This window comes from Syngnathus typhle, linkage group LG14 (assembly GCF_033458585.1).
Source record: "Syngnathus typhle isolate RoL2023-S1 ecotype Sweden linkage group LG14, RoL_Styp_1.0, whole genome shotgun sequence".
Classification (NCBI taxonomy): Eukaryota; Metazoa; Chordata; class Actinopteri; order Syngnathiformes; family Syngnathidae; genus Syngnathus; species Syngnathus typhle.
Window position 1 is genome coordinate 5,112,079 of NC_083751.1, and position 61,437 is coordinate 5,173,515.

Below are 61,437 nucleotides of genomic sequence, written 5' to 3' on the forward strand. Positions count from 1 at the left end.
AAATATTTTCTCCCAACAACATGGAATTTCCATGCAGGTCTGTCCAATCCCGAGTGCCACCCACTCACCCGAGTAGGATGCTCTCAAGTGGTGGAACCTAATCTTTTCCCAGCAGGGATCCAAGCGCCTCTGCAAGTGTATGAATGGAGATAATATCTCTATAATGAGGCCTGTTTTGTAGCATCAAAGTAGTCAAAAGGGGCTGAAATCCGAAACCCACCTCCCCACCCCACCCTGCCTTGCCCCGACAATCCCTCAGTACCAGCGCCCTTTTATTAATTGTTTTGTCTGCCTGCTCGGTCGCTTGCTTTACTGCCGTGTTTGCGTTTTAGCCGCTTATCCTTGACCTAGCATGTTGCAGGATTTCACGTGATACAATTTTAGTTCCACTGTATACAATAATAATAAATATTTCAACATCCCGACAATGACGACACTAACCCCTAACATGTCGATGAGCCTAATGGCTGACCTGCCATGACTTCCCTGTGAGTGACAAGTTATTCTGCCTCAATTAAGACGCACTCGTCTACACCAAATTGACACGACCTCAAGCAAAGTCATTTCACATGAGTCACTTATTAAAGTGTTTTGGGAACTCCGTTAAGTGGAACGTGAGTCACAACAGTCCAGTAAAGATTCCTTCAGTCTGGTTGTAATGGACTGTACCCGACGTTAAGTAATGTAATTTCATAATTGCGGTTTGTTTGAAAGTTTAGACGGAATGTAAAAAATCTTTAATGTGCTGCTTGGAGGCTGGACTTCTGATGCAGTTAAATTATTGTGGGGAAATAACATAAAGGGAACATGGCAGGAGAGTCAGCAAAATGATTGGGTATGTGAAATTGATTTTTTGTGTAAATGGCAAAAACGGAAATGTGCCGGCTCTTCTTTATGTAAGTGAAGACCCAATGGGTTGTTTTGTCCACATGGCAAAGGTCAGTAACTCCATGTAAGCCCCCCCCCCCCAGCAACTCGAGCGCCCCCCCCCCCCAGCAACTCGAGCACCCCCCCCAATACGGGTCTCCGTGTTACTGTGGCCAGGTGAAGTCGTTTCAAAGAAAACCCTCTCTGCATCTGTTAAACAAATAAGGAGCCCCTACAAAGGTGTGCACAAGAATCCACATGATCAAAGTATACGAGAATGGCAGCCTTGTCCCGGCTCGGCCATTATCAGGCCCCATGAATGCTTGTCTTCTCTTTTGTCGGCCCGAGCATTGACAGTCACTCACCCGGCAATGACTGTCACACCAGCGCAAAGAGCCAGCCGCCGACCACATCAAACGGGGCTGTCAAAGAGGTAGTGGAGGCTGGTGGTGGTGGTGAGGGGTGGGGGGGCGCTCGTGAACCGTGGCAACAAACACCTCCCTATCCTCACCTAGGGCTCAGCGGCAGACACCCACCGCTGTGCTCTGAGCCGCTGCCTCCGCTGAGAAAAGATGTACTGCCAGGACCTCATTTCCCTCGCAGGAACTCCCCCCCATTGCCCTCCTGGCCCTTTCTCCCTCTGTCAAGTAGCGCTTGTGTTAACCTCCAGCCTAGCGCGACACAAAAGAGCGCTAAAGTGTTTAAGAATGCTTTATGGATGCATGACAAGAGGGAGGGCGACTGCCGGGGGTCAGAAAGTATACAGGATGTGAATGAGATGAATTCACTTTTGCTATACTGCTGAGTCACACTTGAGTTGAGCTTTGGGATGTTTCCAACCACGCCGATGCTAAAAAGACGGCTGGCCGCCAAGCCACAGTTGTTGATTTTTTTTTTTTCTTTTTCCCACAGGGATTAAAGAGTTAAAGAGTACAGTTGAACTGGTTGACTTCCAATTAGTTCCAATATCGAAACAATTTGAATTCTTTTGTACTAGGCCTTCAGAAAGCCTTTGTGAATGATACAATCTTTTAAATAACAATTGTACTACCATACGTTATCCAATCACTTAGAAATATCATTCAGATCCTAATTAGAACCACTCACCTCATTGATGGAGATGTTAATGGTGAAGGAACAGGAAGGTGTTGTAGTTGTTCCATGCCATCTATAGAACCCCGTAGGTTTTTAGGCATAAAACCTGTCATTAGATGCATATTTGGGATAAAGCTCAATGCAGAATCAAGTATAAGTACTCATTTTAGGCTGCCTATCATATGCCCAATAGAAACAGAACTGCAAAGTGTTTGCAGAGCAATATTGTCATCTGGTGGAGTTGTATATATTGCTGAGATGATTACTAGTAGGTGTTGTGAATTATAAATACACTTTGGCAACTGCTCGGTGAAATATTTGTGTATATCAGTTACATTTAATTGGACTGCTCATAATTTACTGGGAAGTTTGAAATGTCCAGTTCTATGATTTAGAGCTGTAACTAACAATATAGTAATCAATTAATCTGGCAATTATTTTGTCGATTAATCGATAAATTAGGGGGGAAACGTTTTCCATCTAATGCTAAGGATTTGGACGATTATTAATGATATAATTTTTTATGTTTAGTTTGTGAAGCAAATAATATAAAATGGGGGCGTGATGCTATATTAATACAAGTGAGTATTTACAATGCTCTATGGCGACACTGACACCTGTAGGCCGAACACGGTACTTCCCCAATTAAATTAAATGCGTTTCAAATGTTTGGAAAACAGAAAAAGAAGGGGCGGACTACCAAAAGTAATTTTTTTGCACTGTATGGCCAGAACTAACCGCACACTACATCATCGATGTATCTGCAATCGTCTACTTATGTCTGTGTGTAACGATAGCTCGACCTTGCGACTAACTTAGTCTGGAACAAAATGGCGCCCTAGTGCTGGGATGCAATGCGGTTATTCCATGTCAACATGTCACTCTTAAGGATTTGTGCCTTGGTCAAATGTCTTAATCGGCGCAGTTTGTTGGAAAAATTAACGTCTCGTGCCTCTATTTCGGAATGTTGCCAGCGATGTCTCTCGATGAGAAATAGTGCAGCGAGACGACAAGCAGGTGAGGCGAATGCTGTCTAAGTTTGCCTTTTACGACTACTGGGTCTTATTTAAGGGCATTTATGTTATTGTCTCATTTTAATTCAAAGCTGTTGTGCACAATGTTTAATATTCTCTCATGCAAAATTTGATATCGTATTAAGACAAAAAAAAGTATGATCAACTTAAGTAGGCTAAAGGACAACTTGGATCCAAACTAAGTTTGGTATTTTACTAATTCCTTTGTTGTTGTTGTTGTTTCTTTATCCCAGATACACAATTGCATCTTCAGCGAAGAAACGTTTCATTTTCGGTCCGGAAGACAGAAGATGCAAAGAAACATGTAGTGAAACAGTCTCAGCTGTTAGATGGTAAAGTATTTTAGATAATAAGACATTTACATCTATTAGCAATTTGTTTGGTCATTAATTTTCATCACCCACCTTTTAATTCCTCCCTCTAAGTGCTAGAGGCCAGGATCCAACAACTTCAACCTGATGGCATTGTCGGTGTCCAAAAAGCAAAAGTGGAATTTCTTCCTACTCTCTCCACCAAGAGACACAAACACACCTCTGCCACAAACACACCTCAAGAGAAGCCCGACATTTCCAAATCGCCGCAAACTGTTATGACGTTATCCTCCAAATCTCAGCCAACTCGCTGGCTGGCGAAACTATTTCGAGAAAAGAAAAGCAAGTTGAAAAGACGGAAGCGCCTTCGGGAGAAACTGCAGAAGAAGGCAGCGGAACAAAACGGCGATGAAGACATCCCCAAACTTCCCGGCACTAGTTACAAAACGATATCAATCAAAAAGACCGCTGAGAATTCCAAAGTTCAAGCTGCTGTATCACATAAAGCCCCCAAAAGCAAACCAAAGAACCAGAAGAAGAAACAACCCAGTTCAAAGGACCAATTAACCGATGAGGAACTGGTACAGTTGGATGAAGTGCAGCTGAGGCTCATCGAGCAAGGCAGTCCTTGGGCCTCCTCAAATCAGCCGGAGCATCTTCTACACACCGGCGAAGAAGCCGTGGGGAACACCCGCTCTTGCATCTTCTCCTGGCTGGAGGCATGCGTATTTGCGGGGGAAATTGAGCGAGCAAATAATTTCCTGCTCAGCCAATACAGAGTTCGGAGTCGACGAGCTGTACTCGACGCAGACGTCTACAACATCATGATGCGGGTCTGGGCCAAAAAGGTACTCTCCGCCCCAACTCTAAATATCATTTAATTATCATTTGTCTATGAAGTACGCCTCTGATGTAAAATTGACATATTTTGGCATGTATAAGTGCATTGGATATATATATAATTTGTTTTTGTAGGGCACCTTGAATCTGATTGGCCGCTTGTTTATTCTGATGGAGGAAGCCGGTCTGCGGCCAAATACCGGCTCATATTGTGCTGCTCTGGAGTGTATGGGCCGCAGTGCGCAATGCTCTCCCCGAATTATCTCAAGGTATGAATAAGTAAACTGGCTGCTGTCCGAGTTTTAAAATGTGTGTATTACCAAGACTTAACACCAGGTGTCGTGCTTTCTTCAGTCTTTCCGTTTTTAAATCCTTGTATTTTATTAGAGCTGGTCACCGCAATGTTTTCTCATGCCCTATGTTACATAACTGAATTATTACTTCATGTTCATTGAATTATTACCAAGCAGGTGTGGCAATTTCAAATTCATTGCCCTTCATGACAGCTTTGTGCCTGTGGGTCAGCAGTGCACCTTTTTTGATATTTGAATAATTCCATTGCTCCATCTGTCCTTTGTATGCTTGCTTTATCAGCGTTGAGCAGTCCGAGTGTTTGAGATCTTTTTGAATCAACATTTCACCGACAGTCATTGAGATTCTGCAACTGTTATTTGTAAACAATGAATCAAGTTTGGAGTGGAACCATTGTACCTTGCGCAGGTGCTTGACCCACATGGAGAAGGATGGCATCTCTGTGGATGATATCTTCAGCCAATGTGTGTTCCGGCTCGATGAAAGAGACATGGTACTGAAGGCCATACACATCGTCCAACCCGACTACCAGCCCACCGGTGACCTTACCACAAGCCAAAGCTCAGCGGTGTTGGTTAAGGACTTTTACCAAAAGGTATCCCTCTCATCTATTGGGACTAATACACAGTTTCTACCAAGTTTTTGTTTCCTCAAGTAGATGCATTACCTTAATTGTAAGATCCAGGTTGGCTTCCACTTAAATAACATGCCGTGCCATAAATAGACACCCACCCACCCACCTCTGATAAAAGCAACAACAGGGGGTTCCACTAGATGGCTGTAATTACCTTTGCAGAGACTGAAGATCCTCTCTGCCTAACGTTGCTTGATTCTCAACGCTCCTACCACTCTGCTGATTTTCAAAACCTAAGCAGATATCGTTCAATGTCGGATTTTTGCTGTTATTATCCCTTGAAGGGTAGATGACTCAAGTTCCAGCGATCCCCTTTGTAAATGATCTGGAGTGTCTCTCACCTCTTTGCTCTTTCAATTTTTCCATTCGTCCCATTCCAAGCATGATATCTATAGCCTCCACTTCATTCTCGCCTCCTGTTTGCTATCTTCTATCACATTGTGTCTTTGTTGACCAAACCGAGTTTTTTTCCCCCCCGTTTTATAATTCACAACTGACGTCATTGGCGACCTAACGGTTGAAACGCTGCCCAAATAAACTGGCTCGCTCGATAGCGGAATAGCAAACAGGACGGTCTCTCGTGGAGCCTCGGGAGACCGTGTTGGTGGCAGAAGCTCAAGCTCATTAGAATACTGTTTGCTCTGTGTCACATGCTTATATGAAATGCAGTTTGATTTGGGTTCAATTTAGTCATTGCGCCTTCAAGTTCACATTAGGTTCCATACTAAATAATAAAATGGTGGCGTTAAGATGGTGAGCAGAGATATTATGACCTTTCTCCTAACTCCAATAAATTTTTCCATGTGTGTGTTTTCAGAGGGATACCCACCAGTACCCGAAGCTGGATTTCACTCGAGACGAGCTCCGGGAACGTCTCAAATTCCAACTCAACATAGAGCAAGCCTGCACAGTCACTATTGACTCTGTCGAGGCAGTAAAGCCCATCACAGAAAGCATGGCCAAAATGGTAAGCCATCATCTGATCTTCGGTCTGACACCATGTATCAAACATCTTCTGGTTGGAGATGGCACAGGAATGTTACCAGCGGTCAAAAAACATTTCCAGCCTACTCTATGGTGCATATTATTCAGGAAGTTTTTATTGGACGCTTAACAAAAGTGGTGAGTTTTTGTCTTCACTACTGAGGCATTTTGGAGGGCATCCATTGTCCACTGCAAGTATGGAGGAGAAAAACGGGTTCTCTCTTCTTTTCTTTTTTTTCTTCTTCTTCTTCTTCTTCTTTATAAACCTTGGCATTTACAGTCCTGGCTGGCTCGTCTGCCTCTGCAGATGGGCTACGTGGGAAGCGAGTAAGCCGAGAGTCCCTAGTGGCCAGGAAGCATTTACAGACACAGCGACCCACAGGCAGGCCGGCAAGGCTGAGTAATAATGTATTGTAACAGAAGACCCCGGAGAGGAGACAGTGAGAGTCACCTTTCCATCTACCATCCAGATTGTTTCTGAAACCGCTACACTGGCTGGTTAAAAAAAAATTCAGATCACAGATAAAGTATGATACACATTCAGGTTGAGCTTTTACTCTGAGAAAGTGTCGCATCAGAACCCTTGAGAGAAGAGTTGGCTTTAATCTGCCTTTGACTTTTACACTGAACTCAGGTCAACTTTGTGCGTTCACACAGTGAATTGGCGTAGCACAATTTGATATATTAGATGGCATCATCAGGCAGGTGTGCTGTTGGAAATACTTGCCGCTAAGTGACAATTGCTTTTGACACAATGGCAAAGAAGAAGGAAGAAGTGTCAGGTGTTAAAGTTGACACCTCTGTTCTAGCAAAACTGTGACTTTCTTTCAGGTTTCATACTACCTTAACTCTGTCCGCCGTTTTGTTTGTCGACTGTCGTCCGTGTTGTTCTCACAAGCAATGTCGTCCTTTTAGAGGGCGTTGTTTCAGGAGCAGCGGGTTCAGTGGCGTAAGGCCCTCCTCCAGGCTTTCAGGGAGGGCAAGATGATCCTAGGGAAGACCAACACTAAGGACTTCAGACTCAACCTTTATCCCTACCTCTGTCTGCTGGAGGACAACGACTATGTGGATATCATGATACAGGTACCCGCCGCCATTCAAGGAAGTCCTGTGATTGGTTGGCTCACACAACTGACTCTTTGTGATTCTGTGTCCGTACCAGAGCTTTTCCACCATACCACCCAGCGGAGAGTCCTTGATGACGTTGGCCAAAGATTTGGGCACCCGCGTTTACACCAAGTACTCTGTCTACCAGAAATACAGAAATCAGATGGTGGAAAAGCTAGGCACAATTTACAGCGCTTACACCAGCCTGCTAGCCAAAGACACTGAGGTACGTATATATATTTTTTAAAAGAAGTGTAAAATTTGACCAGAATTTCAAATCACCGTGTGAACAAAAAATCCACTTAATATCTCACCATGAAGACAAAAAAATATGATTTTGCCAAGTTAAGACAATCCAGCACAACATAAAATACATTTTACGGCCACCATTTTGAAATTGACGGTTAATCATTAATCAGAGCTGGCATCGGATATAAACAAAAATGGCTGGTGTTTTCCAGCGAGCTCACTTTCTCAGAATCTGTCAGTACTGTGTACTTATGCGTGAATACATTCTATCGACCTCTCCTTCTAGGCGTGTAACATCCTTCCCAGGGAGAAGTGGTGCAAGCTGGAAACGGAACACCCATCGGGGCCCACGCTGCAGGGGTGGGAATCCTCCTGGCCGCACATCGTCATTCTGGAGCTGGGAACGTACCTGCTGGACCTGATGGTCAAGAACCTTAAGATCAATAGCGACATCCTGAGTTCCACCTACGAGAGGAAGTCCATCCCCATCCTTTACCACATGTACGCGTTTCGCAGCAACCGACAGGTACGGCGTCCGCCCGCGCATCCCGACATGACATCATATGGGTGAGAAAGAGAGAGAGACTTTTTCATGGACTAATAATGACTTGAAGCATCTGAATACACTTGACTTTGGCTTTTTTTTTTGTCACTCTTAAGTCAGTGTCACCTTTTGCACCCTAATATCCACTGCGGCGCTCCCTTGAGGGCAAATTATAAAAGCGCTTAGCCTCCCGCGCAAAGAATCCAGGCTAATCCCTTTTCTTAGTGCCTCTTTTTTAATTGGCTCGTTGATTGGCTGCCACCAGACTCCGCGGGAGGGTGAAGTGACCGTATCACGGGAAAGCGCGAGGAAAGACTTTGGGGACTCGACGCACGACAAGGAGATAACTGAGCTTTCACCTTTGCGCTTACGAGGCAGTTCTGGCCGGCGCTGCCTTTTTTTTTTTTTTTCTCCTGTTGCGCACTTTGGAGGTTAGCTCATCAGGGGAGCTGCCTAATGACTTTACGACACAGCATGACAGTCTGAGCGGTGCAAAGCAATGTTGGCCTTATTTATTTTTTGCTGTCTGGTTGCTGTTTTTCTTCCCATTCGACTGTTTACAACACATTAGCTTGAAAGCCACAGCACCAAAAACTACAATAAGAGTGGGGTAAATCAGTTTGGTGGCTATAATTCTGAGTTTTTTTGTTTTTTTTTGTCGTTGACATCATGTCTCGGTATTAAATACGGGACATCCATCTACTTTCTTTAGTGTTTATCCTGTTCCGATCTGACTTTGGGATTGGTCGCCTGCCAATCAAAGGCGGTATTGCTTTTATCGTGACTGTTACCTTTGTGCTATTTTTGTCTCTCTCCGCTCAGGTGGGCTTCATTAAGCCCCACCCCATCCTAATTCAGATGCAGCAGGAGGCCATGGAGACGAAACTGACCTTCGACTCGTTCGTGATGCCAATGCGCTGCCCTCCTCTACCCTGGACCTCGGCCAAGTTTGGCGCGTACCTGCTGACCCCTGCCAAGCTGATGCGCAGTATGGATGGGGCGAGTCAGCACGAGGAGTTGTTGGAAAGATGCCAGAACCTCGACCCAGTCTTGGACTCCCTTAACCAGCTGGGAAACTGTGCCTGGAAGATCAACAAACCTCTCCTGGACATCATCATCTCCATCTTTAACGATCGGGGCAGCGAGAAGCTGGACATCCCTCCTCCCATGTCAGAGGCCCCCAAAGTTCCCCTCTTCAACCCGCTGGATGCCTCTCACACCGCCAGCGACAAGGCCCACAAGAAGCGAGAGGTGATCAACGCCAGAAAGAAATGCAACGAGATGCACAGCTTGCGCATGGACGCTCTCTATAAACTCTCCATCGCCAACCACATCAGGGACGAGGTCTTCTGGTTTCCACATAATATGGATTTCCGGGGGCGCACGTATCCCTGTCCTCCTTACTTCAATCACCTGGGAAGCGACGTGACCCGCTCTATCCTGTTGTTTGCTGAAGGGAAGCCGCTCGGGCCAATGGGCCTGGACTGGCTCAAGATCCACTTAGTCAATCTGACGGGCTTGAAGAAGAAGAGCTCACTGCAAGGGAGGCTGGAGTACGCCAATTCGATCATGGAGGACATTCTGGATTCCGCTGACCGCCCTTTAAACGTGCGTGCTTCTTCATTACCGTTTGATTCGTAAGCCACTCACGTGACCTCGCGTCTAGCAGCTAGCCAAACGGCGCTTACCCGACTTGCGATTAGCACTGGCCACAAATGTGTAGTCTTCTCGATCCTTCCTCTGAACATTCTTAAAATTCTGCTGTACTTCTCGCTCACTAAAACCAAACGTTTTGTATCCTGGCTTGATATAAATAATGTATGCGGGGAAACGTGCCTCACGCTGGCGTTTGCCTCCTCAGGGTAAGAAATGGTGGATGAATGCAGATGAGCCGTGGCAAGCGCTCGCCTGCTGCATGGAAATCGCCAGCGCCGTGAGATCTCCGGACCCGACGCAGTTCGTCTCTCATTTTCCTGTGCATCAGGTACCGTTAATGTTTTCCATCATCGTTGTGGTTTCATTCAAAGAGCTGTTATGACAATGAAGACTAGTAATGTACTGTATAGTCACATGATTTTATTTTTTTCATTCACACGAATCTCCATTTTATTATTGTGACATGGTTGTTAAAGTGCAAAGTAGTGCTACTTCATGAATGGACCTTTGACACTTCAAAATGTTATCATCATCTAGTATGTGATTCTAAACAGGCTTCTTTGGTTCTTTTCAAATCCTGTTACACAAAATAGACTTGGCGTTAACAAAATAGTCTGGCCATCTGCCCAATGTTGTCTCTCCATGTGGTGACAGACTGCATTCTTTTCTTTCGGAAACCATCCAATTCAAACTATTAGATTTGAAATGACACCAAAAAAAAATCCAGGTTTTGCATAGCCTACCTTAGGGACAGAGAATAAAGTCTCTGGAACATTGCCACTTCATTCCCGTTGATGAATGTGCTTTGTCCTCCATGATGAAACGTGATGTGGAACATGAGGAGCCTGTAGGAAATCACATGCATCATCAGCGAGACAGCAACCAGGAACATTTCAGTTGTAGTTACATGGTAGAGCTAAATGGGTTGGGGGAGATGAATCCATTTTGCAACCAATCAGATTTGTTATTAAGGCAAGACGATGCAATTAAAAATAACAATAATGACTTCCTTCAACTAACAGAGATTTTCTGCTGAATTTCTTATGTTATAGTGCCAAATGCAATAATGAATACATCCTACTTTATATGCTTGATAGAGGATTACTATAAATTAATAAAAGTAATTGGAATATAGAATGAGATCCTCAGCTCATTGTCTTATCAGGCAGCCTCCAGTTCATATTTTAGCTCAGGATTATGACATTAATTATTCAATTAATTATCAATAAATTAACACCTTAACCTTTTGTTTTATTCTTTTTTCCAAGCTAAGTTGCTGCTCTGATGAATCTCTTGTGTGCTTAACATATTTTCTTCATGATCCATTTGCCCTCCATGTTTTCTGTCCTCTTTTCCATCACGTGGCTGCTGAATCTTTCCCACCATCTCTTCCAGGACGGCTCCTGCAACGGGCTCCAGCACTACGCCGCACTTGGCCGCGACGTTATTGGCGCCACGTCGGTCAACCTCGTGCCCTGCGACGTGCCGCAGGACGTCTACAGTGGAGTGGCGCAGCAGGTCAGATGTTGCTAAATAATCCGCGCATATTTTTCCCCGTAAGATATGCGAAAAAAAAGGCTGAGACTAAAGTCGTGTATCGGCACCACAGAATGTGACAAATATTTTGAACACAACATGGTGCAAGATGTGATTGCGCAGTTCCTAACCTTGTGGCCTTGATTGCATCAAACTGCAATGAGAGTCGGCTGCCTCCTGTTTTCCCCCACAACAGCACTCACTTTTCGTTTCAGGTCGAGGGGTTCCGAGCCCGCGACGCCCAGAGCGGCCTGAAGATCGCCCAGGTCCTGGAGGGCTTCATCAACAGGAAAGTGGTCAAGCAGACCGTGATGACTGTTGTCTACGGGGTCACGCGCTACGGGGGAAGGCTCCAGATCGAGAAGCGCCTGAAGGAGATTGATGAGTTCCCAAAGGTACAGTATTGAGCGAGCGAGGTGAGCGGAGGAAGGGGAGGGGGTTCCCTCACGCTGCACGTCGGTTTTATTTTTAGCACGGTCTCTGCTCAGGATCTCCTCCATCGTATGTGGGGCGCTTGCTGGTAGGCGCGAAGCCCTCTCTGCTCCCGCACATTTATCTCACAAATGATAGAAACGGAATAAATTGTCATCCCTTTGACATTGACGCCGCAGATTTACGAGAACGGCCACTTCCACACGCCCGATCGCAATGCCGTGAAATATTAGACTTGTGTGGTTGTATCGATGAGGCCAGGAGTGCACGGGAAACAAAGAAGAGACATGTGATACTGCGCAGCTATTTTTAGGCACAAATGGGTCCTCAGTGGTCAATGGCTCATTCTTCGTAACCATCTAATCTTCTCAAACCGGACACATTTTACCAAAAGTTGATCTCATTTCCAGTGCCATAGTGGCTGTGCTAGCTATTATTATCATCTCACACTCAGGAGTGTTGTTGCAGATGACTTTTGCATCATGTCCCCTAATTGCTTCATCAGGGAATTTTTGAGAAGTGGCAGCGGAGGGATCCGTGGCAGATAAGGACAAACTGGAGTTCCATAGGAAAAAGTCCTAATGAGTCTTAAATCTTCTCTTAGGTTTGCAAAATATGCACAGCGGAAGTCAAACTGCAAACAATTTTTAGTACAACCATAAAGTTGGACTGCAAACTGTCATCATTGATTCATTCACTCATCTTCCAGACCGCTTAGGGAGGATCATTTTCAATGATGTACAATCTCATCATCTGGTTTTTTTTTTTTTTTTTTAGGAATATGTATGGGAGGCATCACACTACCTGGTGCGACTGGTGTTCAGCGGCCTCAAGGAGATGTTCACAGGGACCAGAGAGATCCAGGTGGGTTCAACATATCCATGCTTTTTTCCCATCCATTTCAATTGAGCACATTTATTTGATATACGCTACAATAAATTGATTTACAATCTTAGTCCCAGTGCCACTTTGCAAATAATTACCACAACTTTTATGAGCATATATTTCAAGTTTTGCTCAAGGGTGACTCAATGAGAATAATATTTCATCAGAAGCAACAGATAAACAAACAAACATCACTCCGCAGTTGAAATATACTGTCGCTAACTTGTGCTGAGTAACGTCCAGCTCCACTGAGAGTCATATTTTCCTCTTATTAATGACTCGCTCCTGGCATTACGTGTTGGATGATGAAAAAGTGCAGACGGCACACATTCGGGCTCCATTTATAGCATCGGGACTTGCACCTGGTGTGCATTATCTTCACAGCAGAGCACGGCCCGCTACGCTAATAGAACCGGCGCCCGCCCGCCCGCCGCTGTGGCGTTCCTCCTTGGGGGATTGAGCAGGGACAGCCCGGGTCCGAGATAAAGAATTTACGGCGGCGAATCAATCCCGCCGCTGACCTCCTTCCTTCCTAGAACACGTCCCATTTATTCTCGGCACAATCTCTCCCCTCGGGCCGCCACCTATCCATCCACTCATTGATCAGTCAGTCTCTAACTATCTAGTTAGTCCATCCGTCACTCCCCGGCTGTCTTCTTGTCTTTGTTTCTGCCTCAGACAGAGCGAAAAGATGAGAACGCATTTGCCCAGGGAAAGACTATCATCCATCTTCCTCACCGATGCGTGTGTGTGTAGTAACTTTGTGGCATTACTGGGACTTAAAGACAAAATGGGGCTTTACAAACAACACTGTTGCATTTAGCTCTTACTGCAACAATTCCTCACCTGTTCCTCAGCAGGTCAGCGACCAAAAAGGTCACTTAATGATTTATTGCTCGTTAGCATATAGAACAAGGACACGACTCCCGTGTGTTGCAGGACTGGTTGACGGAGAGCGCCAGGCTCATATCCAAGGCGGGACACACGGTGCAGTGGGTGACCCCCCTGGGTTTGCCCATCATCCAGCCCTACCACCGCACGCGAAGCCAGTTGGTAAGCAAACGTACAGCGGTCATTTCCCAACCTTTATTGAACTAGGGCACATATTTTACATTAGAAAAATCTCATTACTCCGCCCCCATAAAAGTCACAAAGTACAGTATACTGTATACAGTACTGAAATAATGATCTTGTATCAAATAAATGGTAAATAAAATTGGATCATTTGCATTAGCGCGCCTGACGAAAGCTAAAAACTTGAGAATCACGCTGTTAGCCTAACTGCCCATCTGTCCGAACCGTACCTAAAACTAAGAGAGAATTATTTGTACTTTTCATGTAAAAAAAGTAAAAGGATGGAGATTCGTGTAAATGCCACGGAATAAATATTTCATAGCCAATTTGCCGACCACTTATTGCTTTCCTCACTGTGCTTTGGCATGGTTTGAAAAACACTCCTTGGAATAGCGCAGTGCTTCTCAATTATTTTCTGTTACGCCCCCCCCTAGCAAGAAGAAAACTATTCGCGCCCCCCCTCCCCACCGTGACTATCCTAACTTGTCTTGTAAGTCGTAAAATGTTGCACTGTCGCAAACGTGACAGAAGTAACAATGAGAGCGCCACTGCCCCCTGCTGTAGTAAACGCGCAATTACACTTTATTCTAGTACTGCCAAAAAAAAAGCCTGTTCCCCAGGGTCACACGCGCCCCCCCAGGAATAGCACTTGGGGGGCGCGCCCCACTATTTGAGAAGCACTGGAATAGCGAGTGCTGCCAACTTGTAGAGTCCAAATAGATTTTTTTTTTTTTTTATTCTAATATTAAATGTTGCAAAACAAACCTTTCAGTAAATGGACATGAATTTTGTCTCAAAATGTGCACTTGCGGTACTTTGTTGGTTTCCCAGTTTCAATACCCGACCGCTAGCTAGAAAAAGACACGAAGGCTTTTTGTATATAATAACGCCCGCATGCCATTCTCAACGTGCGGGATGCTTTCCCAAGCCAGAGTGCTGCGGCTAGAATGTCCAGGTCCCGATAGGTTGGCTGATGGGAGAGTGCGGCGCTGACGGTGCCGTGCGATTGGCATGAGTGGCCCCCACTGTAATGGAGCTCCACAACATCATTAGAGTTGTTTGTCACCGTGGAGAGGTTGACAGTGGCGTGTCTGAGAGATAAATGTCAGCGTGGAGATAGCCCGCGCGCCAGGATGTGTGCACGCGTGTGTGCGTGCATTTTTACAATCGGTTATTCCTCGTGTTGTAGCAACATTCTGTCCTCATTTTTGGTTTGAATCAGACTCAAAAGTTCATAATTCCACCTTTTACCAGAATCATTTTTCTATCTTTAACACAAATTCTTTTTGCCGTAGATTACCCACCATGTAGCAGGGGATTACCGTGCTGTCATTTTTAAATAAGAATATGTGAGTGATTATATATATCTCCCCAGGCTTATTAGCAAATGAAGGACGCGCACATACTGTTTAGCAGATGCCAAACGCATGCAGCCAGCAAGGCCTCAAGCTTGCCCACTGTGCCGTCCTCTCTTAAGTATGACATCAAGCGGAGGGTCGCTTCAGAAGGGAGAGCGACACCTCACAAGAAGGTGCAAGGGGAGCTTCGCTGGCAGATGGTGGCTCCCTCCGAGTCCATCATCTCTCATCCCGTACTTTCTTCCCATCACTTCTGCTTGCTTTAATGTCCGGTATGATTAGCCCTTTGAAGCTATCATATTAGCGCGCACGCGCACACCGATGTAGTGACAATGAAATAGCGTCACACTCCCTTTATCCTCTGCTTTAATAACACTCTAATCCAGCTGCATCACCGTGGCACAACAAAAAAATGAAAGTAACTTGCAGAAAGGTCACCCGAACGCATTGATGGATTAAATTCAATCTCCCTCTCTGCTTAACTCCAAGGCCGTCGTGTTACCGGGGGGTCATTTGTAATTAGACCAGGGATAGGATTGCATCTCCCTCAACGATACATGTGCCAGAAGTATAAATACCAAAAAGTACTCGAGTACATCTCATGGCTGATGTGTGAGGAAGCGGGAGAAGAATGGAGCGTGAACATACATCAGAGGCTGCCTAACAGGATTGCGAGGCACTAATCGGCTCAAGGGTCACTCCGGCTCACATTTCTTGTTTATTTTTTTTTACTCACTCCTAGCATCTGGGTTAGCGGGTTTTTGACTGGATCTTTCAGTTTCATGGGTGAGAATTTGGTCAAAAGAAAACAATGTGCGTGACCATTTGTGGATTGATGTTTTATGTTACGTGATGATTGGGGACATCTTGCTTCTCTGTGCTTCATGATTGCTTTTGTACCCATCGCCATCCGCACCTCAGCTCTCAGGTGATTTACACCGCAGGGACCCTTTCTCCCCCGCTGCTTTCCTCCTCCCGGTTAGCCAAGGTCTCATTCATCAGAGCCTTGAGTCAAGTCTCAGCTCACCCACACTCGCATTCGAATCAAACGGGTCAAACGGGGCACAGTACAATGTAAAATAATGACCTCATTTGTGTGTGCTTTCCGTTTAGCACACCAAAGTTAGCTTCCATTACTTTGACTTCTCCTCGCTCAGACATGCCGGGGCATAAAGATGAAAAGCAGCTTGATGGACAGAAACCCTGCACCCCCCCACCCCGCAACAATCCTGCTCAAGCGTTGATATACGAGATAACAACCATGGCAGAGACTAATGGGCCAATTTTTTTATCCCCCCCCAAACTATTTTCTTGATAAAAGTGCGATTATGTCATTCATCCCTACCATGACCTTCAAGGAATCGACTCGAGCTATCAAAGTGAGTTGCTTAGTAACTCCTCGCTGAACATCACCGTGATAATCCATGTAAAGGCTTGTCACCTTAATTCCGCAATCTCTTTGCCTTCCTTCACAACCCGCTATCTATTAAACTTCATTTGTTGTCGACTTATTCGCAGTAGTTGCCAGGCGATACATCTGACACTGTGATGATGAATAAATCTGACTGGTACAATTTTGTTGTCTTTTGTTTCTGCAGCTCAATAGTAGAATCCAACAAATCAACCTCCGGATTAACTATGACATCAAACAGTAAGTGTCTTCTACTTTGACCTTAAATCATCTTAATTCTATTCAATCACCTATTGTTAGTTATCACACACACGTCTCAATCTATTTCTTCTCTGTTGTATACGTGGAATCTGGAATAATCTCCCAGCGGGTTTCATTATGAGATGAGTTGCTAGGTTTGAATGCACAAGTGTGACGACACGTTGTAATTAACATGCATGTCTTTGGTTGTTTCTTCTCAGGAGTCCCGACATAATGAAGCAGAAGAACGCGTTCCCACCAAACTTCATCCACTCGCTGGACTCGACACACATGATGTTGACGGCGCTTCACTGTCACAGGTTTGTTGCTAGCTAGCTTCTTTTTTTTTCTTTTTTTTTTTAATATACGCTACTACTCATTATTGCTTACAAAGCAGTCCTATGTATTGTTTTCATCTACATAACCTTTTGCAATTTTTAATTTGGTCTATGATTTCTTTTCTCCTTTCAATCTCCCCAAGCTTCGGTTTGACGTTTGTCTCGGTTCACGACTGTTTCTGGACGCACGCGCTCACAGTCGACACCATGAACAAGGTATTTACTTTCACTTTCATCCTTTTGCTATCGCATTTTCTAGCAGTTATAGCTTGAAAGCAGCCAAGCCGTTTATCTCCTTTTTCCGTTTTGACCAAATCAACCAAGCGGTCCTCCCCCAGTACAATTATCTTCTCGCATAATCCCCCGCCCGTCTCTTGACGTGCCGAGGGCCGCCCACCTAATTACACAGGTAATTGAACTCGAGGAAGAAGTATTTAACGTATTAAGATTAAAGATTAAAGTCCCAATGATCGTCACACACACACCTGGGTGTGGTGAAATTTGTCCTCTGCATTTAACCCATCCCCGTGTGATTTTAATCCATCCCCTGGGGGAGAGGGGAGCAGTGAGCAGCAGCGGTGCCGCGCTCGGGAATCAGTTGGTGATCTAACCCCCCAATTCCAACCCTTAATGCTGAGTGCCAAGCAGGGAGGCAATGGGTCCCATTTTTATAGTCTTTGGTATGACCCGGCCGGGGTTTGAACCCACAACCTTCCAGTCTCAGGGCGGACACTCTACCACTAGACCACTGAGCCGGTCAGTTAGTCAACACTCGAGCATGTGAAGCAGAAAAAAAGGCAGTTTGTCTGAATGAACCAAAGCTCACTCAACCGCAACAAATATGTCAGGTAATAAAGAGTGCATGATACATCCCTACATTTTTCTTTAAAATTGGCCCTGGGGAATTATTGCTGACTGACTGTTGGATAGTCTTGCAGTCAGCTTGCCAATTGCACCGCGTCATGCACTTTTTTGATAGGCGTGAGTGAAGAATGCCAAAATGTGACTTCAACCATTCATTACCTTTGCTAGGTCTGCCGAGAACAATTTGTGGCACTGCACAGTCAACCCATCCTCCAAGAACTGTCCGACTTCCTGCTGCACAAGTACTGCTCCCGACTTACGTAAGCGGCACACCCCATATTTTATCTATTAGCTTGACAGATTTTTTTTCCCTGCCAATGCTTGATTTTCTCACCCAGGGCAGGTTTCTCCTCATCTCCTCCTTTTTTTTTTTTCCCCCTCGGAAATAATTGGATATTGTATCCTTTCCACTGTAGCCTGCACCCTCTCTCAGCAAAGTTCACAAAGCGCATTGTTCCATGAATGAGGAGATTTTTAAAAGGCGTCACAACCTTCATCCAGAAACGATTGTTTGCATCCCCTCCTATTTTGCTTTGTGGGCAGTTTTGAATGAGTTTTAATGTGAAGTTTGTACTTGCTTTGTGCAGTTTTCCCTCAAGCCCTAACTTTTTTTATTGTGCCCCCTTCATTGGCAGGTCTGACAGGAAAAACAAAATGTACCTAGAGGACCGCAGGCTCATGCTGCTTCTGGCAGAGGTACCGCAGACAGGTCAGTCAGCATGCGGCTTGTTCCTAAACCTCCGGCCCAGCGCTTAGAGTGGCCGCTGCCCCCAGACATTGAGTGCACTGTGTTGTGTTTGTCCTAATTGGTTGGAAGAGCATCCGTATGGCCTCAAGCGCTGGAACGAAGTGCTTCACTGGAGCTCGCTGAGCATCAATTTTCTGCTTCAGTCAGGAGCGACCTGAGCTCCTAATGGCTTTTGCGTGTTTCAATTCATCACCGATTGCTATATTTCTGAAGAAATATGAGAGAAAAGAAAAAAAAAAAAAAACGGCACGAGAGTACATCACATAATTTATTTTCCTAGAAATTCCTGTTAACTTTGCTTTTCGATTTTTCATTCTCGGAACGAATGGCCCGCTGTTTACAGAAATCCTTTCATCCTTCCAGGGACTTGGAGACGTAGCCATTACGCAAGACAAACCTCCAAACACTAAATCAAACCAATTTCCACATGAGCGACAAACTTTTTTGAAAAAGCGATGAATGGATTTATCGTGCCCACCCCCGCTGCGCGCATGTCTTTGACGCTTGCCCCCCCCCCCCCCCCCCCCCTGAGTGATGGTTCCCATGGCAACAGCACACAAACACGTCCCCGGCAGTCAGGTGCACGGAGGTCCTCTTACCCAAGCGGCCGTCCGAGCACTGACAGCTGGCTGCTGTACAGTGATTGCTAATAATTGTGTTCCGCCGCGACATAATCAGCTTGCGTGGCCCAGGCAGGTGGACTTAATACCGCAACTCATTGGATCCTTTTAATCTTCATTGGGATGGTTACTGAACTTATTGTTCCTGATCTGAGACAGGGAGGTCAACAATGTCACCCGGTTCAATAAGTGGCCTTGGATCTTTAAAACGCCCTAACATAATGTCTTTTTATTGTGTTCTAATTAATACGTAGATAAGACGTTTCAGCAAAAAATTCCACCTGTTGCTGAACTCAACCCTTAATGTGTTTTTTAATGGATTTCCTATTATAAACTTGATTTTAATTTTCCCCTGTTTGTTTTTACATTCGAATTTGAATCATGCCTGTTTTCCTTCTCTAGGGGACTTCGACTTGAGCCAGGTGAAAGAATCCACGTATTTCTTCAGTTGAGCTTAAGTCTCAACACCAACAGTCTTGGCATTGATTTGGAAGATTTTTCAAGCCCTTCGGTCCTTAGACGTTTGGCATCCTGCTAATGAGGCCTCTCTAAGGCCTCTTGGGCGTAAGGGGGCGGGGATGCCCAGAAAGACTTGAATCAAGGAAAAGCAGCGGTTTCATAACAAAACGCTTGCATCAGAAGGTGAGAGCTGCACTCGTGCTTTTCAAGTGCCAGTGATTGGCGATGTGTATGTGTGCGTAGTTGCTGGGCGGGCAGGGCAGGTGGGTGCGGACCCCCGCCAATTGTGACTTGTCGTTATCATCATCATCGACCCATTTCATCAGCATCCATCAATCCATCAACAGCACATGAGCGTTTGATGCCGTCCAATCTGCCATTCTAAAAATAAACTCAACCACAAAGAAATCCACACGTAATGTTTTTACCACACTGGAAAGAAAAGTTGCTTATTTAAATAATTAAAAAAAATAGTATTTTTAATCAAATAAATTTCCAATGGATGAATAGATAAATACTTAGATTTCGTTGAAAATAATCCTTTAAGGATTTTTTGTTGTTGGGGGAAAAAAAACTGTAAAATGATTCCTTCTGAGAATGAAAACAAGAAAAAGTAAAAAATAAAAAATAAACCATGATTGTTTCTGAGGATGAAAACAAGAAAAAGTAAAAAAAAAAAAAAAGTTTCTCTATTTAAAGAAAAGAAGTGAATAAGGTCAAATCAGGAATTAGGAAAACCAATTTTTTTACAATAGTAAAGACATTTTTTTCGATGTTTAATCTTGTTTTCCATTCTGACATTCTAAAAAAAAATCAAGACTATTTTTCTCTGACTTAAATTAGTCTTATAAAAAATCTTTGAGTATCATTTTTTTCTTTTCATTGTGGCTCTCCATCCTCCTTTTCAGTGAGTGGATGTGACAACCATCCCGAAACACAAAGCGTTGTTTCAAGTCAAAGAGCACGCGCTTGTTCTATCAACTTGTCATATTTCAAGTCACCACAAAAGCTTTCCACAGCCTTCACAGCTCAACATCTTCTTTAAAATTTCCATTTTTCCCCGCAGTACTAGTTGAGGGAGCATTTAAAAATAGCACTCGTGGCGTGTGGACAATACTTTTAAGAACCATGTGAGGCGACAACGCTCCTATTCTACTCCCGAAGAAACGGGTCGCTTTGAGCTGATTGTTGATCATGTATGTTACCTCCTATTTATATGTGAAACCGTTTTATAAAACTGATAATTGCTTGTTTATGACGGATTGACAGTTTGAAACTCATTGTGTGTCAGTGCTTAGTATATAAAAAAAATATTTTTGGAAATTTGCTTCTCGATTATTTATTTAGGTGAGTGAGGAAAAGAAAAAAAGACCTATTCACCATCACATTCCTTTATTGCATTAAAAAGTTTTGCAAAGTGAGTCACATGATATTTTTTGTGCTTTTCCAACATGCTAAATCGAGTTCAAGAACAGGACGCATTGGAAATCACATTGACTCTACTATACTATGCTGTATTCTTATTCTATTGCATTGATATATGGAGTATAAGGAACAATGCATTGATATTACAAAGCCACACACACAAAGAATATATTATGTAGAGACTACATACAATGCTAGGCACTATGTAGGTATGCACAGTTTCAGATGGGAATGCAATCAAATAAGGTCAAAGTAAATAACCTTTACGTACAATTAACTACAATATGAAATCTTCTTGTATGTAAAACATTTTGCATCACGATGTGTCGCTGTAGTTGTGATATTGCTGTGGTGTAAAAGTAAAGCAGATATATTAACAAGAAAGTCAACATCACTAACATGAAAGGAAAAAACAAGATGACCAAAAAAAAAAAAATTCAGGACATAATTAGGGTCCAACTGATTGATCGGCTGATATTAGCTCTTTTAAAATCGGCCATTAAAACATAAGACAAAGATGTTTAAATATTACCCCCTCAACCCCCAAAATTGGCAAAGTATTGCAAATGAGTCAAATGTTCTGCCTCTAATTTACATTTCTATTTTTGTATATAGACAGTATACTACTTTTATTAGTAGACTAATAATAGTAATCTAAGAAAAACCTGATGTGCTAGAGAAAACAAATGCTTATTCAGAATGAGCGCAAACAACAAGTTATCTAGAAAACCTGACATGCATCTGTGATTACTACAAAGTTTAGTAAAAATTTGTTGACCCGTGTACTTTTAAGCAGCCAAAAATAAGTTCCACTGGGGCATCATTTGGGCATAAACAAAAACACAGCCGACCTGAAAAATGCTGCTTAAAATAAAACACTTGCGATAGAAAATCTTGAGCTACACAAAGTGAACAAAATGAAAGAATGATTATCATTGGGGGAAGAAACCATTATTGGCACAGCATAATGCAATCCAGTGGAAGGGGAATTAATAAGAGACCCAAACAGACCCGAGGGATTCAATTTTCCACTGTGATTAGGCGGTAACGGTGCGGCAGACATTAGGCAGATGAGCTGAACGGAACGTCCCAGTGAGAGGGTTGGTCGGCAACCTAAATGCTTTTGGACACAAATCGGTGACATCCAATGAACTTTTATTGGCACGGTTGAGCTGCCACTTAAAGCCTGAAGCACTTGGCTGTTGATCCAAATACATTTGAGCCAAGAAGACTGACCTTTATAAAGGATGATCCTATGTTATGCTAGCATGGTGAGTCCTGTTCTTTTTCTAGTCCTCCATCAAAGATAGTTAGGCATATATTGTGAACTAATGCATACAAAGGAGGTGAATTTGGGAGGTTGCTACTAAGATAGGCTATTTATTCTGTGCATTTTCTGCTATGTCAGTGAGCTGAAACAATGCAGAAGAGTTTTGTATCAGTCCAGAGGTGTCAAATCCAGGTCCAAAAAGTAGGACCCCTGCCACAGTTTGGCTGCTTCTAATCAATCAACACGTAAATGAGCTAGCCCCCAAGGAGCGGTTGAGTAAGTTGATTATAGAAGCTAAAGCTAAACTGTTGGAAGATTGTTAGTTTCAGGACCTGGATTTGACAACTGTGAGACTGCCCCTCATGAACCCCAGAAGGCTTTAATTACAATCACAAATTCGAGGATAACCGAGATCGGACTTTAATCTGCTCCGTCTCGGGAAAGCTCGTGATGGAGTCCTTCTTGGGTCGTACCAAGTCCCCGGCGGGTGTTCCCATGGTAAACCCGACACCTGTCCCGAAGGCCCCCACTGACAGCTGGTGGGGTAGCACAATCCTGTGCGTTATAGCATTGCAGACACCCGAATGGCCCGATGGGGTCTGAGCTGGTCCGATGGAAGTCGAGGAGACTCGCGTGGATAGGAGGGGACTCTGGGCTCCCGGGTGCATCACCTCGTGTGGCAACGAGGGCTGAGAGGCTGACAGCGTCCTGGTGTCCTGGCTGAGACTCCCCATTGGCAAGGAATGCGTGCTTTTATGTACACTGGGTCGGTGCACAGGGGTTGCCGTGTGTTGTTGGACCAAAGACAGTTGAGAGCCGGTGGTGGGACCAGCAAGGGCGCCTGAGCCGTAAAGGAATGACCGAGGGCTCTGGACAGTCGGGCTGGAGATGAGTGGAGCGAAAGTACCAGAAGCAAGAAGCTGCGACTGCAACGGCGAGCCAGGATTGGATACATTCTGCAACACCTGGAATCTCCTCACCGTCCTCGGAGACTGCAATGTCCCGCCCCCTGGCGAGTTCCCTTGCATGGGCGGACAAAGGCTCATGGCTACAGCCTGCTGCAAGGTGGCGATAGCGGAACTTTGGGGCTGTGGAGAGGAACCCGCCGGGGTAAAACCCCCAGTGTGCTGAGAGGGCGTTACGGATAAGGGCTGCGGTCGCGGCACGTCCACCTGTTGAACCATCTCACGATCGTACTTGACGATCTCCTGGATCATCTCGTTCTCGCGGTTGTTGAACACGCCTGAGTTGAGATCGTGCTGGACTTTGTGCATCAGGACGGAGTTCTTCTTGCCTAAAACAAAAAGGTTAAACGCATTAGTGTTGTGAATGGCTCCGTGGTTCAAAACAAAGGTTCTCAAACGTACGGGTCCAGAGCCCACTACCAGATATTTTTACAAACACGTGATACACTTTCCAATCACATATCTGTTCTAGTAAATTTCCATTCCAGATGATGAAGTGTCATTTAAATCTGTGGCATATGCGAAGCGAATAAACGAACCGATTGTCTTCCCTGAAGTGCAAAAGGCGGAAAACATCTTGTTCCTTGGAGAACAACAGAGTGCGTTTGTCGACCTTTGTATCATCTGTTTTTGTACATAGCTCAGTAAAACAGATGGGGTTGGCAGCACAACATTACCCAGGAGAGTAGAAAATGCCAAAGAGGTTGATGATAATCTCATGACAAGGCTCATAAAGCGGTTTCACCAATCATCAGCCTTGAGCTCGTTTCCAAAACAGTCCTTTAGGGTTTGGATGAGCATGACAATTAGAGCGAACAGTATGGTTAGACGTACCTTAGGGTTGATCATGACAAATTAGCTGTGATTAAGTAGCTAAGACCAATTGTGGTGTCTTTGAGAAAGACATTGATACCCCACTGTATGGTACCAATGTGGTGGGTCAAAGGTCAATGGATATTAAGCCTAATATCACTTATAGTATGTTATTTAGGCATCATCGATGCTTTAAATATCATAGTGAGCGTCTCAGGCCATGAATCCAAAGAGCACGTTTGTGTGTACGTGTTCTATTTTGACAGCTGTATGGATCCTCAATAAACATTCGTGCTAACAGATGCTTGACAGCAGAATCTTTGAAGCGTGTTGGATGCTGTGAAAACAGATGCCTGTATCGGAATATTGGACTCGCCGAGATGCATTGATTGGGTCATTATTTTCGAATCTATTCAAATTATGTATTCTCATTGCAGCCGCTGTTTGATGTTCTAACAACAACAGAAGGCACCGGCGCTGATTATCGTCCACTGAGTGCACATGAACAGAGTGTTTTTGCTTGATTAGCGCTTTAAAACACACCGTCCAAATATGCACGCTGACCAGCGACTGGTAATGTGTGGAATGTGGTTGCTATGGCAACAGGTGAGAGGAAGCGGGATTTTTGCACCTATGTAAATGGGAGATGAGAGAATGCAGCGGTAAACAAGATAGTTTTTTTAAATAAAGATGATCAATTTGTGTAATTTTATGAGGAAATGGATATTAGCATGCATTTTCAATTAATATGAGTTATGTTTTAATATGAAAAAAATATTTTACAAATTTTTGGGGAGGAATTCGGCAGCCTTTAAAAATAGAGAAAAAAAATCCCTCCATTGCATTTTAATGGGCCTCAATTTTATACAGTAGTGATGGTCCACTGTACATATATTCCAAAAATCAGCAGGCAAATAGTCTGTAATTTAAATGAAAAGGTGCGAGGTATGGTAAGAAGGTGTTTGAGTGCCGTGACACGTGCACAGTGACAAAAAGGGAAAAACCCCTGCGAATAAATTCCTTCATCACACATCTCACTCGTTATTCATCACCGCTGTCAGTCACCGCCACGATTCCTCATGCTTCGTTTCTTCTCATGAATAACTCCCAAGCTTTTATGAATATACATGTCTTCATCTTAGCATTGAAACAAAAAGACACGTTCCCCTGACACGAGCGAGCTATTGAATATAAAAATTGAAGAAAATGCCAGACGATCTGAATCTCACCGATTCTGTCCAACCTGTCGATAGCGACCGTTTCAAAGGCGCGCCTCATCATGGGATACTCTTCCAAGACCTCGTTGAAGTTGTCCACCGAGAGAGAGTACAGACGACAGTACGTGTCCGAACGCACGCTGGCTGTCCGTCGGCCACGGGTCAGCAGACAGATTTCTGGAGAAGAGAAGAAAACAAATGTCGTTCCAGTGTTTTGTTAGTAAAATACCAACATTAAAAGTATAGTAGGTTTAAGCGTGTCTAGGAAAGTCATTTTCATTTCATTTGGAATATATGACACACTTTCACAAATTTTCACTAAAAAATAATGTTTACAAAAGAAGTTCTTAAAGTTAAAATGCAAATGTATTGAAGCTAAAAGTTAAATACAACTGAACTATACATTTAAAGGCAGTGATCATTTTGAGTACCTTACATTGTGACTGGTTTAACTAGTAATACAGGCAATTATGAATATATAATATAATATATCTAATAACATTTTGGGGTGGCATGTCAATTACTTGAATTATTATTATTTTTTATTTTTTTTATTTTTCTTTGTTCTTCACAGCAATAATCGTGAGTTGTTTGTCTGAGGTTACTTCGACCCGATGACTGTGAATGGCGTCTGTCGGATTGAAAACAGGCTATAATCGGAGACGGGCCAGCTAAGCTCCATTACATTCAGTCTTATTTTTCACGTCGTCTTGACAACCGCGTGTCAAAATACCGTTGAGAGCGTACTCATGAAAAGTGGGCAAGACATGACAAATGATCGCATCATCACTATTATGTTGTTCTAATGGGGTTGCACCTGCATCAAGCGACATGCTGACCGGGTTGTTTTAGGGAAAGTTGTTTGAAAAACCATTTACGAAATCATCTACTACATTGTTATCCAATATATCTACTGAAATTCCGCATTAGATTGCTGGTTTGAAATTTACTTTTATTATTATTTTTATTCTTAATAAACATTTATGTTCAAACTTGTCTGGTGTTTTATTCCTTGTTTTTATTTTTTGGGGCATTAAAATAAAAATGTGACATTTGGTTAACTGCTTTATATGACAATATGTATGTGTTTTACATTGTGTAGTATGTGTTGGTGTCGTTGAACGATTTGCTTGAACGAATCTTTTGAGAGAACTGATTCTAAAGATTCAGTTCACTTAAAACAGTGCTTCTCAATTATTATTAATTTAGAAGTAAATGACGTCACTTCCCGTTCACGAACGAGTCGTGAATGGCATTTCCCGTTCACCAACTGAATGCATCTGTGAGTGAACGAGTCAGTCATTGTGTGATTTGCATTTCCAGGTCATCGCGAGAACGGACCAGTGAGGGAACGAATCCGGCCTTCCTTCCCCCCGTGCATCAACGCATCAGTCAGTGAACAAGTTAGGTCTCCCTCCTGGCGTGAACTATGTGAGCCAGAATGTTTAGGATTTAAGATTTGCCAAGAAAAGAAAGAACCACTCAGTGAAACACCACTTCTTTTATGCGCGTTTTCTCCAAGATAATGGCTTTATTGCATGAGGGGATGCGCCATTATGCTTCACTTTGGCTAATCTTGATATTATAACACTTATAGTAAATTTTAAATAACATGTATGCATATATTCGGCTAAATATTGTTATCCAATGTATCTACTGCAATTTCACGTTAGACTGCTGGTTTGAAATGTACTTTTATTATTATTATTTTAATAAACATTAAAAACCTGTTCAAACTTGTCTGGTGTTTTATTCCTTGTGTTTATTTTTTGGGGCATGAATAAAAAGCTGACATTTGGCTAACTGCTTTATATAACAATATGTATGTGTTTTACGTTGTGCAATATGTGTTGGTGTCCCCCAAAATAAAGAGCAAGTAGGCAAATCCACATTCTTGACACGTACAAAAAATGCATAAAGTTATTAAAATGGTGGTGTACCTAATAAGAGTAACCGTGTGACGTCACAGATCAACCTGTCAATCAGGAGGTGGGGGTGAGGGCTGATGTGGCACTTTTCACTTTCAGTTCAGCTTTGGCCATGATTTTTCCCTAATGAACTGGCCTGTAATTAGGTACACTTGAAAATGGCGGTGTACCTAATGGAGTGTCCAAGTGACGTCACAGATCAACCAGCCAATCAGAAAGTGGGGGTGAGGGCGGGTGTGGCACTTTTCACTTTCAGTTAAGCTTTGACCATGATTTTTCCCTAATGAACTGGCCTGTTATTAGGTACACTTGAAAATGGCGGTGTACCTAATGGAGTGTCCAAGTGACGTCACAGATCAACCAGCCAATCAGAAAGTGGGGGTGAGGGCGGGTGTGGCACTTTTCACTTTCAGTTAAGCTTTGACCATGATTTTTCCCTAATGAATTGGCCTGTTATTAGGTACACTTGAAAATGGCGCTGTACCTAATGGAGTGTCCAAGTGACGTCACAGATCCAACAGCCAATCAGAAAGTGGGGGTGAGGGCGGGTGTGGCACTTTTCACTTTCAGTTAAGCTTTGACCATGATTTTTCCCTAATGAACTGGCCTGTAATTAGGTACACTTGAAAATGGCGGTGTACCTAATGGAGTGTCCAAGTGACGTCACAGATCAACTAGCCAATCAGAAAGTGGGGGTGAGGGCGGGTGTGGCACTTTTCACTTTCAGTTAAGCTTTGACCATGATTTTTCCCTAATGAACTGGCCTGTTATTAGGTACACTTGAAAAATGGCGGTGTACCTAATGGAGTGTCCAAGTGACGTCACAGACCAACCAGCCAATCAGAAAGTGGGGGTGAGGGCGGGTGTGGCACTTTTCACTTTCAGTTAAGCTTTGACCATGATTTTTCCCTAATGAACTGGCCTGTTATTAGGTACACTTGAAAATGGCGGTGTACCTAATGGAGTGTCCAAGTGACGTCACAGATCAACCGGCCAATCAGAAAGTGGGGGTGAGGGCGGGTGTGGCACTTTTCACTTTCAGTTAAGCTTTGACCATGATTTTTCCCTAATGAACTGGCCTGTTATTAGGTACACTTGAAAATGGCGGTGTACCTAATGGAGTGTCCAAGTGACGTCACAGATCAACCAGCCAATCAGAAAGTGGGGGTGAGGGCGGGTGTGGCACTTTTCACTTTCAGTTAAGCTTTGACCATGATTTTTCCCTAATGAACTGGCCTGTTATTAGGTACACTTGAAAATGGCGGTGTACCTAATGGAGTGTCCAAGTGACGTCACAGACCAACCAGCCAATCAGAAAGTGGGGGTGAGGGCGGGTGTGGCACTTTTCACTTTCAGTTAAGCTTTGACCATGATCTTTCCCTAATGAACTGGCCTGTTATTAGGTACACTTGAAAATGGCGGTGTACCTAATGGAGTGTCCAAGTGACGTCACAGATCAACCAGCCAATCAGAAAGTGGGGGTGAGGGCGGGTGTGGCACTTTTCACTTTCAGTTAAGCTTTGACCATGATCTTTCCCTAATGAACTGGCCTGTTATTAGGTACACTTGAAAATGGCGGTGTACCTAATGGAGTGTCTGTGTGACGTCACAGATCAACCAGCCAATCAGAAAGTGGGGGTGAGGGCGGGTGTGGCACTTTTCACTTAAACCAGGGGTGCTGACCTCCAGTCCTCGAAGGGCCACGTTCCAACATGTTTTCCAAGTGACCCTCGTTAACGGACACTCCATTAGGTACACCGCCATTTTCAAGTGTACCTAATAACTTCCAATATGTTTTTCATTTTCAAATCAAATCAGTTTTTATTTACCAAGTTTGAGCATGCCAAACAAGGAATCTGACTCCGGTACATCCCGTTCTCTTTACAACATTTAGGTAGCTAGCCTGAAAACAACTGCAAAACAAAGGTTTTTTTCTTTCACTCTTTTACTCAAACACAATCAGTATAATAATATCATCAACTACAAGCCACCAAAAACATAACATGTTAGGTTCCACTGTTATTTGAACTCAGGTTGATGGGGTGAAAGTCCACAGCACTCACCACTATGGAAACCTGTCTGGCTTTGAGATGGATCTGGAACAATTGCAACAATTACTTTTCCCACCGCGGCGCTTACCTCCAAAATAGGATCCGTCGACCAGCTTCATGCCCACGCTGCCTTTGGTGAGCACGGTGACCACACCATGCTGGATGAAGTACATCTTCTTGCCGATGGTGCCTTCACGCACCACGTAGTCAGCCGGCTGAAAGACCTCGAAACGTAGCTTGGTCAGCATGGCCGTCACGAAGTTGGGATCGGCGTTGGCGAACAGCGGCATGGTCGCCACCAGCTTGCGGCAGTTGAAGTTGACGATTTCCTGACCGACACCGATGTTCGTTAAAAATTGTGACGTGTAAAATGATGTCTTTATTTACTTTGCATACAATAATTTCTATTTTTAGTGTGACATTAAGATTTTTTTTTCACCACCAGCGATTAAATTATGATTTTTTTTCAGTGATACTTCGCTGAATTTTTAGATTATGACTTTTGGCTTTCATCAAAATTATGATTCTGTGCTTGATAAAAGGCACTTTTTTTGGCTTTGTTAAAGCTTTTTAGATTTATTTTTCCTATGGAAAATTGTAAGACTATTCAAAAGAGACTTAATTAAAAAGTGACATAAAGGTGACTTTAGGTGTATCAATATTCAAGCTGCATATCATACTGACTGGAGGGTATAATGAGATTGCGTGCGTGTGTGTGTGTGTGTGTGTGTGTGTGCGCGCATGTGTGTGTGGTTCGCTACCTCTCTCAATGGCTCATTAAGCTCCTCGAGAATGCTCTCCTCATCAAACATCTTGCCCTGGTATCTGTGCTCGTAGTAGTCGTGGATCTTCTGCCGAAAGTCTGCCGGTAGCTTGTGGAATGACATGTACTGCTCCACTTGTTTATACTGAACAGCACAGAAAGGAGGATCATCTCAGAATTCAGACTTTAAAGTCTATTAAAAAAATAAATAAATAAAAACTGCCGGTCAATTTGAGCGCCACGGTGGGATAAACCAGACGGCAACTATTAAGAGTTTGCAGCTCGGGGAGTCAGCGTGTGTGACACTCTCAATTAAAGCCAAATGACAGCTGGCTGGCTCGCTCCGGCCGCCTCCGCCTCTCTTAAGAAGTTGTCGCCGTAGGAAGTTTTATTGACTTTGTGATTTCCGCAGTATTAGTTTGAGATTAGCGGCCGTGTCACTCAAAAGTCAAACGGGCTCCCAAAATTGATGTAGCGGAAAAGTCATGATTAAAAAATGGATTCGTCATTTGTGCGGCTGTGGGGTTGCATTTCATTCCTTAATAAAAATAAATTTTAAAAAAGACATTTTGGAAGTTAGGGTGGCCTTCCATTGACCTTCTCCTAGTCGGTGGGCTGGATTTCCAACTTTTCAGCTTAATCACAAAATGTCTCTGCACCTGGCGGGCCTGGTACTGTACGACCTTAAAGGATTGATCGTGTCATCTCCCTTTTTGTGTCAAGGTCTCGTGACTGTGATGGTCTCATGGGTGGGGTGGGGGTGGTGGGTGGGGGGGGCACTGGTAATGAAGATGTGAAGAAACACGAGACGACGGCCTCGGTCACCTCCATGTGAAGACAACATGACATCATGGACAAGGTGACCTGCTGACCTCCCTCCGTGTTTCATAGTCCAAACAGCTTTTGCTGACTTTTGTTTCAATTCAGTGGATATTGTATTGCTCAGTGGAGTGTGTCCCTATTGGCCAACTATACATATATAGTGATAGTATAAAACAGAAGACAGATACTACAGTAAAGTAGCCAATTATGATCCCCCATACTGGCTTTAATAAGACTCTTTTCAGAACTTTGCCCGCAGCCCAACTGTTAATCGATTTCTCTGGCAGGGTGAAGGATTCATTTGCGGGACGTTGAACACAGATCCACGCTTGACAACATTCAGAAAATACCGGTCAACAACGCCGCGTCGCTATCGGGGATGCCGTCACAGGATACGATAGAATTTGCATCGACTTCGGTCCAATTATACCTGTTGACAGTTTTCTTTTTTTTTTTTTTTTAGATGTAAAGTAGCTGACAAAAACAAACAAGTGGGCCAGCAGACATTTCCTCCTGGGATAAAAGCGACACTGTGGGAGTTTGAAAATAGCAACAAGTTGCGGGCCAAGTTCATTAGCAAACGAGACAAAAGACACTGCCAAACACACACACATACACGCACACAAAAACCACAGGACACCAAGGCCGTAACTCTAAATATGGAACCTCAGTCGGACTGAAGGAAAAAAAAAAAAAAATCAACATCATACTGTTTCACTTTGCAAAAAGTTAGCCAATCAATTATCACGCACATTAGCCTATATATCTTTTTAACTGTAGCCTAATTTGTGCACCTAAAAAACCCTCTGTGCCATTGTCACGCCTTGTTTACTGCATTCCGTATGCTTGCAATATGCAAATTCTCTTCTTCTTGGAAATAATAAACGTATAAAAACAAAAAGACAATCATGGCGTTTCAAAAAAAAAACACAGGGAGAAGAGCAATCTCTGCTCAATGATAGCCCGAAGAGTCAGCTAGACTACAAAGCGCCCTGATGCGTACAGGATGTGTCAGCATTAACGTGCCGGCAATTAGGCAAGGTCTCTTCCGGGATGGTAAGAAGCCTGCAAAACAACCCAAGGAGGAGCCAAAAAAGTCACCGACCGGCTTAAGATTGGCTTTGATCAGCTCTACAGGCGACCAGACAGGCCGAGGCCCCGTGATTGGCGGACACAAGCGTAGAATTAATGGAACACATACTGCTCCTATCAAAGAGTGCTGGAATTACTATTGGAGGAAGCCATTGAACTCGTATTAAACGGGACAGTCTTAGCCAAGTCTTTGTGAAGATTAAATTAGCTTTTCGAACTTTACATAATGTCTTACGCAGACAGGTCACCAAAGTTGACGCAAAGACGTCAGACAGAACCCAACGCATTTTTAAGGTTCACTTTAGTGCTGATAGTTATTTTAAAATATCTGGTTAGTTCTGAACACACAGAATTTACAAGAATGTCTTTTTTAGTGGTATCAGAAACTTCTGGAAACAATCGATATTGTTATTATTATTGCGATGCTGAACCACTGCAGTTCATACACCTGTCCTGAAGTGGCGCTGTAACGCTATCACAGAAAGTCAACAAAGAGAGAGAATAAGAAGTACTGGATGGAAAATAGTAAGGTCATTGTAAAACAAATAAAACTAAAAGTATGGCCCCAAAACAGGACGTCCTTACCTTCTCCTGATACTGCCGCCTGGACGAGTCCAGAGACTGGATGAGTGCGGTGGCGTGTCCGATAAACATGGCGTAGCAGGTGGCCCCCACGATCATACTGAGCATGGTGAGCCAAATGTCCGACATGCTCTCGGGGGCTTGACGTCCGTAGCCGATGCACAACATGTGACTCATGGCCTTGAAGAGGGCAAAGGAGTAGAGCTCGCTCCACGTGTCGTTCTGGAAGGGAACGGAGGAGCAATCAATACAATTCATTGGCAAATGTATTGATTTTAGGTTATTCGGGAAATGGAGCTTCAAATTTGCTTCATGAACCAGTTGTATTTGTGACTCCCCTCGCTGGCACTGTTGCTTGAAACCATTTTTAGAGTCAGGGCTCGAAGATCAGGGGTCAGGAGTTAAAGGTCAGGACTCAGTGTAGGGTCAAACTAAATTTAGGGTTTCCAAATAGGGTTCCAAACAAGGATTAAGGTTTTAATAGAGGATTAAGGTTTCCAAGTAGAATCAATGTTTTTATATTTATACATTTCTAAAAGATGGTCCCCGTCCCTCGAAGTTCTAAAATCCCATCTGTGCCCCCGTGGAGAGGCTCATCTTCATCATCTTGATCAAACACATCTTTGTCTCCATGACAAAGAGCGAGAAGAAGAGCTAATGAGGCGAGCGCACATCTGCCTGCTCCAGTTAGCTTGGATCGGTGCGAATTTCCCCAGCCGTGGGTTCATTAAAGAAGAAGGCCTCCTCTGGCACCGCTCTACTTGACATTGTCCAAACATCTGGGCTTCATGCACCTTTTTAGCATGCTCCAATTACGCTGAGTAGTACATACCTAGATGCTACAAAGCTCAACTTTTTGAGAGATCCAGATGTGGTAAGCATGCTGATTCACCCTCCTGCTGGATAAACAACTTATCAGATCTACGTAAAGTAAAATGAAATGTGAATAATGGCTGTTTTTTATTTTATTTTATTATTTATTGTCTTTTATGGTCGACTTTATGTATAGCGCTTTGTGACAGCGCTTGTTTTTGTTACGTAAATAAAGTTGAGTTTCTGGATTTTTTTTGACAGTCAGTTTTCCGTTGTTATCATTGAAGGCCACTACAATGAATTGATGTATTTAATTAATGAGCACAGATAATAGGGGCATAAATCACTTTGTGTGCTTCCTTAGCTTGCAGAGTAAAGAGCTTGTGTTCATTGTGTTGGACGTTTTCATTGAGCTAATTTGCCACCTAAATGCATTTGCAGATAATACAAGCATGTACAAGAGTGTGTGTGCGTGTGTGTGTCTGACAGAGTGCAGAGCCTCCCTGACATCTAAAACCAACAACAGAGAGCTTATCTAACTTGGCAGAGCTCCATTTAGACTTTTAATACGTTAAGCGACACAAAAGCACTTATGAGCTATGTTGAGATTCATTCTTTCAAAGTGGCGTGTTTCTATCTATTCTTCAAACATGTCCAACGAACGCGTGATGATAAATGGCGGGAAAGGAATGATTAAAGTTCTCCGGATGCAAAATAATCCTTTCCAACACAACTAATATAAAGGCCAATAGTTTCCAAGACAGTCAAGAATCTATCCATCTCTTTCCATCCATCCATCCATCCATCCATCCATCCATCCATCCATCCATCCATCCATCCATCCATCCATCCATCCATCCATCCATCAAAATGAAAGAAGCACCTGTGAATCTTTTGTTGGCCGCAAGCCTGATGACAGCGCAGGTGCCCAATTGTTAGCACGCAGCCGAGCGCAACCAGCTAAAGCGTCCAGAAAGATGTCGCAAGCTGTGGCCTGGCACCACACGTCCAAAAATATTCAACTTTTTGCCTACTTTGCATCATGTAAATTGGGTTGAAATGGTTAAAAGTTGGTTCTAACTCAGCCCAATGAGCACAAGCGCTACATAAAATGGCTTGATGGACGTATCAAAGAACACATACCAGCACTTCTACGAATAGGCCCATCTGCTGTTTAGCAATAATTGCATGAATGGAGGATTTTTTTGCAAAGAGAGGGGCGGGTCCTATGGCATTGAGAACAAGGCCAAACAAAAACAGCACAGGCTCAGACATCCACCGAGGCCAAACACCAAATTGAACACTTTCAAAGATTCACACCAATTACAGACTGAGAAATTAATCAACACAGGGGGGGGGGGAAGATGAGGGGAGCTACGCCATTATGGTGCTATTTTTTTAACTTGTCACTGTCCTAAGGAGAAGACAAATTTAGGGAGGTCAGGCCCAAAAGAATGCTTTTACAAGCATACACTGGCGGAGCTAGAGAGGGGGCTGTGGGGGCACCCACCTCCTCTCTGAAATATACTTGGGAGGTGCCATGACGATTTTTCCGGAAGTCTTTTTCAACATATGAACTCCTCTCCTGTAGGTATCACATTATGACTCTTCATCAGCATTTTTTCAAGAATATTTGAAGTTTATGAAGAAAAAAAATATGTTTGCAGTCCCTCTTTGATGACACTGTGTGCATGCCATGGTACCAAATGTTCAGAGTGTGTTGCTGATAATTAAATACTGACTCCTAATGAGGATTTTGGATGGGTTGTGCTTTATACTGATGATCTGAGAGTGCTTGTTAAACTGCCAGAATCTCCTCTCATTGGACGGTTTACAGAATCAGTGTGGCGAGGCTCATTTCAACTCAGTGACAGTCATTATTTCTGCAATTTTCCCAGAGACATGAATCAAAACTTCCCGCATGTATTTCCTTGAAGGCGGACTTCAAAAGCCTTAATTGGGACAATTTGTTGTTTATCCAAACAATAATACTGGAATTCTCTTTCGATGAGGAAATAGTAATAAATTCAAGAAATTACAACAACCAAAATTATCACATTTAACAGAAAGAAAAGCCCAAAATGGACCGCCCGGTCAGGAATTTTGGAAATTCCGAAAGGCCATGCACCACACCCCTGGTATATATACTTAAAGTGGCCTTACCACCATCTTGTTAAGGGACACCCAGCAATCGGAGGGGAAGTCCTGCAGCATGGGCACCAGGAACTGCAGGCAACCATCCCAGTGGCACAGCAGCAGCATCATGCCGATCAAGTTGAATATTCGCATCACGGCGCTGGCCAGGTCGTACGTCATGTGGAAGATCTGACAGGAACAAGTCAATCATTTTGTCACAACTTGATGAACTTCAGAATAGTGTCATTTGCCTCTATGGCAGATCTTATTACTGAGAGTAATAATTGGGGCAAATGGATGCCCCTGAGTCTCAAGATGCAATTTTGCATTTATTTACAATTAATTTATTTAGTAGTGGAGGTAACACAGTATCCCTCCTACGTGTGTGCATCCACCAAAAACATTTTTTTCCCCACCTACTGTATGCGCTCCTTTTACATAGTGCCCCCTAGCGTTCAAACCGAGACACCACAAAATAAAAATGTTACATTTAGGTGAAATGTGAGCAAGATTGTAAGGAAAACAAGCAGCTGGATGTTAAAATAGAAAAAAGTGTTATATTATAGTGAAATGAATGACATTTTGTATTTTGAGACAATATATGATTAAAATCAAACAGTCTTTGTTATTATTCATTTTCATACAGTAGATGTTGATATTGTAGGAATTCCTCGACCTCTACTATATTTCCAGACAGGTTGCTTGTCACAATCTCAAGGTCCAATGGCAAACAAGCGGACCTGAGCGGCATCCCCTTACATGATTAATGCAGCTCTTTCACATATGGACCCCCGCCATCTCGACGCCCCTCATGATACTCGAGCAGAAAGTGCTCCCGTGTCAATGTCACGCTGCTATCTGGGTCAGATTAAATATACGAGAAGCCAACTATTGCAATCGGGCGCCGTCATACTTTTACTAAATCATGAGCCGCCTCCCGCGGACCACAACGACATAATTGTTTACTTAGAACCGAGAGTGCAGGAATAACCATGAGTAATGAGCCACATGCTGCTTCACCGAGGCTAAAGACTTCTTATCTGTTTTTGTGTTATCTGTTTTCATGTTGCAAACTGCTTTAGGGCATTTCCATTACTGTACAACAATCCCTTTTACTTACGCACAAGCAAACACACACACACATACTCACACACACTTCCTCACTCCTAAGACAGAAGCATCCTTCGCCAGCAAGTGAAGAGCTTGTATAAAAAAGCTTCCTGCCTCAGGAAATTACTCTGGTTATTCCCGACAATGCTTATCGCGACCTCAGCGGAGCGCGCACACGCACACACACACACAACTCTGTAAAAAAAATGTAACAATACACCATCAACCAATTTTCTTTACTAGTCAGTAGTAGTAATAGTGCTGCATAAATGTTCGCAGCCTTTTTTTGGAAATGGGGACTCCTGAGTTGCTATATTTTATTTTATTTTGTTGCTGTTTTGATGGTTAACTGGACATCACAAAAAAAATATATTAATTGTGTGAAAGGATTCACTCATATGTTATTCTGATTGTTTCTGCTTTACAATGCTGATTCCAACTTCTTTTTCATCGAATAATATTCATTTAAATTTAAGAAATGGTGTTTTCTTGAATTCATATTTAAAATTCATTGAATTTAATTTTCATACACCATGAAAACTTGCTTTCATTTTTTTCTCGTGTCCCTCATGAAATTGGGATTTTTTTTTCACCCCTACATCTCTCCTGATATAACTCGTTACCCCATATTATAATTTTCATAAAACCAATAAATATAGTATGAACATTTTGCCTCAAATTTTGATGATTTCTTTTTTCCTCGTAGTGTCACGACATGTTTTATATACATAATTGCAGCCAAAGCACTCGGCTGTGATGACATGCATGTAGTGAGTGCGGTTCATGTAGTTGTTTGTGTGCGACGGAGATCCTGATTAGGCTTCTCCTCAAGCTCAAATTACAGCTCAGTAATTAAAAGGCTGTGTGCTTGTTTTCGGTGATTCGCAGCAGTTCGGTGATCTTGAAAAAGAAAGGATGTGATTTGTGTTTACACACATACGCACAGACACACAAAGTGCACTGGGGTTAATTGTGTTTGTGTGGCATAGTCATGTATCTACCTACTGTAGAGTGTAAGTGATTATGCCTTGAAGGATAATTATAGTGGATATGAAAAGTCTACACACCCCTATTCAACTGCTATTTTTTGTGATATAAAAAGAGAGCAAGATAAATCATTTAAAAACTTTTTTTTTTTTTTACCATTCACGTGACCTATAACCTGCACAAGTCAACTAAAAATAAAAACTTTTAGATGACAAGTAGGGTAAAACCACCATAATATCACAGTTGCACAAGTGTGCACACCCTCTCTTTCAACTGGCTGTACTCATGATTATCCCCAAATAAAGTTCAGACGGTCAAGTAGGCTTTTTATGTCCACTATAAACTCTACTTTGGTCAGATATTAAATGATCTGAAAGACAAGATTTTGGGGGTGCTGCTGATTTAGTTAGCGACAAATTTCATAATGGGAGCAGCCTGCTGCATGTGATCAGATAATTGTTTTATCATTTGATGTGGTGCAGCAGCATGCGGCTCATTGACCCTGAGGTTATTTTGGGAGTCCCTGTTCTAAGTAACTGTCAACAATTGTATGCTTGGGATCACGAGGCAGCTTAAGTTAAGTACAGTATGATAAGTGTGATAGCAGTCACCATTTTCACCTCACAGACTGCATTCCTGATCATGCTGGTAAATGTTGAGCTTTACTGTAACCAATATCAGGCACTGACACCTCGATTACTTTTGATATAGAAGATTTCATTTAACATTTCGAACACAACTTTTCTGTCTGTAGGACTTGAGTTTAGGTGTAGTGTGTTCCTACCTCCTCCCACTGGTGGATATAACGGATGAGTCTGGAGAGCCGGAGCAGACGCAGCAAGCTGAGGATTTTGGTGAAGCGCACAATGCGTAGCGCCCGCGCCGTCTTGTACACCTCCGAGTCGATGCCCTTCTCCACGATGAGAAAGATGTAATCCACCGGGATGGAGGAGACAAAGTCCACCACGAACCAGCTCTGCAGGTACTTCTTCTTGATCTTGTTGGGGTCCAGGATGATCTCGGTGTTGTCCTCAAACACGATGCCCGTGCGGAAGTTGAGCACCAGGTCCATGAGGAAGAAGGTGTCGGACACCACGTTGAAAATGATCCACGGCGCGGTGGTCTCGTCTTTGAAGAAGGTGATGCCCACGGGGATGATGATGAGGTTGCCCACCATGAACAGGAGCATGGTGAAGTCCCAGTAGAACCTGGACCAAGGAAAAGAGTGATGATAACCACAGAACCAAAACTTACTGCCAAGGATCAATATTAATGGATTGATGACAAAGAGATGGTTGGATGGATGCATAGATTGATTGGAAGAGAGCTAGAGGAGGACGCTTTAATGGAACTGTCCTTGGTGCTGAAACTTCTAAGGGACTCTATTTCTGATCTTAATGCATTTTATAGAAGTCTGGTTGAGTATCGGCATGCTCACTTGTCACCGGCAACTCTGTGTACCTGAAGTCGCTGTACGGATGTATGATCCAGTTGCCCGCCGACTTGACCCTCTCCTGCTCCTTCTCGACCGCCTTCTGGCTGCCGAACATCCGCAGGGAGAACTTGTTGACCCCCGGCTGCAGCATGGAGCTGAACTGCCGCTGCATGTACGTTTGGCCCCGGCCGGTCTCGCCATCGTCAGCCACGATCAGGGAGCTGTCCTCCGCCGCCGCCTTCATGGATGACTTCCTGGACAGCTGAGTCGGGGTGTGACCTCTACCGCCGGGCGCGTTGGAGAAAGACACCCGGGAGTCTTTCTTCTCCAACCCGGAGGCGCTCTTGACCTCGGCTCCGGGTCCCTCTGACACCGCCGAGCCGTCCATGCTCGCAGCCTTGCCAGCCTCGGCCGCTTCTACTCCTCCATCGGCGTGCTTCTCTTGTCGGGATATGAGTGAGGACAGGCTCCCCGAGCTGGTGGGCTCCCTTCGGCAGTCTCCGTTCTTGTTGCATATCATGCCTCCGGCTTCGCGTCCTAGCGCGCCAGCCTTCGGTGCCACCGAGTCCCGCGCATCCGTCTGGACGAGCCGAGCCGAGGCTGCGTCGACGGTGCCGTGCGCTTCCAAGGGCTCGTCGTGAAAGAGCAAGAGCTCGTTGTTGTCAGACTTTTTAGCGGCCACGCCTCCTCCCGGCGCGCGTCTCTTCATGGTGCCAAGGCGAACATCTTGGGAAGCTTGAGGGGGGCGCGCCCGGTGGTGGCTCACGTACCAACACACGCACAAACTCAATCACAAGCGCAAAAAACAAACATTCACAAACACCAGGGATTCTCAACGCTGTTCCTCGAGGGCCAGGATCCTGCGTTTTCTGTCTTCTTGCTGCAATACACCTTTATTTAAATGATCAATCAGCACAAAACGAAAAACATTCACGCATTGCACTTGCAGATCGATTCCACTCTATCTCACGCACAGGCACGGCTCCAGGATTTGTCTCCTGGGGCTGAAGGGGAGGGGGGTGGCCGGCCTATAGTGGCTACAGGTAGAAAATAGTTCATAAAATTATGTTAGATGATCAAAAAGATGGATCTTACAGACTTCTGATGTGGTGCGATCTCTGCACTTTTATGGTCACCTCTCGAATTAAACTTGCTCAAAATCATCTGTATTACGATATTAAATATGCTTATGTACTCATCTGGGCTTCACATTATAGAAAATTGAAACCTTAATGTTGTTTTGGTAAGCATGATGTGCCTACGTCACACTCCTGCGGCTACATATCGCCCCCACGTGGAGAATATCCAGAACTACAATACTGTACATTTTCCTTTTACGTTTCTTGGGGAACATTTTCTAAGGTCTTACTAAATTTTATACGTGCACTGGCAGTTCATCATTGAGTTGAAATGAGAGAATGGTGTAAAATTAGATAACTTTATTCAGTTTGTGCAAGTTGTACATTAGATGGTGACATTCTTGCTAACTTACACAAATCTGGCTTAAGATCTTTTCATGTAGTTGATAACTATGACACAGCAACATCCAATCACAACAAGACTCGGGCAGATTGCATTCTGTGTTTCTTTTTTTAAACAGTGAAATGATTTGCTTCTCACCCCACATGAAAAAAATGTGTTTAAATTTAGATCAATGAAGTAAAATGTGGGTTATATCAATGTGGCAACTGCCGTTACTTTTTTTTGCAGTTGGTCCTTCATATAACATATACATATATTTAAACAAAACAAAAACGTGAAATATGGGAGAAAAAAAAGTTCTTCAAATAATTTCCTACGGCGGTAAAAAGACACAAATAGAAAATACTTTAATCTTCAAGTCCCATTTTAGTGTGGTAAGAGAGACAGATAGGCAAAGTCTAAAGCCGCTTTTCCATTTTTGGTTCCTGACACCCGGTCACTTTTCCGTTCCAACAGGCGCCAATTAATCCGACATGATGTGGCGGTGTCAGAAAGTGGGAATTCAAAAGCGAGCCGCTCAGGGCCAAGCAAGGCCTTTTGGAAAACGGAAAAGCTGCTTCGAGCTTTGCTGAAAGGAATTTCTGAAGCAACCAATTAAAGTGTAAAGAATGGCAGCGACCCACAGCGTTTGAAAAGGTTGTCAGGGAAACATGAGCACTAACTCGCATTCCTCATTTCAGATCCTGTGATGATTATTATTCTTTTTTTATTATTTTACAAAAGACACACATTTGGCTACGACAGTGTTGAAACTCATGCAACAGTGGTGGCCCTGTGGCCTCAAGCAAAGACAATTTCACACACACTAAGCTCTCGGTGGTAGAGCGCGCAGCCCGGTGAAGATTATTAAGCCTTAAGAACATTAACACTCGAAAATAAAAAGGTTATTTGACATTGCAGGGCTGCGGGACGAGGTGCGGCGGGACAGCTTGGGCCCTGGAAAAAAAAGAAAAAAAATTTACTGTCAAATTCTTCCAAATGTAGCCATAGAAGAAAAACTCTTTCCAGTAACAATCCATTCTACCTTTAATTAGAATTCCTTTTCCTCACGTTGTCTTTGTGGTTGGCATTGGAGTTGCTCTTCCTGAAACACGAGCAAGAGAATGGCAACGTGAGGGCCGTAATTGAAATAAATACAGCGAAGAGCGCCTGCGGGTACTTACGGTGGATCCGTGCCTGAGTCGTCATCTGGTCCGCAGCGGAAACAGCAACAAAGCAAGTGGAGGGCAGACAAAAGAGCACAACATTTGGTTAACAGCAGAACATTTGTGTGTCAAGTGCATGCCACTCCAGCCTTCCTCTTCCCATCTTCTGCAAAGGCGGCTCCATAAGTTAGCACAAAAATTGCAAAGTCACACATGCCCGCTTTTGGCATCCGACAACACAAAACCTCTGGATACGAATATTCATATCTAAACTTGAATGCGTAGCAACGCGCTGATGAAGCTTGTACGAAACAAAAGTCTGAGTGGACACCACAGAGGCTCATGCGTTCAAGTGAGAGAGAGAGCAGCAGCAGAAGACTGCGGGCGGCATCTTGATGTCAAAATGTGGCAGCGCAGCCACTTAAGAGTGGCCTGATGACACGACGGCCATGTACGCAGACGAGCTCCGGATGGGAGCTGAGAGGCAAATGTCTTCATGAGATAACGACAGTGGCACCTCCAAAGGCTTTCAAGTTCTGTTTGGCCAAAATTATGGTCTATGTTCAGAAATTTTTCTTAGTCTTAATTTTTATCATGGATCGGCGTATCTCACCAACCGACTGAACTTTGTACGACTTCCATAAACATTACCAATTGTCTGCAGTCTTACCTGTATATCTTAGTACTACTTGCCTGATGACAAAATAATGCCTGACACAACTTTGTTTATACTGACAAAATTTGGATTTTGGAGCAAACATCTCAAACTCTTACTTGGTGAGTTTGACCTTCGAGCTACCACTGTACGAGCCTTACTCATGCACCGAGGACAAGATGCAGATTTCATGCAAGCAATGCCGCCACTTTTCTTCGTCTCAGTTTTTCCATGTCTGTTGGTCTGGTTGGACTCTTTCTCTGGCTCTGACATGCATTTTAAAAAAGAATTAAGGGGGCCGGGGCAATAAGGAGTAACAAAAAGAAGCTCTGTGTGTCTTTGTCGTAAAGGGCCAGTGAAAGAGTGAGCACATGTTTTCTGCACATTCCTTTCAAGAAGTGGTGACCAAGAGAAAGGTTCATTCCGGTTTATCACGCGGTCACCTCAGCTCAACCACTTCAGTCTGTCATGCAGTCCACTTACCAAATGCAAAAGTCAGCAGCGAACAGAGAAGTACAAACGTAAAGAATAAAAATGAAATAAAACAAAGAATCGTTGGACACAGAAGCGGAGACTCAACCGTGAAATTTCTACCAGAAAATGCAAATAATGACAAAGAACCAAAAGAAAGGAGGAGTTCGGACTAAACGCATGCCACTACATTTGAAAACTCATTTGATGGCAAATTGAGGCTTTCGGTCTCGCCGGTACTAAGTAGTACACTGCCTTTAAGAACTCTTTTGTTTTTTGTAATTGTATGCCAAGACACTTTAACAGCTCTAAGAATGGAACGTACCGTCGGTGACATCATCGGGCCTTCTCCTCCTCTCGTAGATGAGGATGATGGTCACCAGGATGATGACCTCGGCCACGATGCCGAGGAAGGGCCACAGGGCAGCAAGGCGGCTGCGGACGCGCAGGTAGATCTTGTCGGTGTTGGTTCCGATGTCGCTGGTGCCCGAGCAGATGTAGTCGCCCACGTCCTTCTCCATGTCCAGGTCGTTGACGGTCAGCACCGTCTTTTCCGGGGTGCTCTTGATCTCGTACTTGTCGCTGGTGCCGTTGATGATGGGCTGAGGACGGGAGGCGTCGTTAGCGAGGTGCCGGCCGTCAAGCGGCGACGTGTTGCTTACCGTTTGGACGCCATCTTGGACCTTGAACCAGGTCCAGTCGGTCGGCAGCGGGTAGCCATGGCTGACGCACACCATCACGCCTTTGTCTTTCTCGTTGCCGTGCTCGGAGTGCTTGTAGGCGGCCACGTGCGGGATGGCTACAAGTGTGGCGGGACAGAGAGGCGATGAGCTTTTAATGCTATTAGTAAGGCAGGACCTAATTATCGTCTTACTTTTGACTTCAATTGTTTCCTTCACTTGTGGCTCACTCAGGAACACGCACTCATACTTTCCACCAGAGCTGTGCGTGATCTTGTCCAATCTGGAGGTGAACAAAAAAAAAAAAGGCCATGACGACTTTTTACTCCCTACAGTTGAAAATGTCCTTTGTAGTACTTATTTTAAACCACTGCAGTTGATACATCATCAAGAAAATAGATGTAAATCAAAGAAGTTGCACAGGTCAAGACAATTGCGCTTTTGTTTTGGCCAAATTAAGGTCAGGGCGAGCATGCACGACCGCTAGTCCGTGCAGCCGGGAGCACGGATCAATCAGCACGTCTACACAGTGCCGCTCTGTGGAGTGGCGAGTGCGTGCCAAAGCGCCTGCAGCGCTGATGCTAATGCTAATGGAGGCGGCGGTGCGGGAGAAGCTCAGATAGAATAAAAAAAAAAGCCTAGCATGATTTTTTTGTGTCAATGGCAAGTGTTCGTAAAACTAAATGAATGCCTCGAGAATAATATGCACGCAAGTAACTCACTTCAGAACCGTGCTGTGGCCAGTGGCCGTGGATTCAGACGACTCGATGACTTTGCCATTGTACGTCCAGTGCGAGCCCTTGACGACGAGAGTGGTGTCGGTCAAATTGCAGCTCAGCACGGCCGAGGTCTGGTTGTTGACCTCGGAAGGATCGGTGATGATGGTTGGTGCTGGACACGCACGAGAAGAGGACAAAGACATTTACTCTTCACAGCTCTTATGCAGTGGGAGAATCCAAACTACTATTTGAATTTAGTTCTCACAAATGGCATCATATCAACTATGGTCAAGTGTTGCAATGAAACCAAGCTCTCTCTCACAAATCAAGATAAAACAGTGGAAGAGGTTAATTACACAAATACTGTGCACGGTATTCACTAGAAGATGGAGAGAAGGGAACCATAGAGGAAAGCTAGTGGATACACAGGTGAACTTAAAAAGGAAGGGAGAAGTTCTAGAAGTGAAACCATGCATAAGACGCAACAAGATGGCAGAGAAACATTGAGGACGCCCAACCGAGTGTGACAAGTACAAATCACGACACTTCAGTCAGACAAAATCGTTGTCCTATTTAAGCAAATATATACAAAAGTGTCCCGTGACCATTGGCCCTATATCAAGTCATTCAGTAGGTAGTGAGCAAAGTCAAACTATCAACATATTGTCCCAAAAAACGGAATGTCACATGTTGTAATATAGTCCACCTCATTGAAAGACATCCAGTAAATACGGATTGCCTTCATAATAGATTCACTGAATATTAAAATTGTTGCCAATTGTGTGGCCATTAATCATGAGGCAAAATGGTGTGCACTACTTGACAGCCACCAGCAGAGGCACTGTTGCTTTATTTGAACGTAGTCAATGCCCATTCGAGACCCCAACCTCATGACCTTATGCATGACATAGGAAAAGATTAAGGATAGAGATCATCTCAGTGTGTGTGGGGGGGGGGGGGGATTGAATGGGGTGCGCTTTACTACAGGAGCTATTAGGAGGGAGGGTGGGGTTCGATGAGGAGAAGGTCCAGGACTCCGCTACTGAGGTGATACTATGACTCGAGTCTCCTTGGGCTTCCTTGGCCACTCACGTTCAATGACAATAATGTTTGCTTGTGAGCGGATCCACTTGATTTTTGGCGTCTTCCTCAGCTCATTGCGGTCGGGGTCATTGGAGGCGCGGCACTCGTACGTGCCGGAGTCGTCGAGGGCGAGGAGGGTGAAGCGAACGGTGCTGGTGGCGTGCGTGACGTACGTGGCGTTTATCTGCACGCGGTCGTCGCGCGCCCCGTCAAAGAGTTGCACGGCCGTCTCGTTGGGCTCTTGGCCCTCTATGAACCACCATTGCACCTCGGGGATGGGGGTGCCTATCACCTCGCAATGCAGCTCGGCGCTGTCGTCGAGCAGCTTGGTGACGGAAAGGGGGGACTTGATGAAGCCCGCTGAGTCGGCGAGGCATTTGTTAATAATTTTTGCGGGGTGTGACGGGAGGGGGTGGTCGAGCAAAGCCGGGTGATTTCATGGATTGGTGATTGAAAAATAAGGCGGTGAGAGAAGAAACAGACAAGAAAGAGACAGAAAAAACGATTAATAAAACACAAATGAAATGGAAATATGCAAGTAGACAGAAAACACACTTGATTTACAGCCTTAGTTGGTTTCTAATGACCTAAAATGGTATCATATATAAAACCTAAAACACAGAGGAATGTATCACATCACACTAGAAGTTAAAATAGTAATGCAGACTAATTTTTTTTCTGCTCAACAAATGAAGGTGTAAGATCTTTAAAGTCCAATTTAGAGTGAGGGAAATCTCTAGAAACACAGTCAAGCATGCCATAATTTACAACAGTATGAAAAGCAAAGCAGATGAAGCCCAACTGTAAGCAACAATGAAATGAACAGACCCCCACCCCATCTGTCAGGAAAATGTATACATAAATGGCAGCATGGTGGAAAGTTTAGCACACATCTTCTAGTTTGGGGTATGAAGCTTAAACAAATAAGGGATCCAACTAATTGGCTTATTTGACAAAGGCGGATTAGTGGTGAACAAGGGCCGGCGGAGTCTGCCCATGCATCCGATTTAGAATCTTGAGCTAAATGTGTCATGTTTTGAGCCAATAGTAAAGCTATTTTAAAATGAACGCAACATACAAGGTTGTTGCAGGACTGTGACATTTTCGGTGACGCTACAATCTTGGCTGGCTGTTGCACAACTATGCCAAGTGTAAGTAGGCATGCTTTATCTTTGCTGGGAGTCCATGTTCATATTTCATCTATCAGTAGTGGGGGGGGGAAAAGGACCTGAGAATTCCTTCAACTTTTGGAAAAAGACAAAGAGTCATCCTAAGGCAATATTGACATTTTAAACCGAACTGAAAAGGTTAGTGCAATGTCAAGGTCGCAAACAATGCTCACACGTTTGGCTGCTTTGTGATGTTTTCACAGATTCACAACCACAGTCCATTGGGCGCCGTTGAACTGGGCTGCCCTTACACCTGTCGATGGACCCCGTGGAGGCTTTGTGTGTTTTGGGGTGTTCTCTTGTATTGAGGGGTGCTGGTTGGCCGCTGTTACTTTTTTTCCTTTGTCTTTTAGCTTTGATGGCTTTTATCTTGGCACTTTCTGACTTTCTTTGCCTTATGGGAGCCTATTGAGTTGCGCTCATGCCACCTGTGTGTCTTTTGTATACCCACTCTGTGGTATGGATACTGCTGGGGCCTGAATTTCCCCACCCCTGGGGATCAACAAATATTCAATCAATCAATCAATCAATCAATGGAGAACAGTCAGATGCAGTTGCAGCATGAGGAAAGAATAAAACACATTGAGATTCACATTGAGACGCTATTTGAACCTGGTCCCCTGCTTGGCAGGAAAGGGATTAACTTCCTGTTCCCCGAAGTCCACATACAGAACATTCAATGGATCTGCACGTCCAGGCAAAGTCGCCCGCTTAGTCTAATAATAGTCATTGATTTGATGGGGCAGGTGAGTGCATATATTTCAACATTACAGTAAAGCAATATCAAGGATTTATAATAGCGTTTCTTGTCATATCATAAATTTGCTACTTTTGGTAATAAGCCTTAAGATGTATGTATAATTTTCCTTTTTTTGTACACAGTCGAGGATTGTTTTTTAAAGAAATGCTCACTGCATTGTAAATTCGTCATACAAGAGCAAAAAAAAAAAATGGCACAATCATTACGATTTACGTACTGGTTCGTGACCACTGAATTCCGTCGTAAAGCGAGGAGCATTTATGCTTCAGTTGCTGTGTATTAGCAGGAAATTGTTTTTGACGCTATTATTAAGATTAAGATATAAGATTCAAGATCGTAAGAAAACTCCGAAAACACGCACGTGACGTCGACCGGATCACGAATACAAAAGGCAACCAGTAAAAATGGATTCTTACAGAGTCGGCATTATCATCAAAAAGGTTGCTAAAGGTTGGGAAAATATAAGTTTATCCAGAATTCCTAAAGCTAAATATTTAGCAACCACTGATGGCCTTAACAGGCCGGACGAACCCGAAAAACGAATCAACGGGACATACATTACCGATTATCATATAGCTGACAGGAGCATTGCGTAAGCGTCAACATTCCTTGTCGTGGTTACTTATTTAAACTGAAAGGGCAACTAAAACTGTAAATTAAAAAAAAAAAAAAAGGGGTTCGAGTTGAAAGACAACGGGGTCATTGATGCTAATCGCGCTAATAAATTTCACGCTCAGCAAATTAGCAAAACACGATGCTAACCAGAGGACGCCTACTGGAGCTAATACTAATGACCTGTAGGGTAGAGATTTATTTCGTTTGAATTGTGGCATATATCTTCGACAAAAACAATCAACCGCTAATCTAATGTCCATAAACCAAAGAGTAGAAAGGCACATAAACGTCCGCGACGAGGGCAAAGTCTTCCATCTTCCACCAATATGGCTGACTGGAGAAGGGGAAATCGCTTACCTGTGGATGCGTTCGCCCGCCAACAGCTCAACACAAGGACACTGATGGCCCAAAATAGCTTCATGGTTTATAACCTAGATCGCGCTCGATGGAGAGTTTGGCTGCGTTTGGCGTCCTTGAAGTTCAGGGCGCTGAAGAGAATGTTGACCAGCAGAGCAGAGACGCTTGTCGTTCTCCAGTTGCTACTACTCAAACACGCCCCGGGCCGCACGTAGACGTGACGTCACTGCAAAAGGCGTGGTCAAATAGTCACTTTTCACGATTGTTGTATTTAGTGATGAAATCTCAGTTATAAAATGTTTAAGAATGTCTATCTATTAATACTATAGACTACAATTATATCCGTGGGTGGGTAAAATTGTACATCATAGGTTATTATATATATAAACAATTAAAACCATAACTCCCACCGACATCTATTCAATTAATTTTAATATGCATGGATTGAAAGTGTGAGAGAGAATAAATTAAAAAGCACTTTCTTTGTATATGCCCAGGCTGTGATATTTTGAGGATATTTACTGTAACGGTGGCTCTTGGGTTTTATTTGCCTTCTTGGTAGGCATACATCTTTATTCTTTAAAAAAATATATGTAATCTATATCAACACCTCTAAATTTCAGTATAACCTATTTGAATATCCCAAAAATTGAACATAAACTTAGCCTGATGTTATAAAACTGCCTGTGACGTAAATACATTATTTAGTTGCTTAACAGTTGAAAGGTCAAATGAATCATTGCAGACAAAATTGCATTGTTTACGTTTGAATAATTTCACATCATAAAGCCAAGCTATTTTCTTTTCTCCTCATAAAACCAAAGCCACTTCCAGTAGAACAATCCGTTCTGAATTGAAGGCCTTTGAAGCCGAGATGCATGATACAAAATGGAGGAAGTGGGGCCTCGATGGCCATACAATTAAAAAGGAAGCTGAATTGAATGCTTCATTGATGCGGGCAAGAATCTAACAAGAGCCCAAGAATTTGAAAAGTACAAAACAATCTCCAAAATCTTATTTCGCATTGAAACTGCTTCCTTGTGACTTTGTTGGGATTAGGGATCGTATGTGACTAAATTATGAAATGTTTTATTGCTCGATCAGGCATATGTTGATTCATTAATAATAAAAAAGCACTGCTGTGTTCTGAGAGTAAATTCCGTTGCAGTGCCGCAAAAACTTGAGTATTTTTTGTCTCGAGCGTTATCACCCAGACCTCTTTATTTTCATACAGGATCGTACTGCAAATCAACTGGCAACCTTAGAAAATAACTCACCTTCCACTCAGGTTAAACTGCGCTGCGCTTGAAATGTTTCTACCACATGGAGGATGCGAGACATTTTTTAGGCTTTGCGGGTAAAATATAAAAATGACCGGTTATGCGGAAAGCAACTTTTCACGTCATAGTACGTTCAAACAGAAAGTGGAGCCTGGATAGGAGAGTTATTGCAAATTTAAAAAATTAGGTGCATGGTAAAGTCCCTAGATATGAATTCTACTCTTAAAAAACCTGAAATAATGTAGAATTCACTTTGCTTTGCACACTGGCGACAGAACACATTCCCAAAAGTTCTATCGTGAGGTGTCTTTTGAAGTCTTTTGCGCGTTTCCTCACATTGTCCCTGACTGAGGCTTTACTCCAGGGAGCTTCCACCCACCTTTTGTTTGAATCCCTGATGGAACAGGAGTGACCAGACCTCACGTTTTACTTACCGCCAACAAACCGAGCGCGCTTAATGAAATTGCACTCGTTTTTTTTTCTCCCCCCCCCTTTTGTCAGGGAGACAGCAAGGCAGCAGCAGTAGGGGAGCTCCAGCCGGCTCAAAAAAAGAATAAAAAATAGAGACGGATGAGAAATGATTCTCTATGAGTTATCAGTGGAGTTCTCATTACTAGTGGAACTGGAAGAGTGAGGGGTGGAGGAAGACGATGACGACGTTGAGGAAGAGGAGGAGGTAAAGTTCATCCCTGATAGTTCTGGAGGGTTGGTCGCTGTGTTCTGGCCGCTCAAGCTTTTCCTGCACACCGGACACGTGTCGTGCTGGACACAGTGGCAGAGAAAGAATGTTAAAAAACGACAGTTAGTTCTTGTGACACCCTAAAATTCTAATCTGATTAGCGACAGAACATTTCGCCGACCTGCTCAAGCCAGGGCACAATGCAGTCGTTGTGGAACATGTGATTGCACGGCAACTGCCTCACGTTTTCTCCCACGCTGTAATCTTCTTTGCACACTGGACATTCCAATCCTGAAGCTGGAAGACAAGCCACATATGACCAAAAACAACTTGAAACCACAATTATAAAGTGTAATGCATTCAGTGGTTCTATGGGGCCCTTTATGCTGACCAAGCTGATTTTAACATCAATATGAATTGCACCCAACTTTTTTTTTTCCCTCTTTAAAATTCAACAACATTTTTATCAAATCAAATGAATGGACACATTTGTTGAAAAGAGGACCAAATGACATCTCATCATGATTTTGCAATAAAAACTATTTAAATTGGATACGGAGAGCCGACATCCAACTTACCAACGTGTTCCTCTGTAACTAGGACTGAAGGCAGATTTTTTATTTTATCTCTATCGGCAGGCGGAGGTCCCGTGTTCTCAAACTGGTTTAATAACTGAAAAATGAGGACAAAAACACAAATTGTATAGACACACACACCGTACAGGAAACTATCATTAAAGAGAGAACTATAAAAAATACCTGCGTTATGATAGCATCTAACCCGTTAGCACCCCACGCGTAATCCATAGGATTCGAATGAAGAACACCCCTGGGAAAACACAAGAGACAAGAAATGGGGGTATGGTCTCATCTGCCATCTCAAATCAATCTAAAAACAAATTGATCATTTCCTGCTCATCACCACGAGTGTGCGGTAAACACTCACCAGGGTCCAACGCCAATATTTGGCATTGCAGTGGGTGCAATAATTCCATTCACTAGCTGCTGAATGATTCTAGGAGAAGCACCAGAAATGAAAATGTCAAAACAAACATGGTGCCAAATGTTTGGCGCCCTGCACGACACTCACCCCTCTAAAGTCGGAACGCCTTCGTGCCTGCCTAGCTGCCGCCTGGAGCCGTGACGATTCCTCGGCTGCCGGGCGCCGTAGCGTTGCCGTGACGCGTTCTCCCTTTCTCGCCGGCTCTCGGCGTCGCGGTTGTCCTCCGCTCCGAGTCCGGCTCCGAAGTCGAAGGCATCGTCGAAGACGCTCAGCGAGAATTGGCTGTAGCCCGACGGGAATGTAAACATGTGCGGCTCTACGTTCTGGAGGAGGAGAAATCGATGTCAAATTTATTGTCATTATTTTTGCGCAACGCATCACAATCAGGCTTTGACTTTATGCATAAGTGTGAAAAACGGCTCAAAGGCAATTTTGTTGAATGTTCATTAGTTAATTAATCTCACATCATTCATCATCAAGCACTCAAGTCAACTTCCTTGAGAGGTTAGTCACATTGACAGTCAAAGGAGACATTTTTCTTCACAATTTGAAAGAAAAAATACATTTTGCAAATATGTCTCCTTGAACAGAGAATGCGAAATGAGTAAATGAGTTAGGAACCTCGATTGGTTGCTGGATTCCTGGCCCGCTGGAGATGGTAGACATGGAGCCATTGTCAGCACTAGACGGGAGACAGATAGTTGACGAGTTATGTGATGTTATATATATTTTTTTTAATCACACTAATCGTGCTTCTTTGCTTGGAGTCCGATTAATGTCACAGCACACCCATTAGCATCCAATTTCAATGTTTCCATGCAACGTTAATGCACAGACATGATTGTTATTTCATTACACATGATGAATGGTGGAAGATTTAAAATGGACACAAATTTAAAGTATACTTGATTTGCATGGTGGTAAAAAAAAAAAAAAAAAAATGCATACCTTCTTTCTTCCAGCAGCTCTTCGATGAACCCTGACTCACATCTTGGGCAGGTGTACTCCTTAGAGATAAACAAATATCATTTGTTGAATGTCCCTAATGAGGGCAAATGAAGCAGCAATGGGTGTTCCTGCCTCTTCTCATATACTGAAGGAAGCAAAGAATGGTCCTGGGACTTTTCTGACACACTTCGTAGACAACATATAGGACCACTAGAGCAGAAGAATGTGGATGACAGACGATCATTCGAGAGCGTGACAACCTTGTGTACTTTAATGAATGCCAGGATGAGAAGAGAAAGCAACGTTTTTGTTTTGGAAATTACGGTATTGTTTCTGTAAATGAGTGACGTAACGTCAAATGACGACATTGACGTTCAAGTAGTCACACAACAGTAAAGTACCATAATAAATATTTGAGTCAATTTAAGAAGTCTATATTAAATTGACAGCGACCTTTGGTGAATGAAAGGAACGTGGCTAATTGTCTTACAAGTGTCACAGATTTACATTTTAAAACGTAACGGATTTTATATGTAAAACGATCTTTAAAGACAGCAAGCTGGCTATATTTGCTTTTAGCAGTACAGTTAAAATGGGACCTCGTAGGTGTTAGCATGCTAACGCTCGGCCCCGATGACGAAATGGCCTTTTAAAAACGTCAGAAAACAAAAAATATGCTTTGAATAGACGATTTTGTACTTTAACGTACCGTCGGGAGTACTTACGGGAAGACGAGGGCTGATCTCCGCGGTACATCTGTGACAGAAGAACCGGCTAGGCCATGAATGTGCTTCGGCCATCTTTTAGCCACTGAGGTGGAGATGTTGGAGCACGTATGGCGCAACACTGAGGACAATGTTTTTTATTTTTACCCGCATAAATTAACCAAAAGCGCATATAGTGTTACTCCATCTTCCAAATAGGACTCAATAAATACACAAATTATTGTATTTTTAAAATTATATTGACTAAAGACTAAGGAGCTTTAACGTGAGTGGAGAAATCGGGAGTAGGGAAAATGGTTCATACAAAAAATATATATTTATGTAAATATTCATGTACAAAATCTAATAAAATGGACTCCGATTTATTTCTTAATTTTATGTAACCAAAATAAATCTCAGCGTTGACAGTTGGGCGTTAGTAGCATAGACACAATGTTGCCACAAGGTGGCGCCAGTGTGAACCTAGTTGCGTGCAGTGTACTGCACTCACAATTTTAAATAATCCAACAAAATTGCACTTTGTAAGGTACATAATAATTTGAGTGGAGGAGAAAAACATACTTCTATAGTCTCTTTCACCTGTCAAGTGAATTAGCCTGAGGGGAAGCGTCACAGCCAATTTATATTATCAACATGGTTTGTCTGGAACATTATTTCAGAACAGTTTTATAAGGTGTATCGTGAAAAATAAAATAATGTCCAGGAAAGACATTATGTTAAACACATTTAGACCAAAATAGTAACAAATGGAGAGCAATTGGATGGAAAAGTAATTGCTGTTCCTTTTTATTTTTAGACTGTATCATTCACTCTGAATGGGTTAACCGTAAGTGCAGATTTACGGCTGTAAAAACGCAAGTGTAGTGTCTCTCTTGTCTGGCTCAAAGCAAGTAGGAGTTCTCGTACGAGTAATCCATCAGCCAATCCCATCCCTCCGACAGACTGGCCTGATGTTTGTATACATGGACCTGGAAACTACTTGTAACATTTTTAGGATGGGATTCTTTGGGAATTAATCACAATCATACAAAGAAGGGCTCCTCGATTAAAAGTTAGAGGTTTGTTGCCCGAGTATACTGTAAATACATTGGATTGTTTTTCCTCTCCATGTTTTTATAGCAAACACAACTGAAAATGTCAAGTCCTGTATTTGGATCAAGTGTAAACTTCATTGTTGTGAGAATGAAAACAAAACATGGTGGAGATGAGCGTAGATTAAGAGTGGACGTCGTTTTCTCCGGGGCGAGGTTGTGGATGTCGTGTCTAGCACGTCTGCTGTTGTGTCTGCGGGGTTCATGTGGGAGCAGAAGAAACCTGTCTGTCCCATGGGTCCAGATTAGAGAAGGTCTGATAGCACGGAGGTTTGCTATGTCTGCCCGTCTGAGGTCATCTATTGTCTCTTTGTGCCCCGGTGCGTCACCGCAGCCTTCCAGTCCAACGCTCATCGCAGCCATCCAAATGTGGCCGGGGAGTGACTGCGGGTCAGCCGCCGGTCATGCAAGCCACACAAAACAAGTCGGAAAATACCGTGGGATCTTTTCACACCCTTGTTGTTCCATTTGACTGTGGGAAGGTCTTGGATTTGTGTGGGTAGATTTCAATGATATCAATTTTCTAACAATCGTTATAATCGTTAATTTTATGCCGCTTAAAAACGTTAAAGGGGGAAATTAAGATTATCCACAACAAAAGTGAAATGAATTCCATGTAGCCGCAAAACCTCACATGCATGTGACAAACGGGCCGACGTGTGAAAATATGGATTAATATGTGGGAAAATTGAAGAGCTTGGAAACGGCATGTGCTTGCAGATACGTTGCGACGGCGGGGCTCTGATAAATATTAGTTTCAGCTGTGGGATGGAGGCGTTTGCAATGCGGTGGTGCTTTCTCCGACGAGTGGGTGGTCCGCAGGGCCCACTTTCAACTCTCATTTGTAATCTTGATGTTGTCTGTCTGACTTACTGGAAACGAGTGGGGGAAATTTGCACAAGTGCCGAGGATCCCATGTGGATGTCGTTGACGTGTCACGCCATGAGGTGCGGCCCCTGAAATGAAAGTCACAAGGGTGCGTGATGTTGTGATGCAACTTCGGTAAATAATATGCTTGTTTAGAACAGGTCCAGGGCAGCCGTCATCACACACAAGGATATCTCAGTTGGTCCGCAACAACTTTTATTTATTATTAAAAACCCTAAGAATTCTTGAGGAAACACTAACAAAGAATAATTTTTGGGGGATGGATGGAAATGTACAAATACATTCCCAGAAAATATTAAAAAAAAAAAAATTCTGGTCTGACGCCGAGCATATTTCAGGAGTTTCGGGCCCCTGCGGTCCCCCCTCTAGCTCCGCCACTGCTGGAAGTCATAATATGATTTGCCACTTGTGACTTCCTTGAAACTTGAAGGTTAAGACTCAATACCAAACAATCGTACGTCTCATAGCAGAATGTGTTTATCTGTGAGATTCCTTCACCTTGATCTTCTTCCAATCACTGTGCGGTTGTTAGCCTATCCTACATAACAACGTGTTTGTGTTTACCATTTATAGAAGGTCAGATGACGGCCACATCTGGATGCCTAAGTAACGAGATGTGATCAAAACAAGGTTTTTTTGCCTTGGGTCTAGCTCATTAAATTAGGCCTCCCTCTCCAGCAAGTCCGTGCGCTCAGCTCAAATTTTCACCACAGACTCGAGGAGTTTATCGAGGTCGTCAACAAAACACAAACCTGACTCACCTCTGATGGCGCGACATCAAGTGTTGGCTACTGTGGTCCATTCCGAGGCTAAGTCAATCTTCTCCGCTACATTCTTTTGGGAAATTCCGATCAAATTAATGCAGCCAAAAAAAAAACAAATAAAAAAACAAGAACAGAGTGTGTCCTACAAAAGCTTGTATTTACAAAATAAAACAAAATCAAAGGCGAGCGTTCCTCAGAGGAGGTAAAGAAAAAACGGTTCAATGTTAGGAATGTTTCCATGGAGGATTTTTTTTTTTCTTTTATGGAAAGCTATTTTAGAATTTATTGGATGCTAAGTAAGATAATTCAGACAACTCGTCATTGAAAACAATGTTACTTGTAAAACGGGTCGAAAAATAGGTTGAAAAAAAATGCTCAAAGCGGCTTTCCAAAAATGTTGGTGTAAACATGAAATGCTTTACTGCTTTACTCAAAAACACACACAAACAACTTTATCAGAGTGCAGCTTTGAAATTGCCAAAGCTATAAACTCGCCCAGCGGCCCAGATTTTATACCATCCACTTAACGAGGAAAAACAAACTAACTGTGTTTGTCATAAAAGCGAGCCGTAAAAAAATGCGGTTGTAAGAATAAAAACAAAGCACAATAAATACACTTTTGCTTCATCTTTCCCAAGGATACATGTCTTTGTTATTAGGATAAATTCATAAATAGTGATTGATACCTTCTCCAATAAATAGTCGCGGGACTCTATTTACAATATGAACACGTCTCCCGCTGAGTTCTGTCTCTCTTGATGTGTTCAAACTTACTGTCATGTGTTTTTCGACATAGGGTGGCGTAGCGTGGGTTATAATTTGGCTCACTGGGTGCACGAGGTCAGTTTTTAACCTTTCGTAGCTTTTTGGGCCGCAATGTGGGAAAAGGTTGAATTGCAATTGATTTTTTTTTTTTTTAAATATGCACACCTTCAAAGTTTTGCATCCAAAAATGAGCACCCTATGTCCAAATTTTGGTGTGACCACAACGAGCATATTTTTAAGGGGATTTTAAATGGCACTTTTTTTTCCCAGATCTGATACAGCAAAACTTCAATTGTCCATTGTGGACGATGCAGAAGTGCGGAAGTGAGCCAACAATTTGCAAAAATGTGTTTGATTGTGACATGGTGCATGATTCTAGTTCATTTCTAAAAACATATTCCGCAAAAGTTGAAGATGGACAAGGATTCCAAACCACTAAGTGATCACAATTTGGGGGGAAATTTATCCAACCCTGGCATTCCCCTGGCACCTGCTTCCATACCAAATCGATCGTCTACAAAACTGAGGAATGATTCTCGCAAACACAACAGAGGTCATCGCTTATCGACGTCTAGACTGCGTTTTCCTCGCTGCCGTCGAACACGTGCGCTTTCCTTGGAGGACCTGCAGAGAAAAGACAAAGCCAAGTGTGACGATGAGAAGCGATTTGAGAAGTCCAAATATTTCGAGGCGTGCGTACTGTTGCAGTGGCCGTAGTGGCGGACTCCTATGGAGCGGCCCAGGAAGCAGGTGGCACGGCGCAGGTGGCAGGCGCTGGGGTACGTAATGTTGTCGTTGCCGCAGATGGGCTGCTCGGAAGGCAGCGGTTTGGGGCAGGGCGTGGATCGGCACATGACGCAGTGGGCGCTGTCGGTCTGGTCCGTCACGCAGGTGTGCGTCCCCGGACACACCACGTTGGAGCACGACTCTATCAAAACAACAAAAATGTTGAAATGCAAAATAGACGGCTAAAAAAAACAGCCGACGCTTACTTTTGCACTCTCCCTGGTACATGACCTCCAGGTCGGGGTGTCCCATGCAGCGGGCCAGGAGGAGGACGCACTCATCCTTGTACGACCTCCCGTCGCTGCCGCAAACGGCGTGCCTGCGTCCGACGTGGGAGCAATCTGGAGCGCAAACGCACTGCGGCCTTCCCATTTTCATCTTGCACACTTTCCCCACGCCGCACTTCACGTCTTCGCATGTCTCTGCGAAAAAAGGGGGGCAATCTCACAGAGTCACTTTAGTTTCACAAACCAGACTATGGCGCAAGTTTGAACCTCGCCTGATATTTACACTTTTGGTAAGTGGTACGCATGCACGGGGGCGTCGCGCCTGATGGAATGCGGGCCTGGCGTGTTTTCATAACATGTCCAATGTGAAGCGGCTGCACGCAAAGCTCCCGCACAGGCGGGGGCAGGGCGGAGCGCCAATCCGAGAAGTTCAAATGACTTTCGCGGAAAGTTTTAAGTCCCGTGAGACGAAGCAGATGAGCTACGTTACCGGTTGCGCTGTTGGAAGCGAAATCTTACGCGGAACGGAGAAAAACCAAATCTGTTCCCAGGACCTTTGAAGAGAACTTGTCGATCAGGGGTCATTTCAGGTTTTGGAAAGTCCTGCAAAAGCTGGACTAAATACAGTTGGACTCTCACAACCCTAAGAACAATTGCTAAAGAAAAGTGCGGCAGAATTCCAAGGTCATGTTCATTAAGGTTCCTCGTCCATGTGTGTTCATACTCCCTTTCCAATTTGAAGGATGAATGACCTTAAATCAGAGATGTGCCCTCCACGTGGGAGGAGCACTTTTATCAGTACTTTGTAGTGGCAAGTTCTACCCTTCCCCCGGTTCTCATTGCTTTCTTCCAGTGTCATCACCACATAACTCAAAGGTTCAAGTGAACCTAGATGAACCCTAAAAAGTTCCACAAGCTCCTTTTTTTTTTTTTTTTTTTTACCTTTGCAGGGTTTACAGGAAACGATGCCCAGGAAGCCCAACAGGCTGATCTCATTCATGGGCAGGCTGGCGTTGGACCACGCCGTGTCCAAGCGGCCCCCCGCACAGCACTCCTCTCTCGTGACCCCTCTCATCAGCACCATGTCGCATCGCTGGCTTTGCTGAAGCCAGCACATCCCAGCTGCAAAAATCACAAATTACGAATCACATTGATCAATGTTGTCTGATCGGTGAGCTGCAAACAAAAAACATTTTGAGTCCCCGAGCCTAAGTTTGGAAAACCCTGCATATCAATTAGCTTCTTCCATCTGTTGTTTTTAATAAGTAATGTTATTTTTCATGGACACTAAGCCAAAATTCACTTACCACTAGCAGGGTTGCTCCCAATTTGACCCAAAGCAATAACAACAACAAACACCACGTAGCTCTCCATCTTGTGCCGTACTTCCAAAAAGGGGGGGAAAAAAAAGTCACGACAGGGACGAGAAGTGATGTTCCTCCGGCGCTAACCTTCTCACACTAACTTGCTGTGGAAGCCTCTCTCTCCTTATGTGAATGAATGTGTTGTGGCTAAGTGATGCCCCCCCCCCCCACCCCACGCACACCTCCTCCTCTCCACCCTCCTCCTCTGTATAAATATTTAGCCCAGATGGAATTATGCTGCTGGGATGGGTGCTGCTCTCAGCCAGTAATAAGACGGGGCAGGCACGACACTTTGACGCTGACTCAATTCCCAGAGTCGGGAAATGATCCAGACGCCGGCCACTTACTACATGACCTCATAAACGGGCGTATTAGACTAATTACAAGTGGATCGTGATCGCTTGGATTTATTAATGGCAGCATTAAATCCGATTGTTGAAATGTATTTGTCATTTACAGATCCAAAATGAATTCAATAATGATTATTTACTTTATATAGTAGTACAATGGATTTAAGATTATTAAACTTGACTTGGTAGCTACTCCAAAATTCTGTCAGTGTCTAGATACTTTTGGACCCGACTGTAACGGCCTTCTTCTTTATCCTCGTGCGGTTGCTGTGATAGAAACCAGAGATTGTGATCTCATGCTTTGCAAGCGAGGGACTTCTTCAAACCAGCATGTGGCAAGTGTAATTAAAATCAAGTGGCTACAATGTTCAAACCATTCCAGCCTTGCCACAGTTTATTAACAGTCTGCTTTTGCTGTTATCTGATCCAACTGCTGCGGTTCCACAACTTTTGTGGTAAATGGAAGCATGGGAAAGACGGAGTACGCTGAAGCTACACTGACTACATGCTAACTGTTTATCAATTGTTGTGAAGCTAAGATCACATTTTAGGACATTTATGTAGAAATCCAGGTGATTTCAAAAGTTTCACAAATTTTTTGTTTGTTTTTAAAATAGTGTTTTGTTTACGGTGTTGACGTCGGACTTTTAACGACAGGGGCTTCTTAGTTTTTCGCACTCCTGACACATGCGGTTTTGTGGTAATGAATCACGAAAATGTTGTCACGCAACACAAAAAGATGTGTTCGGTCACTGTCGTGATTTTCTTTTGATTGCATTTATGGGCCTAGAAGTGGTTTTGATTCGAATTTTTATTTTAGCTATGGATTTGTTCGTTTTAGACAAATTCGGCAAAGCTCAATTGCGAAACCAAGGAGCCCTTAAATTTCTTTTTTCAGTAAGGAATGACATCTCCTCTCACAACTGAATCATTGTTTGATTCCAAAGAAGAGGCTCGTGTTGTCATATTTGATCCGAACATCTGCTTCTGCACTCGTTCACCTTCTTTTCAGTAGGGCTGCCCGACACCATATTTTAAATTCCCTTTTGATGGTTTTCTTCATTCAAGGTAGCACATGTTGTAATATCCAAGTTTTCGTGAAGGATGTCGGCTGCCTTCATTAGTCGAGATCCCCGAGGCCCAAAAAGGAATGCCGCCTGACCTGGGAGGGGAGGGAAAGACAATAAAAGCAAGCCTGCGAGCCGTGGGTGGGCTGTTTCTTTCGCTGGGTGTCTGCCCATTCACTCATATGGTTTGCATCACATCTGCTGAGCCGTACAAATGAATACAGCATGGCGGGGAATGGGGAGCGCCCTCAAATGTATTATCTTTCGCACGTATCGGGGCCCCCTTTCATGTGGCGGGGATCCACGGGGCGGAGTGAAAGTGATGAATCGCACGCTACACTGTGTCCAATTTGAAAATGGACACACAACTCAAATGAATGTTTGACTGACCGGGCAGGTGGGAAGAATGGTTGCTAGGTTTGTGGTGATATGGTGGAAAACTTTACTGCCATCTAGCGGTGGCGGTTGGCATCGTAAATAATAGTTTGGGTCATATCGGAATATTTAAATAAGACATTTTGCGACATAATTTTAAAAGTCAACATTGTGATTATGCTAGCAGGCAACTTTCATAGTACGACCACAGAATATTAGCTTTAGCTGATTTAATAATTGCTAATATGATGTGAATAATAATATTGTGTATTCATAAGTAGTATGGAATTTACGGAGCTAAAACCTGTCAATATGTAAAGTTTTTCCTCCATCTACCCCTTGGGGGATGTTCTTGCGTTCACTCAAGCGTACCAGAAGAGGGCGCTGTTTACCTTGCCAATAATTTAGCCTCACTTGCTGACTAGTTGTTGCATTTGACTGATTGGAAAACAGTATTTGACACGCCCAGTTAAAAGTGACCACGCCAATTACGGCTTTTCGAATAAAAAATGGTCACCAGTTTGTCACAGGGTACGAAGAGACAAACAAAGAGTTATATTATGGGCAACCGACGTTCTCAGACAAAACCAATGAAAGTACATTTAAACTCCAGACTGAAGTTCTGGAGCCAAGGCTCAAACAGACTTAACTGCTGCAGAGACCTGGGTTGCATCCATGGACCACACGAGTAACCAGCAGGCCTGTTCAAACAAATGATGGCACATTGTGACTTCCTAGCAACGCTTTAGAAAGTAATTTGTGCAAATTAATCAGCACACAAGTAGCCAGATCTGAAAAAGTTTATCCTCAGAAGTGTTTTGAATAGTTGTTCCCACTCAGGGGCAACTCTTAATACCACTCAGCTCTTGTGCACTGACCTCAAGTCATCTCATTCATGAAACACATTCCAAGTGGAGTACAACTGAGTCAACAACATGATGGGGAATAAATGAAGTCGTCAGCGCGTACGTCACAGTGTAAAC

The 61,437-nt window shown here is 43.6% G+C and overlaps 5 protein-coding genes across 9 annotated transcripts; 1 reads left to right on the forward strand and 4 right to left on the reverse strand.

Annotated features, from left to right (window-relative positions):
• The first annotated feature begins 2,776 nt into the window (after positions 1-2,776).
• Positions 2,777-26,955, forward strand: polrmt (polymerase (RNA) mitochondrial (DNA directed)). 2 transcript variants are annotated; one of them, XR_009717913.1, is made up of 22 exons: positions 2,777-2,979; positions 3,230-3,328; positions 3,422-4,155; positions 4,283-4,416; positions 4,868-5,054; positions 5,911-6,060; positions 6,993-7,160; positions 7,240-7,410; positions 7,720-7,959; positions 8,800-9,585; positions 9,839-9,961; positions 11,029-11,151; positions 11,385-11,564; positions 12,379-12,465; positions 13,426-13,539; positions 16,517-16,569; positions 16,791-16,889; positions 17,051-17,123; positions 17,940-18,031; positions 18,407-18,480; positions 19,542-19,781; positions 26,612-26,955. XR_009717913.1 is itself a non-coding variant. In XM_061297655.1 (21 exons), the coding sequence occupies exons 1-21, from the start codon at positions 2,817-2,819 to the stop codon at positions 19,589-19,591; spliced, it is 3,900 nt and encodes a 1,299-aa protein (XP_061153639.1). In that variant the 5' UTR covers positions 2,777-2,816; the 3' UTR covers positions 19,592-21,019. The 2 variants fall into 2 exon arrangements, 1 of the variants encoding a protein (XP_061153639.1); XM_061297655.1 differs by lacking the exon at positions 26,612-26,955 and having other exon boundaries at positions 19,542-21,019.
• On the reverse strand, positions 21,003-39,716 carry hcn2b (hyperpolarization activated cyclic nucleotide-gated potassium channel 2b). The gene is made up of 8 exons (XM_061297656.1): positions 39,034-39,716; positions 38,357-38,780; positions 35,503-35,664; positions 32,530-32,748; positions 30,029-30,175; positions 29,356-29,596; positions 25,301-25,465; positions 21,003-23,587 (listed from the first exon to the last, which is right to left on the reverse strand). Exons 1-8 carry the CDS (start codon positions 39,714-39,716, stop codon positions 22,683-22,685), a joined length of 2,946 nt encoding a protein of 981 aa, XP_061153640.1. The 3' UTR covers positions 21,003-22,682.
• Positions 39,717-40,431: 715 nt separating this feature from the next.
• bsg (basigin) lies at positions 40,432-48,361 on the reverse strand. 3 transcript variants are annotated; one of them, XM_061296813.1, is made up of 8 exons: positions 48,144-48,358; positions 44,163-44,331; positions 43,635-43,723; positions 43,423-43,559; positions 43,086-43,362; positions 41,653-41,665; positions 41,514-41,573; positions 40,432-41,425 (listed from the first exon to the last, which is right to left on the reverse strand). In XM_061296813.1, the coding sequence occupies exons 1-7, from the start codon at positions 48,205-48,207 to the stop codon at positions 41,516-41,518; spliced, it is 807 nt and encodes a 268-aa protein (XP_061152797.1). In that variant the 5' UTR covers positions 48,208-48,358; the 3' UTR covers positions 40,432-41,425; positions 41,514-41,515. The 3 variants fall into 3 exon arrangements, with proteins under 3 accessions (XP_061152797.1, XP_061152796.1, XP_061152795.1); XM_061296812.1 differs by having other exon boundaries at positions 41,653-41,677; positions 48,144-48,357; XM_061296811.1 differs by having other exon boundaries at positions 41,653-41,677; positions 43,086-43,559; positions 48,144-48,361.
• Positions 48,362-49,328: 967 nt separating this feature from the next.
• Positions 49,329-52,922, reverse strand: LOC133166685 (E3 ubiquitin-protein ligase RNF126-like). Of its 2 annotated transcripts, none has more exons than XM_061296809.1 (9): positions 52,778-52,922; positions 52,053-52,111; positions 51,726-51,786; positions 51,192-51,427; positions 51,048-51,116; positions 50,861-50,930; positions 50,681-50,774; positions 50,284-50,399; positions 49,329-50,185 (listed from the first exon to the last, which is right to left on the reverse strand). In XM_061296809.1, exons 1-9 carry the CDS (start codon positions 52,850-52,852, stop codon positions 50,009-50,011), a joined length of 957 nt encoding a protein of 318 aa, XP_061152793.1. In that variant the 5' UTR covers positions 52,853-52,922; the 3' UTR covers positions 49,329-50,008. The 2 variants fall into 2 exon arrangements, with proteins under 2 accessions (XP_061152793.1, XP_061152794.1); XM_061296810.1 differs by having other exon boundaries at positions 52,762-52,903.
• Positions 52,923-55,915: 2,993 nt separating this feature from the next.
• fstl3 (follistatin-like 3 (secreted glycoprotein)) lies at positions 55,916-58,814 on the reverse strand. Its single transcript, XM_061298061.1, has 5 exons — positions 58,606-58,814; positions 58,241-58,420; positions 57,278-57,493; positions 56,986-57,213; positions 55,916-56,909 (listed from the first exon to the last, which is right to left on the reverse strand). Exons 1-5 carry the CDS (start codon positions 58,670-58,672, stop codon positions 56,857-56,859), a joined length of 744 nt encoding a protein of 247 aa, XP_061154045.1. The 5' UTR covers positions 58,673-58,814; the 3' UTR covers positions 55,916-56,856.
• Positions 58,815-61,437: the final 2,623 nt, after the last annotated feature.

Coding starts and splice junctions, on each gene's coding strand:
- polrmt (XM_061297655.1), top strand. CDS start 2,817: ATGCGGTTATTCCATGTCAACATGTCACTCTTAAGGATTTGTGCCTTG. Junction 3,329..3,421: donor ACAGTCTCAGCTGTTAGATG/GTAAAGTATTTT, acceptor CCTCCCTCTAAG/TGCTAGAGGCCAGGATCCAA. Junction 16,890..17,050: donor ACGGCGCTTCACTGTCACAG/GTTTGTTGCTAG, acceptor AATCTCCCCAAG/CTTCGGTTTGACGTTTGTCT.
- hcn2b (XM_061297656.1), bottom strand. CDS start 39,716: ATGAAGAGACGCGCGCCGGGAGGAGGCGTGGCCGCTAAAAAGTCTGAC. Junction 38,781..39,033: donor CATCCGTACAGCGACTTCAG/GTACACAGAGTT, acceptor TCCTTGGTCCAG/GTTCTACTGGGACTTCACCA. Junction 30,176..32,529: donor GGCGGCAGTATCAGGAGAAG/GTAAGGACGTCC, acceptor TGTGCTGTTCAG/TATAAACAAGTGGAGCAGTA.
- bsg (XM_061296811.1), bottom strand. CDS start 48,207: ATGAAGCTATTTTGGGCCATCAGTGTCCTTGTGTTGAGCTGTTGGCGG. Junction 44,332..48,143: donor GCGGGCGAACGCATCCACAG/GTAAGCGATTTC, acceptor GTGCGTGTCCAG/CACCAACCATCATCACCGAT. Junction 43,724..44,162: donor GGCCACAGCACGGTTCTGAA/GTGAGTTACTTG, acceptor GTTCACCTCCAG/ATTGGACAAGATCACGCACA.
- LOC133166685 (XM_061296809.1), bottom strand. CDS start 52,852: ATGGCCGAAGCACATTCATGGCCTAGCCGGTTCTTCTGTCACAGATGT. Junction 50,400..50,680: donor AGTTACAGAGGAACACGTTG/GTAAGTTGGATG, acceptor CTTGTCTTCCAG/CTTCAGGATTGGAATGTCCA. Junction 50,186..50,283: donor TTGTGCCCTGGCTTGAGCAG/GTCGGCGAAATG, acceptor CACTGTGTCCAG/CACGACACGTGTCCGGTGTG.
- fstl3 (XM_061298061.1), bottom strand. CDS start 58,672: ATGGAGAGCTACGTGGTGTTTGTTGTTGTTATTGCTTTGGGTCAAATT. Junction 58,421..58,605: donor TGGGAGCAACCCTGCTAGTG/GTAAGTGAATTT, acceptor TGATTTTTGCAG/CTGGGATGTGCTGGCTTCAG. Junction 56,910..56,985: donor CCACTACGGCCACTGCAACA/GTACGCACGCCT, acceptor TTTTCTCTGCAG/GTCCTCCAAGGAAAGCGCAC.